The following is a 72,089-nucleotide window of genomic DNA, read 5'->3' on the forward strand; positions in this document are numbered from 1 at the left end:
AATGACAAACAATAAAGAAATTCCTTTAGTTACGAGACAACTAATTATCAAATTGAGAGATGAAGGTAAAACTCTTCGTTATATTGGTAAAACCATTGAAAAACCATTTTCTAGTGTGCAAAGAGTTATTCAAAACTATCTTGACGCAGAGAGAAGAAAGAAAAATTCTTTTACGAATTAAAAAAAATCCTAAACTTTCTGCTGCAAGCATTGCAAAAGACATTTTTTTAACTAGCAACAAGGAAATTTCTCCTGAAACTGTACGAAAAGTGCTGCGAAAGTCCGATTATCATGGACGCAAACCTAGGTCTATGCCCTACATTTCCGAGACAAATAGAAAGAAAAGAATTGCTTTTGCCAAAACATATTTAAACTCTTCCCAGGACTTCTGGAACAATGTAATTTGGCCAGATGAAAGTAAATTTACAATATTTAAAGTTAATGGCCACCCTATTGTATGGAGAAAACCAGGAACAGAACTGAATCTGAGAAATTTAAATCCAACTGTCAAACATGGAGTTGGCGGTGTGATGGTATGGGGGTGTATGTCGTCGTAAGGAGTTGGAAATTTTCACATTATTGTTAAAATTCTTTGATAAGTATGTTTATCTGGATATTCTGAAGAAAAATCTACGAGACAGTGCTCGAAATTTAAACCTTTCTAATACCTTTATTTTCCAACAAGACAAAGACCCGAAACATACAGCTAAAATTGTGAAGGAATATCTCCTCTATCACACTCCAAGACAGTTGCGTACTCCTCCACAGTCACCAGACCTCAATCCAATCGAACATTTGTGGGCAAAATTGGAGAAACGAATTCGAAAACACAATATTACGTCACGAAATAACCTAATTAGTAAATTGCAGGAAGAATGGGCGAAATTTACGTCGGATGACACTGAAAAACTAGTTCAGTCAATGTCCAGACGTCTGCAAGCTGTTTTGAAGAATAAAGGATATCCTACAAAGTATTGAAGTAATGTAAAAAACTTATATTTTGCTTTTTTTTTTAAAGTGTACGCAGACTTATTGGAGGGAATTTCTGACTTTTTTTGACAAAATATATTTTTGAAAATATGTAAAAAGTATTACACTGATATTATTTACTTTTTATTTAAGCTTACAATTTTAGCTACAGAAGAAAAAAAAAATGCAATGATTAAAATACATTTTTCTATGCTTTAAGTGTTTTTTAAATTTTAAATTTAGTCTGTACGCAAACTTTTGTGACTAACTGTATGTAAGTGCTACGATATGTGTATGTTACTGTATTAATTAAGTATATGTATATGAATGGCCAATTGTAGCGTACGCTGTGTAACATAAAACCAGTGTTCCACTAGACAGTTGCGGGTTCCGGATGATATCCGATTTGTCATAAAAAGCCGTCCGGGTGTCCGGCCCTGCATTCACCTCTTCCCTGGATATCGATCGAGTTATTGACTAAATCTACGCCAAACACAAAGTTGTTGCTTTGCTAATTTTATGTTTCACTTTGGCATGTTCCTCTTCCGTTCTAAAATGGACATTTTGATGTGTTTGAATCTGAAGAGTTTTATTTATGGAATGCTCTTATAGCTCTTATAGCCATGAAGTTACATTTAATCCTTTTAAGTCTTAATTTATTCACCAGCTGTATCATGGATTCGGATTCACTCACCAGTTGTATCATTTCGAATTACGTTGTAGGATTCAAAAGTTCCCGGATTGCAGTCTATAACGTAAAAGTTTTTGCAGTAGTTTGACTACGAGAACTTTTTTGTGTTACTACGTTCTCCCCTTTTTCTAGAAGTGGTTTGTCCCAAATATATAGTTTAAATCCCAAATATTTCGTTTGTATATCGTTTAATTACTCCCGGAGTATTTTTTATACTGTAGCAAATGTTTAATACTGTAAAGGCCCTTATTTTCGTGAAAATGAATATATCGGTGACTTCGCGAGTTGAAAATTTCGCGAATTTTATATGAACAGAACCGAAAGTCGAAAAATTTCAAAAGTACCTAAGTAGAGAAAGTTGAAAAATTCCAAAAGTACATCTTTTGCATAAAGTATTTAAAAAATTTCTTGTACCTTATTATTTTAAGAATTTCTGGTACCTTATTACGACAAGCAGAGAAACCTTCTCGGGCTAGTTCCAGAACAACCTGGTATAGCATTGTTCGACGTTTTTAAGGCACACCAAGATCCTCTTTTTGTAACTGAACTAGAGAAGAGGGATATTATTCTAGTTTTTGCGCCCGCTTCCTGCACAGGAGAGCTCCAACCTTTGGACTTAACTGTAAATGGCGAGTTCAAGCGTTTGCTCAAGAATGAGTTTATTGAGTGGTATTCTAATGAGCTTCAGTTTCTAGAGGAAAAAGAATCTGTGGACTTGCGAATATTACGACTAAAACCGATTCACGCTTCTTGGCTTGTGCGCGTATTTAACGGTATTGAAGCCAAACATGAGATAATTTTGAATGGCTTCAAAGAAGCTGGTATAAATAGTACTCTAAGTGAATGAGCTGCCTTCTGTTAATTTTATTGTTTTATATTCGAGAAATATAGTTGTATATCATTCAAAAATAGTTATAAGAAAGAAAGTTGTCAATAAAAAGCTTGTAACTGTACAATAAATAATTGAATTTTGAGTAAGTGAAAAATTTCTTATTTTTTATTATTATTTGAGGCAGGAAAAAAAAAAAAAAAAAAAAAGGATTTCGCGAGGCTTAAATTTTCGCGATTACGACGGGCTCGCGAAAATCGCGAAAATTAAAGCCTCGCGAAAATAAGGGCCTTTACAGTAATTGAATTAACAGAATCAACAGATTCTCAAGGTGATTTTCAAAGTTTGGGTTTACATCACAACTTCTTGTTTAATTAAGACACAATAATAGTTGTTGTTTAACTTCTGAATTAGTAACTTCTTGTTTGTCGTAAAAAATTAAGACTTTTATTTTTCTATATAATTATATACACTTAATTAAAATTAAACTGCTGGCCATTAAAATTACAATACCAAGAAGGAATAATCTGACGAACATCAAAATCACTTGAAAGGAAGAAGAGGTTGGGATATGCAAATTATTAATTAGTATTTCAACGCACTTAGACGACGCAGGAAGGAGAAACGACATCTAACACACTGCATATAAGAAATGTTGTGTAGTGAATTTCTCATTCGGAAAGCGTTTTGTAAGGTCAGAGTTTACTCAGAACATCGTGTTATGCCTCGAATAATAAGAAGAAATGCTTACCAGCAAATGTTAGAATTCGATAGAGGCATTATTGTTGCCTATCGAGAGTGTGGGTTATCGTTCCGCGATATCACCCGTCACACTGGTCGACATCCAACCACTGTCATGCGAATATGGAATCAATGAGTTGCTGAGGGTCATACTGAACGGCATGTATGATCTCAACGCCCTTCCTTGACTAACGCCCGAGAGGACAGAAATCTTGTGAGGTCATCCCTACAAAACCAAACGTAGAACCACATAAACGGCCATTAGTCAGAAAATGGGCATGTTTGCAGCACGCCCAGTATGCGCTAATACGGTGCGTCGAAGTTTGTAGCAGCGTGAACTATCAGCACAATGTCCATTACTTCGGCTTCGCTTGTTAATGCAGCATATAGAGGGACGGCGACACCGGTGAGCCGAACGAAAAAGGCTGAATACAGGAGTGGCACAATGTCGTCTTTTCAAACGAGTCCCAGTTCTGAGTGCAATATTCTGATGGCCGTATACATGTCTAGAGGCTCCGAGGAGACTGCACATAGTAGCTTGCATTCGATATTGGCATAGGGACTAGGGACCCTGCACCTAGTGTGATGGTTTGGGCCATTGGGTACACTACAAGCACATCCCTAGTTCAGATCGAGGGTAATTTGAACACAGATCGGTGCATTTCTGAAATCTTACGTCCAGTGGTTGTACTGTACTTTCGAGAACTGCCAAACGGTATTTTCCAATAAGATAATGCAAGACCGCATGTTGCACGTCGTGTTCTACCCTTCCTTGATACACAGAATATTTGATTGTTGCCCTGGCCTGCGCTGTTTCCAGTTCTGCGACTCATTGAAAACATCTGATCATAGGTTGCTGGGAGACTGGCTCGCCATCCCTCTCCAGCTAATACGATTGATGACGTGTGGCATGGACTTGAAGCAGCATGGAATGAGTTCCATGCTGCTTTTAATGCCCGTTTCTGTCATCGAAGCCCAGTTCAACTGAATGCCGAACCGGATAAGGGCCGCTTTAGCTACCAGGGCTGGTAGCTGTTTCTACTGATTTCGCACCCCTGTAAACCCCAAAACTGCTTACAAATTTAATCATTTTGTCTTCATATCATACTGTTTACGTATAATAAATATCTTTTCCTTCATGGTGTTGCAATTTTAATGGCCAGCAGCGTATTTATTAATTTGCATTTATGAATTAATTGCATTAGTTAACTAATAATAGTTATACATACCAATAATACAAGTTTATTAACTATTAACCCAATATAACATTATTTTCTTCTAAATCTGTCCTTTCTCTTTCTTTTCTTGAGAAAGATGCATGTGGGTCGATATAAATCACAACTAGCGTATACATGGGGACTGCGCTCCTAAAAGGTTTGAAAAGCGAAGAATTAAATCAGGCAAAGGAAAAGTAGTTTCCAATATTTTCTTTCGAAATTTGTGACTTGTTCTCAAATTTTATCAATAAAATATTTGATTATCACTAACTATTATATACTTTTCTTGCATCTAAACAGAAAATCACTGCATGTAAAAGAATTTAGAACATGTTAAAGTTTTGTTTACTTTATTTTCCTTAACTTCTGTTTTAAATTTATGTTATTTAAATTCGAGCACTTTTAAACGTACTTTGGAGATATCGCATAATTATAAATGCAAACTTTTTCAGATAACGAATTTCGAGATACACAGAACAGTTGCTTTTCTTCTCACGAACTAAATGATAAGATTTCAAGCTGCAGATTTTGTTAAATCCAGGATATGTTGGCAGAAAGCAAGGATTCTCTTCTGTTCAAAGCATAACTTCTCGTACATGTCCTTGGCATAAAGTACGTATTTTTTTCTAATTTTTTATTGATTTTAAAATTATTTTTATTTTTCACGTGTTGAACGTTACTAATGTATTTTCAAAATTTTATTAAATTAATCAAAATTCCAAACTGTTAAATGGTTGCGTTTTGAATTTCACCATCTGTCTGTGATTTTCATTTCTAGCATTCCATACTAAACTGCTGAAGCTTAAATGTGATTTTTGTTTAAAAGTTTAAATTCAGTTGTATTAAAGCAATCTTTGCTTAACAGCAGTTTACTTTTAAATGACTTCAAATGATATGCTTCTTTTCCTTTTTAAATGATATCGTTCAACCCTTTCTTAATCGTTTTAAACAACCTTTCAGTTGATACCTCATTTTCTAAATGTAACGGTTAGTATGATGCTGTTCCTTCTAAAAGACGTGTCATATTTAACATATGAATTTCCTTCTGGTACTCTTTCGCTCTGGTTCTGGTGGGTATTTGTAAAAATAACAAGAAAGAATAATACTCAGTTTTGTATTATAAAAGATTTGCATTCTGGCATGGTTAGATAAAAGTATTAAAACAGTGTTTAACTTTAAACTGGTTTCTTGATTAATCGAAGTTGAAGTCTCTGGTCGCAAACAAGTACGATACCGTATTTATTTTTATTATTATTATTATTTTTACTGTGTTGTAGGTAAAATAGTCAAATGAATTTTGGAATATTTTTTGTAATTGCAATGCGTAGCTACTTAGTCTGAAATTTTCATTCATCTTGCTTAATTTTTGCATAGTTTTAAAATCGCATCCAATCCACTTTTAAAACACGTATATCAATACCTCGCATAGTCCGGGCATTCGGTCCCGCAAATATGTCGAAGAGCTTGAAACTGGATTAATGTAAGAGCTAATTACATGCATAAAATGATAACTGATTCCAAAATCAAACTATGCCTGTTTTAGAATAAATAATACAAGATTAATAATTTCAAATGTCTTCATTAGAAATTATTTTTTTAAATATATGTTTTTCATAAGTATTTTTACCACTTTTCAAGCTATATACTTCTGAAAAGTAAGAGAGGTAGCATGTTTGGTCCAAAATTCAATAATAATTTGTCAGAGAATAAACACGAATTAGGATCCCCACTACATGTTTATACTATTTTTACTATGATGTCTAAGTGTCTACGTGTATGCATGCATGGGCGTGACGATTTTTTTCGTCCATGATACTGCGTTTATATGAAACTCTGATTCGATTTCCCTTGAAATCGCATAATCGATGGTAATACTTTAAACCCATAACAGTTTTTAAGGGACAACCGAAAGTTGTACATTACTTGAAGCCTATTACGATTTTCTGTTTTGGAGCAATCAGCGTAATATATTGTTGCAGTTGAACTAGTACTGTACCTAAATATCGCGAGGAAACACGTCCAGATCAAAATGAATTTATATTTGTTGACAGCTTAGAAATAACACAGAAGAAAATTAAAATATGGTATTCGTTCCAAAGTGCTTATTTTAAATATCTGCTTGTAACGAAAGTTTTCCGCCAAAACACATTCAAGTTAGGAAAAAAAAAAAAAAAAAACATGAAAGCAGTATATTAAGTGCGGGTAGTAATCACCAGTCAAATCTATAATTTTCTATCAACTTTTTGATAGTTTTTCAAAGCCTTCAGCCCAGAAACTCGGTGGCCGCGAGTCCAAAAACAGATCAACCTCATGTCTGATGTCCTCTGCGGAATAGAAGATAACATCGGCAAGATCTAACTGCAGGTGTGAAAGAAAGTAGAAATCCGAAGGAGCAATGTCGGGGCTATATGGTATGTGTCGCAAAAGATATCTCATCCGAATGCATACAGAGTCCAGCCAGTGAATGCAGATACATGTTGTCTTGCATTTTCTTGATGAACCATTAAGTTTTTGCTCCGGAACTCAGTTCGACGTTTTCCTCGAAAGCAGCATCAACAAGGACTAGCATCTCCCTGTGCACCTTACTGTCAAGGGTTTTACCTTTTCCCAGGTACTCTTTGTCGATAATACCATAGCAATCCCACCTGAAACAAAGCATGATCTTTTTGTCAGACAAATTGCGCTTTGCGACGCTACCGACTGGCTCACCGGGCGCAGACCAATCCCTTTTTCGGCATGTAGTGTTGAAGTAAATCCCCCTTCGGTAAGTGAAGATCCGGTCCAGAATTTTATGCTTGCGTTGATTCGAGCAGATTAGTGCAGTCCCCAAACATGTCTGTCCTTATCTACTTGAATCAGCTCATGCGGCACCCAAAGACGTGGCACTAACGTCTAACTCCTTTGCAAGCTCTCAAATAGTTGCCTGCTGATCTTCTTTCACATTTTCTGGCAGACGAGCCTCATCAACATCAGTAGGCCGGCATTCAGCATTCTGCTTCTTGAATGCCCAGTTCTTGTTTCTGAACTTTCGATACCAAACCTTCACAGAGTCATATGATACAACATTAGTACTTAAAGCTGAACACATGATGTGGTGATGTTCTGTAGCTGACGTTTTGCAACAGAACTGGAAGTAAATGATGGTTCGAATCTGGTAGCGTGATAGTTCCATTTCAGACACCTTAATGATACTTTTTTTACAAATTTCATAACAGAGAGCTTTAAAACAAGTCTTTTCTTTCAAATGCCAAAAATCGTTTGACAAAATATGATTCAACATGCCAATGCGAACTGTTTGCGCAGACGATATTTGCGGTGGCGGGAAACTTTCGTTAAAACCCGATATATTACAAACACTTAATTTTCTTTGATTAAAAACCAATTAATCAATATGTTATTCTAATAAAAATATGATTTTTAATAAGGAAATAAATGAGCAAACTTTTGATTATATTAGTCTAAAAAGCCAGTTTTTACAAATGGCCAGTTATACCTAATGAAATATAATCCAGAATTTCGTATTACATTCTCTTTGCATTTATTAGAACAACATATTAGATTTTGTTTGCAAATGATCGACCGGAAATGATACTTTACCTAAAACTCGTTGCTAATTAAACATGCAGTTGGTGGGAGAGGACATGTCTTACCCACATAAGATTTCTTATTTTCTAAAAACTACCCTTTCGATGTTTGCGCATTTTCTTCTTCGGTTTTTCTCGTCATTCCTTTTTTTAGCCCAAAGGGGCTATTAATTTCGTTTTCGTATTTTGCGTCGATTCACTGTCTACGTTGATACACTTTTCAAACTGTTGCCCCCAACTATTACATCCCTGTATTATACTTAAAGAAATTAAATAATGAAGAATCTACATAAATGTATGTATGTTTCTCATATTGTGATAAAACAACGGTAGCTAGAGCCATCAAATTTTGAATAACGTAATCTTCCATAGAACATGGGCATGTGGAAGCCCATATTTGGAATTTGTTTTATTATCTATTTCATATTTGTCAGACATTCACAAATTTTTTATTACGAAACACAACTATTTCAAAGCGAGGAATGGCAACACTGTTCGAAAAAAAAATTTATCTCCAGCGCGCGAGACTGTGTATTGGAAATTCTAAAGATAGGCTCATTTTAAAATTATTTTGCGATATTGCGGTTGAATTCAATTTTATGGTTTAAATGTGAAGAACATGATATTTCATAAATAAAGGTAACACACAAAACGTTAAAAAACTCCCCTTTGGGCGTAATGTAAAATCTGAAAAACTTTCAGATTTTTTTGTAATAATTATTTAGCGCTTGACAAGTTTTTAAGGCTACGTTCAACATTAACATCAGCTTCCGGAATATGCTGTGACAGTGTTTCAACCATTCCAGTAGTTTTTATAGCTTTTCAACTGTTGATGCTCATGCAAGCACTACGACACGATCTTCGTTGTCTAAGTTGAATATCAGTTCTTCATAATCGCATTGTTTACCTATATTAATAAGTGTTTCATTATCTAGCTTGACTGGTATGCGATTTCATGCTTTTAATTACGTTAATGAAAGCTCGAAACAAGTTGCTGTAGAATTTCCAATATGTTATTAGAGACTTCAGCAAAGTTAGTTTCCAAATAAATGAAATCATTTGTACAACATGGTATGATATATTTCCCTACGGTCATCATATTACTTGCCGTTGACTCTGGCATGTTTATTTTATACTTTTGGTAACGTTTCTGGATTCTAGTTCTTCCAAATTCAGTTAAAAGTCCCACTTAAATCATTTATGCATTAAGATAGTTAATTTGGGTTATTAATTCCTTTTTGGAATTCATTTTTATTTTGCTGAATGAAAATGTATTTTATTTTATTCTATTTTTGAAATTTTCAAATTGTGAGTATAGTGAATAGATCGATCGAAGTAAGACTATGAGAGGTGTTGCTGTTGTTCGTTTTTCCGAGTTTCTAACACTCTTCGTCAAACATAAAAATAATGAAATAGCATGTTTAGGCTGCTTTACGATTAACTAATCTTGTCCTCATCGATGCAATTAGCTTGAAAACCCAAGGAAAATAGTAGTATTCACAACAGAAATGTACAACTCTAATACTTATTTTGAAACAAAAGGAGTAAGTTCATAGACAATGATGCAGCTTTCGAAGGAACGTAATTCCAGGACAGTAATGTATTTTTGATGGAGTCTAGTGTATGGACGAATCTAGAAGAAAATTTAGAAGGATCTATTCGACGAGTATTGCCTGTAAAACGAAAGGATTAAGCTGCATATTATGAACACATTTTTTGTCATTTGTAAAATATGATTTTTCTAAAATATGATTTATTTTAATTACTGGACACTAGACTTCCGTTTAACAAGGGAATAATTTAACAGAAATGTCTCCTTTAACTCTGTAGGCTAGAAATTAACAGAGATGAGAATTTAAAATTCAAAAATAATTACATAAAGATTAATATTTACAAAGATACTGAAGCATACATTGCAAACTCTCTAAAAACACTGGCGCAAATTTACTAAATGCGCGACTGACTGAGGCTAGCAAAATGGCTAAAAGAAATACTCCCGTCTCAGCTAGCCGGAACATCGGCTCCAGTGAAACAGTTTTCATCTTGGAAGCCTCCATTGGTAAGAGAAGGTGAAGCTCATTTCTTGGAAATGTTTCCCCTAGTCTTAAGGCCCGTCCACACGAGTACGCTCGAAACGTAGCTGACGAACGCGCTTTTACGTTACCAGCGTAAAAGCGTCCAAACGAGTACGCTTGCGAAGAGTGCGTTTAACCAATAGAATTATTTTGCGCAAAAATCACGTGACGCTGTAATATAGCGTCAACAGAGCTGTATCTTATTACTTCGCGTGCTTCTGTATGTTTGCGGCAAGTTGTCCGAATCAGATGATTTTTTTTAATAGCTGAAATTTTACTATTAAGTGCAATTATTAAGCAGAGGCAAAACCGCAAAAAATGACAAGAATGGGTCCGAAAGATTTATTTATGTTCAAAGAGATTTTAGATTTTATTTTTTACTGCCTCGTTTACGAAAGGAATATCCGGAATTATTAAATTCCTACTATTATCTCACACTCTCCCTATATCTTGTTCAAATTTTCAGTACATAAAATGCTTTTTATTCATCAAGTTCAAATACAATTTTTTAAACTTGTAGTGAATGACACTTGATGTTAATACAGCTTTTTCACATATAAAAATTTTTAAAATTTTTAATTTTAAAAAATTCTGTTTGTATTTTTACTTATTAGTCCAAAGGGATTTGAATCCCGAAGGACTATTAGTTTCGTTTTGGCATTTTGCGTCGGACTCATAAATGTCGGTTCACTTTTCAAACTGTTGCCACAAAATGTTAGAGTCCTGCATTATATTTGAAGAAATTAAATAATGAAAAATCTGCATAAATGTATGTATATTTCTCGTATTGTGATAAAACAACGGTACATAGAGTCATCGAATTTTGAATAACGTAATCCTCCAACGAATATGAGCATGTGGAAGGCCAAATTTGAAATTTGAAATTTGTTTTATGATGGATTTCCTATTTTTTAAAACTTTGACGAATTTTTGATTAACAAACTCAAGGATTTCAAAGCGAGCAATGGCAACGTTGTGCAGAAAAAACATTTTTATCTCCAGCGCGTGAGTCTCTGTATCGGAAATTCTAAAGATATGCTTGTTTTAAAACTATTTTGCGATATTGCTGTTGCACTGGATCTTATGGTTTAAGTGCGAGGAACATGATATTTAATAAAGAAAGGTAACACACAAAATGTTAAAAAACGCCCCTTTGGACGTAATTTAAAATCTGAAACATTTCAGATTTTTTTTTTTTTTTAATTTATTTATTTGTATTTTTTAAATTTTTCTTTGTGGACCTAAGTAGGAATTGACTTGTAGGGTTTATATTTATTTTAACTAACATTTATTTTAAGTTTTAACTATCTTTCCTGTCAAGCCTTACTTTCCCCTGGAACTGCCAATGCCAGAATATGTAAATTTGAGTAGAACGCGCAAGCATTCAAATTATCAGCGGAAGTAGTATGATTTAAATAGAAGGAAACAAGTTCGGTGTGGGAGAGTTATTCTTACTTAGCGAACGCGGAGGTAGAAATCGAGAATTGAAGAACCCCGCGTTGCGGCCTATGTGCTTGGCGGGAAGTAGTTGCAATTGTTCCAGTGAGCTTCAAGTCTGCTGAATTAGCTGCGGTATTTGTAAAACGCGGTGAGTTAGTTATTTGAGAGAGCCTCGTAGTTAGAATATTGTCTTTACTTTCTTTTCAGGTTCTTATTTTTATTTGACTGCCTAGTGGGCACAGTCTGTAAGCGTCAAGAGGACGCCATTGTAATTTATTACGTTGAATAAAAAGGGACTTAAACCCTTTATAAGACTCTGTGGTTTATACAAGCTTTCACAGTCACCTCTTGGTTGCGTGCTAGTTAGAGGCGCGCAACGTTATAAACTTATTTTGTTTTTTTAATATTACTTGTTTTTTAATTACTTCAGGATGAGTATCGACCAGTTTGACAGACTTGCAGATTCTATATTATATGAAAATTAGGATTTATAAAATTGGTTTGGAATACAGTATATAAAGAGAATTAAATTACTTAATTCTCTTTATATACACCATCCACCATATAATAAAACCAACTTCATATTTTTTTAACTCCCCCACGATTGGTTTTTTGTTTTTCTTTTTATTTATTTTTGAATTTAGAATGAGGTTCAAACTTTGTACAGTTTATGAGAAATTATGTGCATGATAAAATATGCAATAAAGTAAAAATAAAGAGAATTTATAGATGATATATGATAAAGAGATGCAGATATATTATTATATAAGGATTTCTATTTGAAATGCTCATTTTTAAACTAAATTAAAAACAATAATAATAATGAATAAAATAAGAAATGAAAACAATAATAATAGGTAAAATAAGAATATAATGATTCATGATTAAATATAAGAAACACGTTTCAAAATGAGAAAAACTACTGTATTTACGTATTGGCTACGGGTGAGGTTCGAACTCGCAACCTTTCGCTCCGCAAAGCAGCGCGCTGACCACTCAGCTATTTGTGATAGCAGGGTTTGTTAAAAATAATGTAACAAGTAGAAGTCGCTGCAAAGGTAATTTAATTAAATTTCAATAAATGATTGCTGTATGACACAAGTTGTAACTTTCCTCCAAAATTTCGTAATTGTATTTTATTGAATACTCTTTCACAGTCAACTGCTTTATTTTAGAAGATGTTATATTGCTGAAGTTAGTTTTTGGTGTATTTAATATTGGGATATTTATAGAGCTTTTTATTACACATGATATAGCCAATATTTATAATAATTAAGGATAATTTTGTAAGGCAGAAACTTTGATTTCGTAGAAACTGTAATTTATTTAGGTTCCTATTACTTACGGTGTTATAAATAGGTGAAGCATATAGTGGTCGGATCATTGCTTTATAAATATACAGTTTTTCCCTTTAATGAGAATTTTAAATTTATACCAATATATACGGTTTGAGAAATCTGAAGATGGAGTGATTATTTTATTGCTGTATACACATTTCTAAGCAAAAACTCATCTCTGTGTGGTTCTGACGCCATATTGAAACGGGTAAGCAAGAAGGTTTTCTGATTATGACACGTGATAAGAACTCGGTCGGCTATTGGACGAACGCGCGCGTCGCGGGCGAAAAAGCTGAACAGGAGCGTACTCAGTTTTACGTCTTCTGCGTCATGCGAATTTACGCCGGCGTCAAAAAAGTTGCGTCAACTACGTCGGGAGCGTCCTCGTGTGGACGGGCCTTTACGCGTCTTTAGATGTGGTAATTCCATTAGTTAGCCGGTAAATCCATTAGTTAAGCTCTCTCCCTTGTAGGGTTTTCCCAAAGAACTGGTTTTCGTGCAAGACAAGGAATCAGATAAATTAAAAATTAGAGAGTATGGTTTTTCGACGCTCTTTTCAATGTAGCTAGTAGATGAGATGGGTGTTTAAATCGCAAAGCTGGGCCAGAGAAGAGTACTACGAATGCGACATTGCTAAAAGTTGTCTGTCTAAATTTTCAAGAACTCTGTCTTAAATACGTGTATCTCATTTGCCGCCTAGTTAGAACTAACGAAAAAGGAAGTAAGATTACAGTTGAAAATCATAAGAAAATGGATTGACTGGAAACACTCTAACTTATTTATAAGGTATGTTAAGTCATTAACATGACATACTTTACAAATAGGAAGTCAGACTCCACAAAGTCACAAACTGTTGAAACATGGTTAGCATCAGATCACTCCAAAATTCAGCAAAATTTCACATATTTTAACCTTCCGGAATTAAAAAATTTTGAATTTGTTAGATTCTGGTACTGTATACGATGTAATTTATCAACTGAAGTATAATTGAATGCAGATTTTGTATGATTGTTTCTTATAATGATTATTTGAATGCTTTCTTATTTTAAATTTATAAATTCCCTTGTCATGATATTCTGTTACAGTTCACTTCAAGATAATACACCATGACTACTGCCATAATTCCAGTACTTGCTGCCATGTACTTGGGAAGTACTTTTAATCTGGTAAAATATCAGAAAGGCAATGCAGACGTCTTCGATCAGAGTACTTTGGAAGGAAATTTACAGGTAAACGCAAGTTTCTAAATATACTGACAAAAAATATCTGTAATGTTACTAAGAAAACTCGTGGCATCTGGAAATGACTATTTGAATAATAAGAACATAATAGAACATTTGAATAATCATGAGAGGGATATTCTTAGTAACTTTGCAGGTATTCTATCTGCAAAGAATACAGATGTTTTATTGTAATATTACAAAATAGTAATTGTGTAAGCAGAACATAATGTTTTTCATATGTGGGGATTCAAAGGATGTAGGCCCACCAGCGGCCGAGCGGTAAAGTCGCTGAACACTGGTAGTTCGGTCCGAAGTTTGAATCCCACGAACGGGCTGGCTGCATGGGCGTTTTCGTGGTTTTCCCATGTGTAACGTGCATATGAGCCAGTTTCCTTTAGAAAGTCCTCCACGAAGGCATCCATTTCATAAGGCAGGTAGCCTTCGAGGCTTTGCCGGACTCACATAAACCAAACCAAACAAAGGATGCATCCATTGAGGTTACAGGTATTTGATCTATGGAGTTACTTCGAAATAAGGAAAAAGGAAATTAAAATCTAAAGTAAATAAATAAAATAGAGTACAGTTACCAATGACGCGAGGTATTTCAGGTGTTCCCCATGGGATCGATGAAATTAACGGAGAATCAAAGATGATCAAAGGTCCGAAAGCCGAATATGCACCGGCAGTTGAACAAGGTATCACTGTTAATCAATAAAATTGATAGTTAATTATTTGTGATATCATGTATAGTGAGGAAGAAATTATATAAAATAAATTTAAGGTTAAAAACACAATAAAATTCTTTTATATGTTTTAAAAATCAATAATCTTTTTTTTAATATACAATTTTTTTAGAAAATAAGTGCAATATAAAAAAAATAAAACGCAAGAGCACATACCGAAATCAGCAGAACGAGTGCGCATTTACTATTACAGTCCATATGCACATATGTACTCAGGATTATATGATATTTTTTTATTTATTTACGGAAATAATGCTATGGGTTGGGTATGTGCCAGCATTAAAACCTGCTTGTATTTTCTAGAATATGAATTTTTTTGAGTAAGATCCCCTTTTTCAAAAAATTTATATTGATCAACACTTTTCACTACAACCAGCCTAGCAATGCTCGTCACTATCAACTTTAGAATCCATGATGAGTGCACTAAGTTGCTATTATTTAAAATAAAATACAAAATCAGCACAAAATTAGTAGCAAAATTCACACGAGATGTTTCCATCATAGCTTCCGACTTTCGTTTTTCTCGTTTTGTAACACCTAACTGGGTGTAAAAAAGTTACTTAACTTACTTACAATCATGGAGCTACGTACATTATGTGAGGTGAATTATTCCCACTAGAATTTCTAACTCTAAAAATGGAAACAGACATGGAAATAAAGTAACTCTATTCTACCTCACTGCTTGTGAGAGTTAAACTAAAAATGTACAACTCAAATTTACCAGTGATTTGGACCTGGCTTCACCCCCAGACTTCTTGAACTTGCTATAGTTTAATCCAAGCAATTTAATCCAATCCTACCGGAGGCTACAGGTCTCGCCTAGACCGCGACAGAAATTCAAATGCACAACTGAACAACCCAAAGCTATCTTCGCACTGCACTGTTTAAGATCACAATCGGAGTGGCTAGCAGAGAGCGAAGCGTTAAACCACGGAGTAGAAAATTTTTAATCCTTTCCTCCATGCTTTAAACGTCAAAACAGCGTCGGTGGGCAGACCAAAACTCTCATATGCAGCTATGCGCAATTTTTCTAACTCTATAGTAAAACTTCTTGCCACTCAGAGCTACGCGAATTCTGGAATGAGCGAATCTAGTAGCGAAATGATGAAAACAGGAAAGAGGTTGTTATTGTTGTTGAGTAATGCTCACTTGTCTGACCTACAGTCAGCCCAAGCCCACGATGACAGTGCGACTTAGCTCAGTTTCGCCCCAATTTTTATGGAGAGTACCTCGGGGGACGGATCCAATTCCACCCCATTTCTTATCATCAACCTCTCAAGAGGACTTTCGGCTCGCCGCATATTTAGAAAGCTCCCATGCCGTATGTACACTATACATTTACAAACACCCAAGCCTTCCCTGGAATTCAAATTCAGCGCAGCAGTTAGTGACGCCAATCACTATACTGGCTGGGCGGCAGGGAAGATGTAAATTAAGTAACATTTTATTATTCTAACTTAAACATAAATGCCGCAAACTATATTTATTCTTAATTACATCAAAGACTTTGGAACCACCATATATTTCATTATAACTAGGGATCATTTCACTAATTTCTTTGGAAGGTTCGTATGTTAAACTAACCAGTTATTATGATTTTGATCTTTACTTTAACTGCTTTATTCCGTATTCCTCGCCAGAATGCAAACTAGCTTTAAGATTATTAAGCTGATGACTTTTGCAGATTAGTCAAACCCATCAACGGTGAAATTCTTAAGTTACCTAACAAATTCTGCACAAATCGTGACTATCATCTAAACCAGTGGTCGGCAAAGTGCGGCTCCAGAGCCACATGTGGCTCTGGTACAAAGGCGAAATAATATTTTCATTAAAAAAAAACTTGGTAAGAAAAAAATTACATTAAATTAAAATTCTTCTATAAATCGAGAACATGTATAAGTTTTTGTTTGAGTAAAAAGATAGATAAGTAATTAAAATTTTATATTGTTGTAAAAATACGTAACGAACATCAAGTTTAACCACTTGCGCTACGACTAAACTTCACGGTTGCGGTGCCGTGCGCTACAAACAAGCGGTAAAGTGTCTCATTTACGCCGCTTCGCGTCTGCGAGTGCAATCCAGAGCTGTAACTCGAGAAATAAACAATCTCGTTGTTAGGCGACGTGTGTACCACGTTATTTTCATTTTTGCAATAAATGCCTATCGACGTGGTGTTCACGTCGCTCGCGGTTTGAGACAAAAGCATCTCGACGTAGCACGTCTTTTTAGCGCAAGTGTTTAATTTTATTAGTTTTCGTAAACGTAAACATAAACCATGTACAAGCTACCGGCATGCGCGTGCGTGCTTTTTATAAAGTAGTGAAGGTGTAAATTGGCATCACAGAGCAGCAGTTGCAGTGTGAACAGTTTTGTCTTATCTGCCGTGTCTGCCGTTGTTTTTTAATCTAACTGCACATCTTACAGGTATTTTTATACGATTTTATTACACCTGCTGTAAATGTTTGTGGTTCCGGTACAAAATTTGTAATCGATTTTTCGATAACTTCTATTTGTCCAAATGTTGGAAGTTTTCTTCCATTTTTGGTCATATTAAAAGTTTTGTTATTCTGATGATGGAAAAAATTATTTTTTCTCTTTAGTGCAGTTACACATATTAATAAAATTGTATTTTTTAAATTTTTATTTTCATCAATTTAATAATGATAATAATTTTGTACTGGTGGCATTAGAAAAAAAATATATTTGGAATATTTTTATAGGCACCCCAATTAACACGGCTACCAAAAAAAAAAAAAAAAAAAAAAAAAAAGGCAAAGAAAAAACGGAAGATAAAAACCGCGAATTTAAAGTTGAGTGGACCAAAAATTTTGCGTTTATTCAAAACTTGAATGGACTTCCGACATGCGTTATTTGTAAGGAGAAATTCGCGCATAACAGGAAGTCAAATTTAGAGAGACACTTTACAGGAAAGCACGCGTCATTTAGCACTAAGTGTCCTACCGGTGATGCTAGGAAGAAAACAGTTGAGGAACTTCAGAAGAGTCAAGAGTCGTCAACTTCTGTGTTTAATAACTGAATGTAATCTTCCAGTAATATTAATATGGCAAGTTTTGTTTGTAGCCAAGAGATTGTTAAGAGAGGAAAACCGTACACAGACGACGAATACATAAAAAATTGTTTTGTAAATGCATCCGAAGAGCTATTTCGGGATTTTAACAACAAAGATATTCTGAAAAGAATTAAAGAGTTACCATTGTCTGGCAAAACCATTAAAGATAGAACAATTAAAATGTTTTCGAATATAACCACCCAGCATATCGAAAATCTGAAATTGGCTTCGGCTTTATTAATAGCAGTTGACAAGTCTTGTAACATATTAAATGATACAGCGCAAGTTTCACTTTTTGTAAGATTTATGTCTCATTCAGGTCCTAAAGAAGCATTTTTAGGATTATTGCCACTCAAAGGTCAGACGCGTGGAGAAGATATCGCCAATGCTGTAATTGTGTGTATGGATTCCCCTCGATAAAATTGTGTCGATTTCAACAGATGCGGCCAAATGTATGACCGGCGTAAGAAAAGGGTTTGTTGCTATTTTGAAAGAAAAATTAATCACGAGATACTTGTTTACTATTGTATCATTCACCTAGAAGCGCTTTGTGCGCAAACATTTCCGGAAGAAATTTGTAAAGTTATGGAATTAGCGATTACCATTATCAACTCCATTTTAGCTAAAGCTCTTAATCATCGCCAATTCAAAGAATTTTTATTTGAAATGGAGAGCGAGTACGCTGATCTTCTGCTTCATTGGTTATCAAGAGGGAATGTTTTAAAACGTTTCGCGTCCCTTTTCCCGGAAATTAAAGCATTTCTTCTTGAGAAGGGAGTTCACTATCTAGAACTAACAGACGATCAGTGGATCCAAAACTTTTATTTCATGGTAGACGTTACGTCTCATCTAAATCAGCTTAATCGTAAACTACAAGGGAAAGGAAACTTAATTTTTTTTTTATGTTAGAAGAAGTAATAACATTCGAAAACAAATTATCCATTTTTGCATAGAATTTTGAAAGGGAAACATTGTTTCACTTTCCGAGCCTGCTGAAGCATCGCCAAGAAAATAATTTTTCTATTGATAAACACTATTTTAGAACAATAATTTTAAATATGAGGGAAGCATTTCTCAGCAAGTTTCAAGAATTTAAAAACAGCAGAGCAACTTTATTAGTTGTCAAAAATCCTCTTAATGCTACGATAACCGAGTTGAAGTTTTCTTCTTTTGAAATTCACATTGGTAGCTTTGAAATACAATTGCTGGATTTAAAAAATGAGGAGATATGGCGCTCTAAATTCGAACGTCTTTGTGTTGAATTGGAAATATTAGAAAAGAAAAAATGTTATCTTAGTTCACAACACAAGTGGTCTGCTTTGAATGACCCGGAGAAGGAAGACATGATCATTTTCAACGCATGGAATAGTATTCCTGACTCTTACGATCAGCTGAAAAAGCTCGCGTTTGCTGTTCTTTCTCTTTTCGATTCTACATATGTATGCGAACAATCTTTTTCAAGCATGAACATTATGAAGAGTAAACTGAGAAGTCTTATTGATGAGAACTTGGAATCATGCTTAAAATTAAGAACAACAAAATACAAACCTGACTTACTCAAACTTTCCAAGGAGATGCAAGCACATTGTTCACATTAATAAATATTTATTAAGTATTAAATTTAGTTTTATTTAGTGTAATAAAAGTTTACTAAACAAGGATATTTGACTCCCAATTTTTTTTAAATTGTTGTAATGTTCATATTTGGCTCTTTGGCTAATGAGTTTGCCCACCACTGTTCTAAACGATACTGTTGAAAACATCGGTGGGTACGATCCCACTAATGAAGAAGCGTACAAGAAACCAAGAGCAATTCACTACAATCCAAATTGGTAACTACTGATATCTCTGCATGCATCATTTTTTTTTCTCTGTACATATTTACTTATTTTATTTATTATCTATCCGGTAAAGCAGGTTTTTTTGGACATTGCTTTCACCTGATTAAGCAGGTATAGACTTAGTTACTGTCAATTAGAGTGATACAGAGATGACAGCGAAATGGCTTAGCCAAAACAAACATGAATTAGAAGTACAGTTCGTACCCAGCCTGAATCTTAAAATTACTCGGGACTTGTAAATATTATTCTCATTTTATCATTCTATGTTACGTCATATGTGTAATTGCAACATCTTCAAGTGAAAATGCTATCGAATATTGCTTTAAGAAATAGAACAGTTCAGCTTCAATTGTACGTAAAAGTTTTTCTAGCACGCAGTGCGCAGGTTCTCCATTATTTGGATTTTTGCCGTTACTTATGCATTGGAGTTAAGATAAAAACGTGGTAGTAAAGGCCGTAAGGTCTTAAACTAAAGTGAAGATCCAAGATTTTAGTCAGAAAGAGGGATTTTCTGGCACTCTTGTAGGGTTAGAATTTTGCCAGCTGTATATAAATTTAATTAGACCGACTTTTGCCTTCTGTTGCAACTGATTGCTTTAAACTTGAGCATTGCAAACTTGAGCTAGCTCTAGTAATTGCCTGTGTAATCTTAGACTATTGATCAACGTTTAAATTGTAGCCTGTAGCACGAGGCGTGCCCTATATGTCAAGAGCTGAAATAAATAAAAATGCTGTTTAATTGCCCAGCCGGTATAATGATTAGTGACCCTGATTGCCGTATCTATGGGCCCGGGTTCGAATCCCGAAGAAGGCATGGTTTTAACTGTCCGTCTTTGGGACAGTTATGTTATGTTATGTTATGCAGAAGTGAGGGGGCCACCTAATATTTACCCTAAGTAAGTAGGTATTAGCCCCACACACTAACTAGAAAACTAACAATATTCTGGCATCATTTCCTCGAGTCGTGATGGAAATTGTGACTCCAGTGAGCACTACAAGTACTGCCACCGGCGGCGGCATCAACGGTACTCCTACCTTTCAGTGTTAAATTAGGTCAAGTAAAAGGGATTAAATTACATGATATACATTGCGAATTGCAACCGTGCCTCCTTTAAGAATACTGTGCCAACGGTGGCCACCTATTAAGCATGCTTCCATAATGAAATGGCCACCACTTACGGCCCTTGTATACTATTGCAGACACAGCGATAAATCGCTACTTGTCTAATAGGGTTGAAGGACTCGCATTTCAAATTAAAATCGGTTATAAATCTGTATCTTGTTTTCATTTAATAAAAGCAAAAACTATTAAGGAAAAAAAAAGGCAAACATTGCTTATTTTTTTAGTTTTCAAGTTTATTTTTCTTCTTTTTTCTGTAAGCCAGTTCTTTGCTCTGTATTAGGCTTAAAACCATTCAATCTCTTTTTTTTCCCTTAGGTAATAGACAGGAGTTTCACGCGATCTCAGTACAAATTAGTTGAAACTTCCACTCAAGCAAGAGAATTCTTGGACGTCAGCGGTGCTCTTTCGTTGAGAATTAAAAAAGGAGATATATCTGTTGATGGTACGGGTGCATACTTAAAAGACATAGCGGATCGACAAAAATTCGTTGAACTTCTCGTTAGAGTTCAACATGAAACGGTAAGTGAAATCTATTCACTTGCATTAATTTTTTAAAAAGAAATATTTAAAATTTTCGATTTCTCGCTTAAGTCTGATTTCTTTCAATTCTAGCATGCAATAAAAATTTAAAATTAAATTTTAGTTATATTTTGAACGTTTTCCGGCATATGTTTGCAATCAACGCAAAAGCAACGAAAATCAATAACGCAATAAGCAATCATAAACGAAAGCAATCAGCAGCAAAAAGCGGTAATGAAATAATAACTGCAAAAAGTAATAATTTAGGTAAAGTCCTGTACAAATAAAGTCATAAATCAGTAAATTTTTCCCAGCGTCAACACTAAAATGAATGCTTTTTTAAAAATATTGCGTCTAGTTATTGAATTATTAGAGATGTTTATCAAAATATTATATTTTAAAAATCAAGAGAGAAGAAAATAAAACATCAGTAAACTAACGGATGAAACCCGCATCAAGCCTTAAGACTAAAAAATGAAATTAGGCACAGCAGTTATCGATTTCGAGGACAACAGTTACAAGTCCCTCTTCATCAGGAACAAATAAATTTGTGTTTGAAATCTGAAAATTCTTTTGAAGTCAATAGAATCTTGAATAAAATCTATGCCGAACACGAAGCTGTTGATTTGCCTAATTTTATATTATGCTATATTCTCTGCACTTTTTTCTCTCTCAGTAATCTGAGAATCTGCCTGGAAAAAAAAATAGTAAAATTAATTTCTAATTTTTTCCTAAAATGATACTTAAATGATACTTAAAATGATACTTAAACAGTATGCTCTCCCAGATTCCATCCATTTATTATTAGCATTGAAAAAAAAATCACTCGCTTAAAAAATTATCACATCAAATAGAAATTACCCAAAATGGACTTTGGTAACGCAGTAATAAGTTGCCTCCATGGGCAAGAAAAGAATTCCGTGCTTGAGTCATAGGCGAATGGGAACTTAGGTACGAGAGTCGATTGCACACAGTCGGGTTCGAAACCCAGAGAATTCATGAAGGTTTGTAAATGTGTGGTTACAGCATGAGGGCACTTAAAATAGCCAGATGTGTTAGGCTGGTGATAGAATAAAACGAATAAAAACCCTTCCTTTCTATCCTCCGCGTTCCTCCATCAAAATGAGATGGAGCTTTGCCTTTCTTGCAAGTTTAATTCCTTCGACCCTTGGGGAACTCTTGGTAATATTCTTGGTTATAGGACGACTAAATAACAGAAAGGAATCTGCCCTTGGGAAAAAATGCGTGAAATTACAAGTAGCAACAAAATTTTTATTGTAATTTTGTAACATTTTAAATATTATATATATAAAAAAAGAATTTCGTTACTTATGAATAACCGAAATTATTAAAAATTAAATGAATTCATTTCCTTCTAACAATACATTTTTCCTTTCGTGATTTACATATTTTTCTTCTTTTCCTGTCAAAGCTTGATATCTTTCACTGATATCTAAAATTATCGAAAGGTATACTCGTATTTTAATCAAATACATTATCCTTTCATTATTTACTCTTAATTTATGATCGCTTCTATGTTGCCTTGGTTAAGTTACATTACATTTTAATTGATTTCGCTTCTATATTCTTTTATCTTTTTGACAAAATTATAAATGTATCTAACTGGAAAGAAAATATTTAATAAATAAAGCCACCATAACTTCTGAATTTAAGTAGCAGTTCTCAAAACGAATATCTAATTTCGCTTTTTTTTGAACTGGAGGAGGTTAAAAATGACAACTGAATTTAAGTAATAGTTCACAAAACGAATCTCCAATTTCCCTTTTGTTCCAACTGGAGAAGGTTAAGAATGACTGCTGAATTTAAGTAGCAGCTCTTAAAATGAATCTCGAATTTTATTTTCCCTCGAACCAGAGGAGATTCAGAATAGCTGAGGAATATAAGTAATAGCTTATAAAACGAATCTCTAATTTCACGTTTGTTCGAACTAGAAGGTTTAGAATGACTGCTTAATTTATATAGTGGCTCACAAAACCAGTCTCTAGTCTCACTTTTTTTTAAGCTAGAGGAGATTAAGAATGCTACTGTAATGTCCACGAATATTTTTTCAGAGTAAGTTGCGCCAGTATTAGAAGTAATCGATTGGTTGGAATTATTTAACAAAAAAACGAGAAAGATGGGTGAGAAAGGAGAATAGATAAATTTGTAGAGACCTTTTTAAGGTAAACTGGTATAATATTCACTCTACACATGGATAAAATCATGAAAATCCCATGCAGCCTGTCCTTTTTCAGGGATTTCAAGCCGCGTTGACCTACTAGTGTTCAGTCCATTAACCACCAGTGTTACCGCTCCGGTATGGTCGGATTTTATTACAATTAATGAAGCCTGAAAGATCAGGTAGCATTAGTAAGTAAATAGAATCACATAAGTTATTGTTACTTTTTTTACAGGTGACGGAGACTATTCCTTCTCATTTGAAACCGAAACTGGATTGGATGTCAATGCCTCCTGAAAGCGTAGGCACACATTACGTGAGAAGTATCACCTATGGTGGTGAACTGATTGCTTCTCTCAGACTCAAAGCAAACAACAAAGAAGAAAGAGAAATGATTAAAGCAGCCGTCAGCGCTAATCTGCAGCTAACTGGAACATTTGATCTTAATGCTAATGGTAAACAGAAATTTAAATAATGATTTAATTACTTTACAATTCAAACGTTTATTAGTATTGTTCATCTCTGAATGACTTCTGCAAATCGCATCAATATTACTATTCCCATATGTAACAAGCTCAAGGTATGCTGCCATTTTCAAAAGTTCATAAATGCTGAGGTCTAAACAAGGGTTATCCCTGTTTTCCGTGTGAAATATCACTCTGTATGACATAAATCTGTGCCTTATTGAGATTTAAGCTGCAGAAAAGGAAGGATTTAGTTTGTTTTTAATGAGAACCTTTAAAGACATTAACTAAATCAGTTATTTTCAGTAACTTTGCTATACGGTAGGCACTGCTCAATATGATCACGTTTATCTACGACTTTGTGATAACAATAACGGAGTGATAACATTAACGACAAAAAATACCATTTAAATACTCGTAATAAAGGAAGTTACAATGCAATGGAGATTATAAGCAATGGGTTACTAATTTAATATAAATATAAATAGAAAAATATGAATAGGTATTTTCACATCTATTTAACTAAGAAAAGGCAAAAGATTTGTTTATGAACTATTCACAATGTTTTTAATGCAAAAATTCATTAAAGAACTGTTCGTAATGTTTCTAGAAATTATATTAGCGATGTTGTAATCCTAATATTAATACTCAGAGAGCATCGCTCATTGAAACAAAACATGTCAAATTAAAACTAATAATTAGGGAAAAAACTTTAACCGAGGATTTTATGTTTTCTCTCCTCCCAGAAATAAGGAGAAGAGGCAACACATATTCTGCAGAAATTCTTTTTGTTCCTGAAGAAAAGGAACTTGTGTCTAATCGTCTGCAAAATCGATAGAGTTGTTCAGAATCTATGCCAAACTAAAGTTGGCTTTTTTTTTTTTACTTAATTTTAAATGGTTCATTGGAAACAAAACCAAGCTGTTTTTTGGTTTAATTTCTTACTTGAGAACATTTCTTTGTCGCTTGGCAACTTTTTATTACCTATTTGGACCTTACTTGATAACTTAACTTCAGTTTAAAAAAAAATATTCTGTAATATTTGATCACACTAACCGCTTTATTGATCACAATAAGCAGAGTATTTTCCCTGTTTTCGCATGCAAACATGCTGTACTGCCGCAATTCAATAAAACTATCTGAATGATAACATTAACCGGGATCACATTAAGCGGCGTCTACTGTATTTCTCTACTACCGACTTTTTTTAAATAACCTCAAGTCAGGCGTTGTTTCTCTTTATTATGCGAATTTATTGGCTTAGCAAAATAGAAATTAAATTATTAGTATTTCACTTTCTGGAAATGTTTGTTGCCAGCCTCTTGTGCAAGCGATCCAGAGGAAGAAATTACACAAAAGTACCACTTCAAACGACTAAGAATTTTCTGTGCTAAATAAGCACAAAATTCTTCACCTGACGTAAATTTATGATAGGATAATATTATTTCAAGTTCCGCGTCCTAATATTTTGACACTACTATTCTGAATAGTTCGCTTTAAGTATTTAATATTATATTCGAATTTCTGGAAATTTACTAGAAAGCCTATCGTAATTGATTAAATTAAAACTGTTTCTAATATTACATTGGAATCCGAATGCGAAGAATACTCTGCGTTTATTCTTCTAATTGCGATATGCGATAAATTAAATATTACCAAACTGTCTTCATCTGATAATTGTGTTTATTTCTTCCACCTTCAAATCTATCAAATAGGTGTTATAGGCAATATTTATATTGGTTTTCCTTAAAACCTTAGATTTTAGATTTCAAGGTCGGTACCTTTAGGAAGTTCATTCATTTAGGTCTGTCACTGATCTACGAAGCAATCGTGTTAATTGCAGTGTTTTTTAAAATTATTACCTCTTGATTCTTTGTTATGTTAAACAGACATGTTCGTTTCGTTGCATTACACTCATAATAACATTGGGTTCAAAATCAGTTTTTCACTAGAGCCTTTTATTTATTGTGATGTATTTTATGAAGAAAACGTTTAAAACACAACAAACTTGATAGAGCCGCCCAAACGGTATAGTGGTTAGGGAAGCCTACTCCGGTGCCGAAGGGCCCGGGTTCGAGTCCCAGAGAAGGCATGGATGTTTGTAAATGTATAGTATCTTTGCGGCATGGGGACACTCTACATTACGAAGAGCCGAAAGTCCTTCCGAGAGGTTGTTGGTAGATGAAGAGGAGAGGGAGAATCTCGGACACGTCCCCCCTGGGTGCTTTTTATCAAAATTGGGAGGAGAACTGACCGAGGTCGTATTGTTGTTACCTGTATGATGCTCAAGGCTCTTGCCAACGACAATTGCAATCTTCCTCTCCTTCCGAAGCAGATAATACCACAAACAAATAAATGAAATATTCTTTAGAGCAGCGATTCACAACCTATTTTCCTTCGCGTACCCCTTAACGAAACTTAATTATTTCACGTAATCCTTAAAAAAGACAGCCAGGTTCTTTCTTCCGTGAGACAAACAATAATTATAGAGAATCTCTAACTTCTCCCCTAAGATCCTCTAACCCTCTTTCACTATTCTGGCATCATTAGTTCATGGTATCTTCAGTGCTTTTATTTTAATACCATGAAACTAATGACTTCATTGAATACATTACTTTTAAGCACATTTCGGAATCGCGTTGAATACATTCCCATCCGAATTGATTTTATATTTTCTAATCAAGTTATAAGGTATTTCTCCCGCCTTCCTAGCGTGCCTTCGTGGTGTAGTGGTTCTGCACGCTGGGCCGGTGTTCCAGAGGACCGTGGTTCGATTCCAGGCGAAGGCGATTGCTCATTTTTCATCTTGCCTGCATCCAAAAAATAATGTCTTTACAAAGTAAAAACTTAGTTTTCTAAATATTGTGATTTTTATGAGTCTTTATATAACAATTTCCTATATTCTGCCATTACTGATACTTTTTTGTGTATCCCTCACGTCGATCCCGTACGATCCCGTACGTCGGCTCCCAGGGCTATGCTTACCACAAGTTGAGAGTTGCTGCTTTAGAGTTTAAATTTAAGAAACCAGTGTAACTCGAGTTTTGTTGCATTATAAAATTCAAGTATGGTTATATCTACCTTTTTCATATTATAAACTGGGTGTTTCAAACTCAAGCCGAGCATTGGCCGAATGTACGACCTAAAAGTAGTTAATAAGCCGAAATGAAAAAAAAATTAACAATATAAAAGTTTTTAATCAAAATTTAAAAAGAAATATACTACATAGTTATCAAATCCCACATAAACAGTAATAATAATGAAGCAAAGAAAAATTAAAATTTAAGCTTCTTAACAATATGAAATCCAAACGTTTATCAGCAAAAAAAATTTGTTGGTTATAATTTATAATTCAAACGTATTGACAGCTAAATATTAAACTTTCAGCTTGTCATTTATTAAAATAGCTCTAGTACATTGAAGTAAGCACTAAATAACTTACTTACATTAATAATAAACAAATTACTAAAACGTCCTAAAATGGATAAAACTTGAAAACAAATAAGCAACATATTCTTTGTGTTTTATTTATTACATTTTGCATGACGCATATATATATATATATATATATATATATTGGAATAATTATAAACATATTTATTTCTCACTACAGTTTTCATGGCATTTCTATTTTGATAATGTTTGCAACCTTGGAGAAAAATTACTGTTACGTATCTTCATCACAAACTGCAGATACTCATCGGAAATTTGGTGCATTTCTTAGACATACGAATTTTCAAATACGGAAAAAAGCTGTTCCCATTTAAATATATTCCCAAACAACGCGATTATTCTTATCAAAAAAATTCGTAACTACGGGTATTGATCTTTTGATAAGTACTATTAAAAGTTAATCAACTTTGTATCTTCAGATCTTTGAATAAGTTTTATATCACAGTGTAAATTAATAAGCTCCGTTTGTAAATTTTTCAGGCGTGACTCCACGTTCGTTTTTGGTAATGGAAATAATGTAAAACTGGACTCCACACCATTAAATTCTTAAAATTTACCTTCAAATTGTTGTAATAATGCTAATTATTTTCCAGGAAATTTGTTCGCGGACCATAAAAAATTGCCTCTAAGGTCGTCAGTTTGAGAGCACTGATATAAACTACAATAACTGTCAATTATTGCCATTAATATTTTCATTTTTATTTTGCATCATAACATTTATAGAGTAGAATTTTAAACATGTTTAGAATTAGAAACATATTAAAGAAATAAATAACTGAAACAATGCAATAGTGCATGATATTGTTAAGAATAATATAGAGCGTGCACACAGATGATAGCTTGATGACATTTATTTTTCCAAAAACACTTTACATAAATGGAACTTTTCCCACAAAGGCCACTGTAGAGCTCTTCTCAGTATGACAAAGCACAATCAGTAGTTACCACTTAACTACCAAGAACGGTTAACCCAAGGCAATACAAATAGCCTCAAATGCATTAGCTTCCGCAGTGATCTCTCAATACTCTGAACTGGGGAAACTGAGGCTCTCTCTCCAGTCTTACATAGCTTTTCCCTGCCCGTCGAGAAATTCCCAGTGCCTTCGATTTCTCGAAATTGCTAGAAGATATGCGTAGTTAAAAATTCATAAGGCCGAATACAGCTACAGTTACGTAAAGATCAGACCAAAATGTCTCCCAATAGTCGTCAAACTAGGCGACTTTGGGCGATTTCTCGCCAAATTTGGCTACACAAATTAGTCGTCAAAACCATGGCCAGCTTGCAAACTGGCGAGAGAGCCTCAGTGCATTTACCCCTGTTTTCCGGCCATGTCTCACATCCTGAGGCCTTTCATGTTACTTAACACAAGAAATATTACAATTTACGAATAATTTCACTAGAATTTTTTACATGAATGCAAAATTCGTAACAATATCTTTCTGAAAAAGGAAGCTTTGACAAACTGAGAAAAGATCTGGCTGGCATGTACAACGAAGAGATTAAAGTCATGGCAACGAAGAGCCCATCAAGCCCTCCTCAGACTGTCGAAGAATTAATGAAACTGGTAGAAGATTATCCCAAGGAAATAAAAACGATAAATAAAGGCAAAGGCAAAGCTCTCAAAGCTGAATTGTATCCCCTCTCTTCTCTGAAATCAGACTTTCCTAATTACCTACCGAACAGGTACGTAGTTTGTTTATAATACGATATCATATGAAAAAGAATTTATAATTACCTTCATTTTATGTGATGAACTGAATATTTTCAGTGCCATTAACGCTCTTTTGAATGATGTGGAGACAAAATATGACGATATACGAATAGTAATGCATGAAATAATTCCGTGGAATAATAACAGATTGGATTCTACCGAAGAAGAAGATGAGATGGTACGTCCTTTTTTATTCAAATGAAGGCAGTATTTTATATGGAAGTTGTTTTTATTTAATCTTTATTATATCAATTAATTCAGATTGTTGCTGCAATCAAACTCTAACTAAAATTTAATGAAAGAGTGCGTTGTTGATCTGGCTCCTGTATTTTAATGAAGCAATATGAACAGCATTAAGTATAAAAATGTAATTCATTCCACATATAGAAAATTCGTGTCGAGAGGCATATAATCATTTCGTACCGCACCACCCGCATAAGGGAAATCCATTTTCATTATTGGATATGGCTTCCGATGACATCGTTTTCTCTACTCTCAGGAAAGCCTTGTCATTGTTCGGGCTCAAGAGAGCACCTCCTCGTTTGTTTACGTTTTAAGAGCAGTACCGAAAGGATTATTACTGTTAATTATGTGCGTTGTATTTTTGTTGCAATGAGATTATACTTCTTACGGCACTGTAGTGTGGTGAATTTAATATTAAAAATGCAGAGATTTTTTTTTTTTTTCTATAGAGAAAAAATATTATTTCTACCAGTATGCGAACTCCGTAAATGGATATTCATACTGGGTGCAGAGGTCTTTAATAAATGTATTCTTAACTAATACCATTCATATTGAATGTGTTGTGATTATTAATTCATTGTTTTATTTCCATTATATATGCATTCTCTGCAGATGCAATCTTCGAAAGCATGAGACGAGTCAGTTTTCCCAAATAGTAAAAACGATGGGAGCTAATATAATAGACTGTAAATTCACAATATTTGTAGTCGCTCTGAAAACGCAAAATTTATTTTTGAAGTTAAGCTACTGTAGTTCTGAAACAGAGATACTTATGTTTAAATTGAATAATATTACTTTATGAATATTGCCCATTTTTAATGTCTAACGTCTTTTGTATCTTTGTATAAAAATAGTGTTCAGAGAAGGAAGTTGTTTTTTAAAACATGTGTATTAAATTAAGCGAAAATACCGAATGCATTTTTTCTTCTATTTAAGAGAACAGACTATTATAAGCGTAAAACGCATGGACAGTAACATGAAACTAACACATTGAGTTGTGAAGAAATTATTTTCAGCAGTGTCGAAAAGGAATGCAACAAAATTGTAATAATAATATACTTACAAGCACACAATTCTTTTACAGGTGGGTTAAGTTCGTCGTGTAATCAAATGCGTTTCTGTGTTGCACTAAATTCATGAACTCAACTATTTTTACAGGGTTTCTCAGAAGGTCGTTGCCACACTTAGTTTATTAGTATGACCTTTGAGGAATTTGATTAAGGATGAGTGGCTTTAGGAATAAAAGTTTAATAAACCTAAGAATCTGTCTAGCTGTGTGAGGGTCTGCTGTTGAGGAAAGTCTAGGATACATTTTACCCGATCAAGAAAGGGTTCAATTCCTTCACCCGATAACTTAAATCCTAAGAAGTCTATGGCAGATTGACCAAACTGTCATTTCTATACATTTATACACAAACTATATTCCTGAAGTTCAGAAAATATCAGGTTTAAATGCTCTAAATGTTTATATTCATTGTTAGAAGCTACAAGATAATCGTCAATAAATGCGTAAACAAACGTCAAGTCCCTAATGACCTCATCGATACACGATGAAAAGCTAAGGAAGCCTTACAAAGACCAAACTGCATTTGTTTACCATTCAGTTCTGAGGTAAAATCAGCTATGCACGGAATGGAATACTTTTCTTTGATCGTCTGCGCAAGAGAACGATAGTTGCCAACATGTCTCCATTCAACAGCCCCTTTCTTGGGCACCATGTGCAAAAGCGAAGAATAGGGCTTTTTAAAGGTCTCATATGACCGAGCTGAATTATGCGTTTAAAATCACCTTTAGCAATTATAAGGCGGTCAGGAGCTAGCCGTCTAGGTTTAGCAGCAACTGAGGGATCTTTAGTATTTATGTAATATCCAGTATTGCGTTTCGCAGGTTGATTGGGATCGGGTAATATAGTAATATCAGGATATTGTAACAATAATTTACCAAATACATTATTCACACAAGCTGATTTTATAGAAAAAATATTAAAGGTATTTAATTTTTCAGCCACTTTAAAATTTGTTGTTAGATAAATCAGACGCTTATTGCGTAAATCAGGAGATAAACTGAAGAAATGCAAAAAATCTGCACCTATGATCATGTAACAGTATAAATACAAAACGAGACAGTAGAATTGAGACTTAAAATTGACAGCTATTGTTTTACGACCATAAACATTAATGGATGTTCCATTGGCGGCACGAAAAGTTTGAAGTACTGGTTCCTTCAGTTCAGATTAATTGGCGACAATTTAACTAGTATCACTTCCTGAATCTGTTGGAAAGTTTTCAGTCAGAAATATTGGTACGAGATAAACTCCTGGAACGAAAGTTTGGAAACTTCCTTCCAAAGTGCTTTGATTTCCTCACTGAATAGAGCTTGAGAGGAAGGGCTGGCATTTTTCGGAGAAGAGTCGTTGTTAAGGACGGTAGCGAAAATGTTTGTGTTGTTTATAGCCAAAATTCAATCAGCTACTTCCTCCGATTTTTTTATTCCGAAGTAATAGAAGATAGGGATGTAATATAGTTTGGACAGGACCAGGTATTTCCATTAAATAGTATTTCAAATAAGAGTGAGTCATAGGTATTGTGATTCTCGGCTCGATGCTTCATAGTACGGAGGATTTCGCTGGGCTTCCGATCACCGATGCTTTTACCTGACAGCATCCGACGAATTTCCTGAAACTGATTCGGAACATCTTTCGATAATTTTTTATTTCAGGCAAGTGACCCGCGACATAGTAGTTGAATTTGGTCTTTTGCTCTGATATCGATTTAGGAGCTGTAAATTCGAACGTCGATTCCAACACGGGAAACTAAACAGATGTGTCTGCTTGAATAAAAAGTGGAATCACTACAGCAAAAGTTTTGGAGTCAGTCAATGTACAGGTGCAACACGCGCTAACAGGAAGAATCAAAAGCAAAAGTGTCCGTTACTCTGAAACAATTCAAGTCCGAAAGTCACCATTAAAAGGGTGACGTTGATTGATCTGATTCCATATTTTAATGCAGCAGCATGAAAGCAGCATTAAGTATAAATATGGTAATTTATTCCACATACAGAAACGAAATTCTAGCCGAGGGCATTGCACTAACCTTTCACTTTCTGCGGAAGCCTCCCGAAAGGCTATGAAGGGAGAGAGAAGTTGTGAAGTGATAACATACACGTGATAATTCGTTGCTGATTCGTTGATGCGGCACTTCTGTGGCTACTATGAAGAAAATGCTACAACAATAAAAACAGTAATAGATATTAAACAAAAGAAAATAAATTATAGAAAATATTAGGCTGTAAATTTCCTAAAAGTAAAATTTCCATGCAAACATGATCATCGTTAAGTTTCAAAGTATTTTTACGTCTTATTTTTTCATCTCTATAGGCGGAGCTGTGCTCAAGCTATATGTTTTAAAAAATGAGTCTATTCATTATTGTTTTGTTTTTATGGCAACATATATTAAACCGACAGACAGAGGAATTCAGTATTCCACAAACTGTAAACATGTAAAAATTCTACTAATGCAAATAAGAGCCTAAATCTTGTTTACGTATCGCTTGAAATATGGCTTAAGTGATTCCAGGTAATTATCGAACCAAGTCTAAAATTCAAGGTAAGATCTTTAATAATTATTAATTATTGAACTTTTCCCCAAATATTTTTTTCTGCGCGTATAGTCAACCATTAGAAAGATATAATACACATAAAGAACTAATATGATAGCTGAATATTTCTCAGCAAATCTTATGAAAATCTGCAATCCTTCATCAACTTCCTTGCACTGTGGTGTGATCTTTTTATTCATCTGCCTCATTATGTGTCACCTTTCCCAATACATTTAAGATCATTTCGTGACCATCTTGAAAGACTGGGAAGGAAACATACTTGTCTACATCCATCCAAACTTGCATCTTCTCTTCACTAATACTATTCTTCTTCGGACATGTAGCTAAATCCAAGTGGTTGCTGAACGTGTTTTAAAATCAAGAGAATATTCATTACTCTACTCATCATCTACGAACATGCTCATAGGCCACAATTTAAACCAATAGCGGCGTAAGTAATATTGCTTACATATTTCTAAGGAAGAGACAGGAAAAAAATCTGGCATCTTGCAACGGGATGCATAAAATGTAATCGGCAGTTCATCTTTATATTCAGGATAATTTCTTGGTCTATTGATTGGATAAGGCTTAATACACTGTGCGGCGGAAACGTAAAATAAATGTCTCCCACTTTTAAATTTTTAGATTATTAATCCAATCTATTACATAATAATTTTATCTCATAGGCTAAATTTTCGGATTTAAATTTAGATCTCGAAAAGTGGCGCTGTTTTGATACTGCCGGCTAGCTGGGTTCCGATTATGAAGAGATTTTACGTTATAGAAACATGGACGATTAGGACACAGAAATTGCCACTTCCTTTTTCGGAAAAATCTGTTGTACTTCATGAACTGCATGGAGCTGTTAATCAGCTTTACATAATTTCCACATAGCCATGAGACACACTTAAATGGACCGTAATTAAAGTATTCGACAGTGATGAGACAGGGTATATGAGAGAGAAAGGGCATATATTTGATAGTTCCATTTTATTTTATTAATCAATTCCCTCTATTTGTTTTATTTATTTAAAGGTGGAAGCACTCTATGCTGCTGTATCACAAGCCCAAGCTGCTTTTCACAAGGCTATCAATGAATTAGATGTGTCTATCAAGGGAAAAGTCGACCAATTTGAAGAAGCTTTTAAAGCATATGGAACAGGCAAAGAGAATGTTCCAAACAGGTTTCAGAGATGGTTCTGGAGACTCAGGCATAAAATTGTAAGTTTGCATGAATCTGGCTTTTTTTTTTTTTTTTTTTTTTTATGAGCTTTTGAACGCATTGTGTTATAAATTTATAAATTTAAAAATCGGCACAAATTTTAAATTTCAACATAAGAACCTGGTTACTTAATTACACTGGAATTGTGTATTGTTCAGATCGGTATTGTAAATTTAAATAGGTAAGTAATATTTGAAAGTTTAAACATTCTTTACTGTCTATTCTCGTTTCCTACCTACTATTCCCTACTAGGATGAGTTTTTGGTATTGCGTTTTATGCAAATGTGTTAGAAGGAGTACTTAAGAGAAGTTCAACTTACTTCGATAGAGAGTGCTTAGGATTCCTTAGTGAGGCGCGTTTGCCTTCTGGCTACTTCGTTCTTGAATCGATTACGCTCGTAAGGGCCAGCTAGATTAGATATTTGGGTCTAGTTTCGAATAAGTCTATTTAGTTTAGCATTAGATGAGTTTCTTATTTTTTTATCCTGACTTAAATGCCCGAGTGAAGGCTTTCCTGTATGGTCGAGAAGGGACCATCTGTTATTATTTCTTTGAGTGAATAAAACGGTATTTTAACCCTTCTCGAGACCTTGTCGTAAATACTTGAACTAAGTGATAGTTTGCTGCTTAGTTCCCTAGGTTCTTCGACATTTTATCATAGACAAAGCACTGAGGAACAGTACAGTCTAAATAGAATAAAACGAGGCAAATTTTAAAAAATTATATAAAAAAGTTTTATGAAATATGCTTTTATTTAAAATTCATAAAATAATTTATGTACTAAAAGAGAAAACAGTTTATTATATCATTTAATGTGAACGAGATATTAAATAATTTTATTTACAAAATTCATCTACAATTTGATATCATGAATAAACATAGCAAGGGTGATTAAATAACGAAATCGAATAATCGAATTGCAGTGTCGTAGCCAATATATGTATTAACTCACCTAGGGGGGCCCATGCTTTTCTTATTCGTAATACAAAATTGTAAGTAAATTTTTAATCTATTTTTCCCATTGAACTTAATGATATTTATTTTTCTCCTTTTGGTCCAGTAATCATTCTATGAATTCTAAATAAAAGCTTATTTTATAAAAACATTTCTTTTTTTCATTTATTTTATTTACTTAACCTTTTACATAGACTATTTGGATTATTTAATTGAAGCAGACCATAAAAGGTCTCTCTTCCTGTAAGGATGAGAAAACAGTTATTGTAATAAAGACTGGTCCTTAGTAATAAAAAATATGATCTAATGTTCTCTTCTGTATGTATCTAGCTTCAGTTGAGAAAATCTTAGCTGCTATCGTGAAGTGATTCTCAGTAGGATAATTAGAGTTATTAAAGCTTAAAAAATTTTGCAGTAAGACTTATTAGGAGTTCTTGCTTTCCTCCCTGTGTGTCTTAGTGGTGTAATTGAAAGCATATTCGGCTAGCATTCGGGAGATCCGTTATGGCAAAGCACGTGAGAGCTAGCTCCCTAAGGGAGGATGCCTTCATGTAGAACTTTCTGAAGTAAATTAGTTCGTATACACATTACACGTAGGAAAAACCACGAAAACAAGCATGCAGTCAACCCGTTTGCCTGGCATCGAAATCTAGGTCGAGCCTCCAGGTTTCAGCTACTTTATCATTCTGCTGCTAATGATCCGTGAAGTCTGGATGTGGCTTTGTTAATTTTTGTTAATGAGAAGGAGATGGCTTTGTTAATTGTTTGCATTTCCTGCTCAGATAAATATCTAATTGATGTGCAGAGCAGACTTTTATAAAACTAATAATCTTTGAAAATATTTTCGAACTGCCACTACTTACATAGTACGTACTCATAATATTGTTGCGTGTGTACGGGTTCGTAATAGATTGAATGCACAGAAGTCTAATGATAGCTTGATAAAATTTAATTTATCAAAACAAGCACTTCAGAGTTCTGGAACTTTCCACAAAAGTTCTACTATAAATCTTCACAGTATCACAGAGTACAATCAGTAGTGGCACATCAAACTACTAAGAACGTTAAACAAAATGTAATGCAAAGAGCAGCTAAAGAGCGAAGCTAAACCAGAGATAGTTCTCGGAACTTAACGCTGAGCTAACAGCTACAACTGAGAGCAGATGCTCTTTTCGGCCTTATAATGGTTTTCATCCGGCCGCCAAGATATTTCTAGTACTTTTTGCTTCTCGAAATTAGTGGAAGGCAATATGAGGGTCGAATTACGTTTGCAATTATTATAGTGATCAATTCCATTATTCAATGATAATACCTATTATGGTAATACAGGGGCCGCCTAATGTTCACCAAGTTTGGTGACTTTTGGAGATTTCTCACCAAATTAATGAGATACCCATTTACTCATTGTTAAATAGACTTGTCCCTGTGTTCTTACTTTTTAGGTTCTTTCCTCTAGATTTTTCATGTTACATTACACAGAATGGTACAACAATTTCACATATAACTGCACTTAAATCATCTACTTATGTATAAAATTCGTAATAATATAGTAGATTTTGCTTTAATAAACGTGGCTAGTCCTTTTGTAAATCTTTTTATTATACTTAGCACAGTTTTTGAATGGGATGTTTTTAACATACACCTATATTTACTGAAGATTTCATTTATAAAAAGCTATTTGAAGAAGGCAGTAACAAATTTACTTAACAATTAGTAAGATTTCACGATTTTTCTAAATTCTTGCTTACAGATTGTTTAAATAAGTTCATTTTAACGAAGTATTTTCTAATCTTTTCAAATCGGTTCTCATCTATGTAGCATCTGCATGATATAAAGGCTTCTTAGGAAAAATTTACAAGGAACTTTCTCTTCCTTTTCCACGTACTTTCGTGATGTAGTTGAAAGAACTTAAGCCTGATATTCGGGAAGCCTGGATTTCGACTCCAGCGACAGCTGGATTTTTCATGTTTTGTGGTTTGAAATAAACCTAATGACTCTACAGGTCGATTCAGAAACATGTAAGCTCGATATTTAGAAGGCGGCATTGATGAAGTACCTGGCAAACTCAGTTCACAAACAAGGTAGGGCTTTTTTTCAACGTTGACGTCACTTGCAAAAGTGGAAGAAATAAGACACTAAGCAAATAGTTGCTTTTAGCTAGACTATGAGTTGGTGAAGTTCACAAAAGCAAACCATGATCTCTGGTATAATCTGACCTAACAAAGAAGATAAGTTGGAAGCTGAATTCTGTGTTAAGTACCAAATACTGGTAAGGAGTTGACAGCGTTATTAGAATATTCAGAGCATTATTATTTTACATGCCTTTAAAGGAATTATATTGTTATGTTATGTTGCATAAACTGACCTTGCATGTTTTTCACATCGTTGTCTGACTTTCAAACTTGAAATAAGTTTTCTACGCTTTTGGAACGTTAGAATAATACTGCCTCTAGAGATTAAGGATTCTACTAAAATATTAAAATTTAAAACTGTTCCTAAAATAATTATTTCTTTATTTTTGTCAATTAACACTTAATTTATCTTTTTCGAATATTCAAATCCAAACTATTTACTTTCGAATTACTCGCATAAAATAATATTCTGATGATGAAAATAATAGTATGATAATTTTCTCTGAAATTTTATGTAAATCAGGTCAACCAGTGCCCGAAATGTTAAAACCGCTGACTACTGGGAATTCAATTTGGATTATATCCCAAGTGAATCGGGCTGGTTGCATGGTTGGTTTTCGTGGCTTTCCCCTTGTGTAACGTGACTACAAGCCAGTTTTACTTAGAAAGTCCTTCACAAAAGCATCCCTTCCTTCAGAAAGATAGCCTTTGTGCTTTGCTATAGTCAAATAATATAACTTAACATTTATATACAACGATTAGTTACAAAACTTTTTTACCTTTTAAATGCTTTATTAATTCAATAATTAAATAGCGATTAAAACATGTTGTAAAAGAATAACATATTTCTTCAAATTTAAACGACACTTTTTATTCAGACGTTTAAAAGTAAAATTGAGATACGGCTTTAATTCAACGTTATTTTTTATTACTTTTCCTACTTTTAAAATCCTGCCTGTAGCTTAAATTATAAGTAAATCAGTATGTGTGTACTTTTTGTATGAAGAGCTTGAATGCAGAGTTTTGTACTTAATTTGCTTTAAAATTGGATTTATGGGATTTTCTTTGGGAATTATTATATTTTTTATTTTTCTTTTCAGACTAAAGAACCCATCGGTAAGTAATTTGATTTACTTTTCTAATTTTTAAAAATTTTCTCAGAAAGTTGTGTAAGAGAGAGATAATTTTGCCAACTGCACGGATTTTGTATTTTTTAAAGTTGCTTTATTGGAAAATATTTTTAAAAAGTAATAACATTAGTTACTAAACGAAATTGCATTTGAATGTTTTTGCTTTATTGGAAAATACTTTAAAAAAAAAGTAAAAATAGTAGTAACTAAACAAAAATGCATCTGAATGTTATGGCAAATTACAGATTTCAGATTACAGATAGCTTCTCAAATAATTACTCGATTGAGCAGGAAGAAACTGAATACTTAAATGAATTAATTAACAAAAATACTCATTTAAAATACAGCTGTAAATAACTCAAGGACTCATTTAAAATACAGCTGTAAATAACTCAAGGAGAGCGCAGAGATTAAACACGAACATAGAGAGAATACGACTCCTTAAAACACGAGAAATATTAACAGGTTGTCAATATTTCTTACAGAGTAAACTCTAAAATGCAATTCAATTAATTATCTATGAACCATAGTCTCTGAAATCCCTCAGAATTTACTAGCAACTGTCTACTTTGATGCTTGGTAGATATACTGGCTTGAAGCAGGTGATAGTAATCCCTACTCTTGCTAGTTATTGAAAGAGTCCCATTAGGGCCTAACTTATGATACAGCCGTAAAGAATATTCTCCAAAAGAGATCGGGGAGCCCTGACTGGAAGAGAATATATTGAAGCGCTTTGCTTCTAAAAATTGAAGACCGGGTAGGTCTGGAGACTGGGTGTCGATGCTGGTGTTCTCCCAGAATTCATATATTTGCAAAGACAGAATAACAAACTAAGTAATAAAAGTACTGTGGAATTCTACTTTCTCATTAGTCAGCCTGATTGTTCAGTGCAATACGCAGCAAATGAGCAGCGTAGAGCCTAAAAAATCTGTCTTTCTCTAGAATGTCGTATCAAGATTTTTGCGAAATTTGCTAGGTTATTTCTTAAAGTTCGCTCATAAAATCTTCCGTTAACCCGTGTGGTGAAATCTTGGACTGAATCTATTTTAAAATCCGAGTGCAAGCTTCTGCTTCTTATAAAATACGGGGCACCTGTGATTATTCTAAGAGCTTTATTTTGCAACACCTGAAGTTTTTTGTTATCTTTCTCGCTAGCAGTATCCCAGGCGGGACACGCGTAAGTAATAATATGCGTAATAGATACGATATAGATTCTTCTTTTCAAACTGATAGATAGCTGATCATTTTCAAGCAGTGGGAAAAGTTTGAACATTATTCCATATGCTTTTCCACATACTTTGGCTATGTGAGTGGACCAGCTGAATGACCTATTAAAGATAACACCCAGATAACTGGCGCTGTCCATTCTGGAAACCAGGGTACCGAAGAGCCTTACAGCTTTCGTGATAGCTGCCATTTTGCAGTATTTCCTAACCAGCAGAATTTTTTATTTGTCAGGTTGAATACTGATTTTCCATTTACAACACAATTTCTCAATGGCGGTGATCTTTTCCTGTATTTTGACGAGCCGCGTGGTTTGGCGATTTAGATTTAATAGCAACAGCCGTGTCATCGGTGTAACAAGCCACAACTGTCTACTGGCTGTCGGAACAGTATTTGTGTGGTGTTAATTGGCTTTCTGGAAACTGCGGGGAAAATCGCTGCAATAGTTTCGTAAATGCGACTTCCATAAATTCGCCAAATACAGCCAAATATAACTTCCATAAATTCGCCAAATATAGCCAAGACTCGTCAGGTGAGTTTATGTCTATATCTAAGGTTCTACCCAAGCTATTTTCACAATTTTTAAAAATTGTCGGATTCAAAATCACAGGACTAAACATTCTGCAGAACAAGAAATAAGCTTTTATATACAATATACGCGATCTCAAATTTAATAATACAAAAATTAACTTTAAAATTACCTAAAACGCAACATATAAAAAAGTTAATAAAAAATTGTGCAAAATATTATCACAAAATACATTAAAAAAATTAAATAAATGAACTCGGTGACTTACAGAAATTTGCAACAATATTTATACAGTAATCACTAAGATAATTAATAAAGCGAATAATTTCTCATTCTCTTTGTCAAAAATGTATAAAGGTATGGGATGTATAGAGAAAGAGGGTTTAAATTATCGGGTTTCATTCCTCTGAAAAGTTCCTTTTGGGGCACATTTTAGCCCAAAAGGCTTATTAACATGATCTCAAACGCGTCTCGAAACACGATTTTGGATCATTTTACTTTAATGCCTTTTTATCACTTTCCATTCGAGTCTGCCAGTCGAAAAAACGCAAGATATTTTTTCATATTTAATCTGCCTGTTATTAATTAATAAACTAAGTTGTTTAAAAGCAATAGATACAGTTTTAAATTTTTTTACTTTTAATCTGACTGATCTAATAAAATGCACGTAATTTATGATATAGCTAATTAAAAATGTTTATAGAACTACATAACATATTTTTTTCACTTCTTAAATATACGGAAGACCATCATGTTCTCATGTTAATCTAAATGCATATTCATCTAATATCCTCAAAATGCTTCGCTATTTCATCTGGGCTGTGTCTATTGATAATCTTCACTGATAAACCATACTAAAGACCGCTTTTGAACGGTCTTTAAAATCCAAACCCTTTCAGATTTTATTTTATGTACTTATTTAGTTGTTTATTTTAAGCAAAATCTCGAGGAAACGTAATTCGAGAATCAACTCTTTTCTCTGCTAAAGTTTACAAAGTTAAAATTATTAGCAAGTGAAAAAAAACTAAAGCACCATGTCAAAATAATTAACAAATATTTTCGAAAGAAATTAAGAAATCATTTTCGAAAACGTCTTTTGCACTATAAAATTTGCTTTCATAGTGAAATAAACACAATTTTAGCTGTGAATTTTTATCAATTTTTCTATTTGTTAAAATAGAGTATTTTAAGTAAGCATGTATTATTTTTTAATGAAGTAAATGCTCTTCAAATTTATTTTCCTTTACCATATTTAAGAACCCGCGCTATAATCACTGGAGGGCCCACATATTCTCTTTAGGGACTTGAAAGAATATATTGCAGGCGGATGGAAGAATGTATTGCAGTCAGGAAAGCATGTATTGCAGTCAGGGGTGGACAGAGCTATCGGAAATTAGAGAAATTTCTCGAGACGCCAGAGCCTGTGACGCTGTTTTGTTACATTAATCGTAAATATAAAATCCATGCAACAAAAGACGATAAACTTGCAAGAAGAAAAATATTTAATAATACTCAAAGAAAAAGAAAAAAAAAAACCTAAGGATAAACTACAGTATTAAACTTATCGTCTTAACACCACCGTCATTAGTCGTTGCAAAGTCACAATTGTTGGATTCAGTTCTTTACTCCTCGCATAAAAGTAAGGAATTTTCATGTTCTGCCACCCCGATGATTTCGTAAAGTGTTATAAAGATCTCGTCACCTTTATGTAAGTAGGCAACCATTCGCCAAAATTAGGAGCATCACAGGTGTGTCCCGGCATGTTTTTTCACGATAGCAAACTTTACACGGGTGCTGGTACTTTTGTGCCTTTATGTCAGTCACCCTTCAATCTTGACTGGCGAGCGCTAACTTAAGAGAAGGTGTAAACACTACCGTACAAGTTGGCGACCGTTCCACAAAATCAACACCTTCACATAAGCATCCCCAAAACCTTAATGAGAGCTGTTTTTCTCATAACACTGAACTTCACAATGGTCCCTGCACCGTTACACTTTGGCGAATGATATGCAGCATTTTTTCAAGCCCACGCCGATTAGACCAACCCCATGTAGTCTAAGAAGTATTTATTCACTCTTTTGCAAAAAGAATTACAAGTCTTCAGACGTTTGTAAAGACCAGAAGTAAAATATCGAAAAGAGTTTAATTGGTCATACACAGGTAAATTAATATCCATTTTACAGTTAACTGTAGTTTCTTTACATTTTATTGTAATTAATAGTTTTTCTCTTTTTTTTCCCTTTCCTCCCCAAAAAAGTAGTTTCTTTACATTTTATTGTAATTAATAGTTTTTCTCTTTTTTTTTTTCCTCTTTCCTCCCCAAAAAAGTATGGGAAAAGCCATCAGGAAGTGGTGCTGTTTTCATCAATTGGGGCGTAAAAACCTGTCCGACAACTTCCACAACAATACCTGACGTGGAACTGCTGTATACAGGACGTGCTGCAGGTACACCTAACAAAGCCTGGGCTGGAGGTAGAAACTTCGAATGTATGCGGGATGATGAACCCAAACTCTCCAAAGCTCTCGGTACTTCACCTAAACCTGCTTATTTAGAAACTGTTGAATACCGGACCTTTGCAGATCCCGAAAAGAGTCATCCAATCTTATGCGCTGCTTGTTTAGTAAAGGAGACAATCGCAGTAAAGCCATTCTACGCCCGTACATCTTGTCCTAAAAATTGGAAGAAGGAATATTCTGGTCTTATGATGGCAGACAGTGCCTCAAATGTCGACGCTAACTTCTTATGCTTGAACAAGGAAGCTTTCACCAATAGCAACGCTGAAAACAGTGAGGGAAACTATGTGGCAAAATTGAACACAGTTTGGATGTCTTGTCATAACTGCAATGGGGAAAAGATTGTTCCATGTGTTGTATGCAGTTATGAAAACAAAGCTGAACTATTTTCTCCTACAAAAGATTAACTGTCAATGTTCATGAGGGAAGAGAAATATGTTTTAATAATGAATAGCATGTAAATTTCAAATTTATGTGTTAAAAAGATTATGACTAAAACATGTGTCTTTTTTCAGATGATTTAGAAATAAACATTCAAAAATAATTCATAACAACGTAGGGTTTCTCTTTTTAATTAATTTAAATTCTTGAATCCTACTAAGACGTCTAGGTGAGTTATTGCCTCGTCTTTGAACATAACAATTGAGACTTAAGAATGCTTAAATCACATTTTTATATTAAAACTAAGCTAGAGCTTAAGCAGTCTTAGAGTCCTAAATAAGAAGGATTCGGCAAGTCACTTATGAAGTAAATTTTTATCAGAAAATTCTTTTGATCTCGAAAATCTTATATTGAGAATAAACATTAATTTCTGAATTCATGCCTCTCTCACTTCCTGGGAAATACTCTCTCGAAAAGGAGGTTGAAAGAAAGAAAACGTCCCTTCCACATGTAAAAATGCTTTATTTCCAACTGTAAAATTCAAAAAGCTTTTTTCCATTTTAATGTCAAAGGCTTATTTTCCAAGAAGTGCAGTAAACTTATGACAGAAGTAAAGTTTTTAGTTCTAACTCTAAAAACCTTCCGTAGAAAAGAGCACTTGCAGAATTTTTGGAAAGATGTAGCCAGATATGGGAGAACGAAAAATTGTCACTTGATAATTTGTTCCCAGTTAATCCTCGGATTCAGAGAAAAATTTTTTCCGTCTGCCACCTTCTGCTTAACAGCTAAAAATACACTGTCAAGGGATTGTGGTCAGAAAGTGCTGGACTAATATCTCTTTGTTTCCGTATCTAAACACATTAAAATTTCTTCCTTACTGTATTACTGTCTACAGCATTCTCTTTATTTTCATTAGTGGCGTTTTAACTGTTATATCATCTTTAACTGGCTTGCCCGAAAACGAATGAGCTCTTTCTATCATCCCTTGAAATAATATATTAATATATTCAGGGCTTTGATTCAGCTGGAAGCCGGTTCCGTTTTCTCTTAGTTTTGAGCAATGATTCTTAAACTTTTTAGTGGTCAGCACATACTTGAATCTGAAAATAGGTTCTCGCACCCACTTAATTAATGTGTGTGTATATTTTTTATTAAAAAAACATTTATTGCATAAACAAATTCCATGTTTATTTACTATATACAGGGTGTCTCAGTACCACGTTTCAGAACTTCTAGGAGGGGCAGGATTTACCTCAAATCATATAGCAATGTAGAGTCTGAAACCTTTTATGATGCGGTAGACGGCTTTGAACGAAAGTTCTGAGAGTTCTTGCAGGGAATCGTCATTTCGCACAAGGACGGAGATTTAGTAGGATGAATTATTATACGAACACGTAGTTAGTCATAATTATATGAACGCGTAGTAGTAGTAAAATGCATTTGGCATATGGGGCTGCAGATTGTAGCGGGCCAGCCGCACAGCACTTGTACGCGGAACTATATTCGTTGAGGCATACACCCAGCCATAATTTCTTTGCAAAGCTGCACCGGAGGTTACCTGAAATAGGTTCCTATCAAAGAGCTGCCATGAATTGGGCACGATCAGCACGGACTCTAGATATCGAAGAGAACACACTACATCTGGTACAAAGGACACCAAGTTTGAGTACTGATTTCTCAAACTTGATATGCGAAGTGTAGCGCACGCAGTCGGGGTTTCTCCTTCCAGCATATGAAGGATTCTCAGAGAAACAGATATGCATACGTATCACGTGCAATATGTTCAAGCATTTCAGTTGCACCTCGTATTTGTTTTTCGCAATGGTATCGTGAAAAATGTTTTCTGCTAATGCGTTGTTCACCGATGAGGCATCCTTCACAAGGAAAGGAATATTCAATGCACATAACTTCCATCTCCGGGCAGTACAGAACCCCCATGCAACACGATGTCGTGCAGCGCAGAGTCGTTTTTCGGTTAATATTTGGACCGGCATTGTGAGGGATCACCTTATCGAACTTACCAGCTGCAGTTTCGTCCATCAGGCTGTAACTATTTGATCGTTCTGCAGCAAGACTTGTCATAACTTTTAGATAACTAATAGATTTCCGCATAAATGCCACAGACAATGTGGTTCCAACACGATTCGGCGTCTGCCTACTTCAGCCATAATGTTCGTGTCTTGTTATCTTTTTACAGCGGCATATGAAGACACTGGTTTATAACACCCCCGTTGACAACGCCGAGAAGTTGGTTGCACGAATTGCAGTAGCTGTCAGTGAAATTCGAAATATGTCTGAAATATTCCAGAACATTCGGAATTCCGTGCGCCGCAGTAGCGTGTGAGGCGTGCATTGACGTCGGTGGATGAAACTTTAAACACTATTTTTGACTCATATTACTTTTGTTCATGTAAATTTATTATTAAAACAAATATTAACTTACCTGCCATCTTTTAATTCCTTATGCTTCTGTGTACATCAGCGTGTCAGGAAATATTCTGGTCTTATCAGGAAAGCACTTCTGAACGCCCATTGCTAAATGCTTCTGAATCACCAGGGTGCACTCTGCGCTTGTTAGAAGTTCTGGTACTGAGACACCCTGTATATTACTGTATAACATAAAAAACCAATATTTAAATTTTAATAGATAGGTTGTTGTTTTTTATTCATGATAATTCTATTTGAAACGAAGATCTTTTTCTGAAAGAGCCACACGTAAGTCATAAAATGCATTTCAAGCGATTTCTGGCTTTTGTTTTGATATGCAAAAGTGCTGAAAATTCCATTACCCGAAGGTAGGTGGTGGCAAATGGTAAAAGTGTCTCTAGTGCTGCTTTTTCTAGCTGTGGATAAACTTTTAACTCTATATACTAGAACTGTTCTAAGTCTAGTTTTTCAAATTTAATTTCCATATCTTTTTCACTTGTATTTCTATAAGATTTTCTTTTAAAAAATCCTTGTCGTCCATTGAATTTGGATGAAACAAAAATGAGTTGAGTATCCATCTATTGATTTTGCTAATATTATCCGTGGAAAAGTATCCATCAAATATTTTACTCAGCTGCTGGACGACTATTATTATTTCTAGTTTATTATTTTTTTCGTTTTTCAAAATGACTAAATCCAACAAAGGAAAGTTTGCTAAATTCGCATGTTTAACTCGATGTCTCCAAAGTTTTAATTTTTCTATAAATGGAGCTAATTTTTCGCTAGCTGTTATTATGTTTTTGCCAAATCCTTGCGCTGAAGTGCTTATTTCATTCAATTTGATAAATATATCTGCTAGGTAGGGTAGTCGTAGCAATGAATCTCGATTTCCAAAAGCTTCCACTAAATTCACTATTTTGGTTTATAAGAAAATGTATAACTTCTTATAAACCAAAATAGTCACATAGTAGACAGTCTGTCCAAAATAGTAAACAGTCTGTCTACCTTCATATTTACCACTGAAACTCGGAATGTTTAAACGAAATGTAAAAATTTAAAGCTAGCCTCAACTGTAGTGGGATTTGAAATCGAAACTTTGGTTGTAGTTGCTTCAATGGAAAATTAATACATTACTTTTGTTTTAAAATATTTAGCTTCAAATTCAACAGTTTCAGAAGTTTGGGTAAAGCGGCATACAGTCAATGCGGATATCGCTATTATGCATTTGCTATCCAAATTTTGGATATAAACAGTGGTTTAGTGATAATTTGACCGCAATCTTTGAACTACTTCAAGATATAGCAAAATATCGCTTTCGAAAGGGTTGACCGGAGCTTTTGTGTATTTTCGAGTTCCTGTGTCTTTCAGTGATTTTTTGTGTCTTCAAGCGAGTTTTAAGTGTTTATTTTATTCTAGTTTATTTTATTTTTATTATTATTATTAAATAAAATATACGTAAGTCTCTAATAAATCAGACTGGATCAAATGTAAAGTAATAAACAGAGGAGCGTTATTCCACACAACGTTTATTGACGAACACCAAAGACCAACTGATACATATACATAATTATGACATCACAGTTTCTTTTTACAAACAAACACACTACCGCCATCTATTGGCAATCTAAGGATACATAAGCGTAAACTTAACAAACCCCCATGCATCCGTAAACGAATGCATCAATTTTACTGAACTTCAAGATTATAAAATCTTTCAATTGGTCTTCTAACAACACCCTTATCCAACTGAATCTCACAAGATCTAATTGTATCATCTCTTCCATGAAATAATTCCTTAATCCTACCTATCTTCCTGTTACAGCGTTTCACATTATCTTCTCGTACAAGTACAACATCATTAATTTTAAACACGGGAGAATTCTTTGGAGTTTTTGAAAACATGACTGATCTTAATTCTAAAAAATATTCTTTATAAAATCTTTTCCAAAAATGCTCTAATAATAATTGCCTATGCTTCCATCTTTTAATCAGATCTTGTAGATTCTAGTTTAGATTCAGGTGAAGGTAAAACAGTCAATCTAGATCCAGTTATAAAATGAGATGGTGAAAGAGGATCAGATTCATTTGGTTCATTGTATACATAAGTTATAGGTCTAGAATTAATAGCAGCTTCAACTTCAACTAAAACAGTATACAGTTCTTCATAATATAAAGAAGCTTTACCTAAGGTAACGTTTTAACCAAGTTTTTACAGATCTTACCAAACGTTCCCAGAATCCCACCAAGGAGAACCTTCTACAATAAATTTCCATTCAAACCCATTTTTCCCAAGGAAATTTAGAACCTTTTCATCTTTACACAATTTATACAAATATTTTAATTCACGATCAGCAGTTTTAAAGGTTTTAGCATTATCAGAATAAATAACTCTACAAATACCCCTACGTACAAAAATTCTACGTAAGGCTTGAATGAAACACTGTACTTAAATTTGATAACAATTCTAAATGGACTCCTCGAGTTACTGCACAGATAAATAATGAAATATACACTTTTGTACCATCCTTTAAATACAAAGGGCCAGCGAAATCTATGCCACTTACCTCAAATGGTTGAGCTTTCTCCACTCTGTCAGCTGGAAGAGGAGCCGATACCTCGTGTCCAGCTTTAGCATTATATTTTTTACAAAATCTACAATCAAGTAACACAAATTTTACAAAACGTCTAGCTCTTAAAAGGAAGCACTTCCGGAGAGAACCCGGTAAATGTAAACATCGCCAACTTTGGCGATAATAGTTCAAACCTGGTAACCCAGCAGATTTATCCTATTCGCTTGTTCGAAGTTTGCAACCATTCCTCTTGCGTTCATTTTGTTGAATTATCACTGCTGTTGTTCGCATTTGCAGATTTATATTATTCTTCTCTTATTTATTATTATTTTTTCTGAATTTTTTAACAATGAATAGATAGAAATATTTTCGTAGATAGATGCCGGTTCTCCTCGGGGATGAAAGGAAGAAAATACGGCGGGAGGGGTGAATGCTAATTTGTAACAAGGCTGTTCACGTTGTGTTCTCAATTATTAACAGCTCTTAAGAACCATGAGCAGAATCATGAGGTTTCCAACCTCTAAAATAATTTGTTTCCGTAGGCCACAAAAATGTGCATGTGCATTTTAAATAAATAAATAATGCTTTTATTTTTATTATAAGTTATTGTCATCTAAAATTATGAGAATAAATCAATTTTGATAGCGTAAAATTTTAACGAGATAATGTTAATGCTTTTTTAACAATAACCTTTCAGAGGATGCCAGGTGTGACATAAATAGATGATTAAATTGAAATCAAAAATATTATTGATTATCTAAAATGACAGAATAGTTTGATGCATCACCATGGTTATCAAAATTAGCAAACCACTGCTGGTGTAAGGAATATATTGTTTTCTGTGTTAACTGGAATTTAAGACAATTTTTTTTCGTTTATCGCGTTTAACCGGTTAATTTCAGTACATTAATACTAATTTATATTTTTAAATGAATATATCACGTTTAACCGGTTAGTTTTACATCTACATGCTTATTATCTGTGAATTTTTACTACCACATGCTTAATATATTGTTTTGTCTGTTAACTTGAATTTACATGCACTAAAAATCACGTTAACAAAATACCACGTTTACGGCAAAGAATCTGTTTACGGCTCGCATCATCATCGATGAACCGCGAGCTTGGCGAGTAAAAATGCAATGGCGCCAACGGGTTCTTTCCCGAAGCGCCAACGGGTTCTCTGCGGATGAAAACCCTTCAAAATAATTAAACGAGAAAAATAATTATTTGGTAATATTATAGGCTGAATTTCATCGACATCTAATGATGATTTCACTAATCTACTTCCAACTCTTAAACAACCTTTTTCATCCATTACTGGATTTAACCCAAACAATTTGGAATTATGAGACAATGGTTTTTTACATTTAACATCATTCAATTCTGCAAAAAAATACTCACCTTGTGATAAGATAATCCAATAACACATAGCATTACATATTTCATTTTTGGTCACAGGACCAATCACTCTATTCTGTGACTGTATTAATGAATCTAAATACATATGACGTGACTCTTAAAAGTTTACCTAAGTCCCTAAAGTTTTCTATTTTTAACACAGGTTATAAAGGTTGAACACTGCTAGTAACTTGAGTCATAACTCTTTCTTCAACATTATCTACTATGTCACAATGCTGGTTCTCTTTAGGGCAATTTATTTCATCTTCATGATGCCATGGAGGTCCATACCACCACACTTGATCTACTATTTCGGACACTCGATTTTGTACGAATGTTTTCCATCGCCGTGGTGAGTTCTTTATCCAGTGAAGCACAATAAAAGAATCTGTCCATAAATGAATCTTAGCTTGAGGAAAATGCACACGGACGGTAGTTACAAGTCTTGCACCTAACACTGCTGCCATAAGCTCGAGTCTTGGTAAAGATAATTTTTTCAGGGGAGCCACTCTGCTCTTGGCTATCACTAAACTTGTTCAAGAATATTTTAAGCTACGGAATTTCACGTACACTTCTGCTCCGTAAGCATGAATCACAAAAACAATGTAGTTCCAGTGTTTCATCAACATCACGAAAATACCACCGAGGTATTTGGATATTAGGTAGATCACATAGTTGCCTATACCATTTCTTCCACTTGTCTTGCAATTCTGGTGGGATAATTTCATCCCAATCAACACCTTTCAGCCATAAATCCTGAAACAGAACTTTTGCTTGAATAATATATGGAGCAAGAAACCCAACAGGATCGAAGATTTTTGAAGCAGCTTTTAAAACACAACGTTTTGTTTGGTCATTTGACTGGATGAAATCAATAACGTCTTGTGCATTAAAACAGAAGATATCCTTAATTGTATCCCATTGAAGTCCAAGAATCTTTGAGGAGGAATCACAGTCAGGCAATTTAAATCTAACGAAGTTATCATTTGATTTATACTGGATTTTTTACAGTATCCAAATTAGAATTCCATTTGGTCAAAGTCATTGATGTCTTTTTCATTATATCATTGGCTTCATGATATATTTGTATAGCTTCCTCCTCCGTATCTGATCCACAAATAAAATTGTCAACATACATGAAGTTTTCTAACATTTCTACAGTTCTGAGATAGATGTTTTCAAATTTCTTTAAATGATGCTTAATGCAAGCGCTCAGCAAAAATGGACTTGATTTTGCTCCAAAAATTACACGACACATCCGATAAACTTGAATTCTCGGATTGCTCAAATTTGAATTCTCATCAATCCACAAAAATCGCATTGAATCTCGATCTTCAGGTGCAACAGAAATTTGCAAAAACGCTTTCTCAATATCTGACGTAAATGCAATTCGATGAAGTTGAAAATTTATTAAAACTTTCAAAAGTTCAGGAAGAAGATTTGATCCTTGTAGTAAATTATCATTTAGAGACTCATGATTTTTTTATTTTGAAGAAGCATCATAAACAATGCGAAGTTTTGTAGAATTATGATCTTCACGAATTATGATCAGCACGGTGTATGTAGTAAGTTCGTCTCCCAGATGGAGTACCAAGATCGACCTTTTCTATGATTTCTTCCTTAAACTGACAGTCAATCACTTCTTTATATTCAAGTTTGATTTAAATTGTTCGATCAGATTTAAAAATCGTCATTCAGCATTCTTAAAATTGTCTCTTAAAGTCACATTCTGATCTTTCCATGGATCATTCTTCAGAGTAGATTTTTTTTTTTTTTTTTTTTTTTTTTTTTTTTTTTTTTTGTGGAAACAAACTGTTAATTCACAATCAATTGTACTTATGAAAAACCCCTAAGCCTCCCATGCAGCCGCTAGAATTTACCGGTGCTCAGCTATCTTACCGCTTGGAGACTAGTTGGCTTTCTGAACTTACGCAATATCTATCTGAATTTGAATATTTGCATAAAAAACGAGCAAAATAAAATGACACATTGTAAATAGTACATTTTACTGAAATCAAACTTTCTTTGAAAAAGGAAAATTAATTGTAAGGAATAAGATGGATGCATTTAATTAAACGGCGGGCAATAACAGCGCTGATCATATGTTTCGTATAGGAAATCATTTTCTTCGTGTTATCGTATAACGGAAAATATCCACAGATTATATTTTACAGTTTTTAAGAAGTCATGGGTTATCTGCTTTAAGAGAACACCTTCGTGGGCAATTTTCTAAATAAAATTGGCTTGAATTCACGTTAGGCATCGAGAAAATCATAAATACCACAAGCAGCTAAACTGTTCGGTTGCCAACAACAAAATACTAACATCCAGCAATCTTATTCACTCAACTATAGTGAACTTAAACTAATGTTTGTATATTATTAGTAGTATTAAAATAGCGAAAATATTTATTCTAATAAAAATTTTTGTTTGAATATCCTCCCTAGTAAGGTACGAGTATTTCATTTGGTTGGAGATTTGTCAACAATAAATGCTATGTTTAAACAAGACATTTATTTAGAGCATAATGCTTCAAAAATGTATGCAGGGATCCCTAGAAAAAAAAAAATATCGCCGGAAAATATATCTCCGAAAAAATATTTAATTATTCATATTCTTATGATTAATTATTAAATAATTAATAACTTTTATAATTATTAAATGAAATGCTTATTTATACTTTACCAAATGTACAGCAACACTCTTTCTTTACAAAAATACCATATTGAATAAATTATATTGTAAGCTAATAAGTAACAACATCGCTTTGTTTAATTAAGATACAATAACAAGCCGAACAAACATTAAATTGGAAGTCAAACAACAAAAATCAGCGTTATATTTTCAAATTTTCACAATCTAATTTTTATTATATCTTATCTCGTTCATTTGCGCTTTTGCAGCTGAAGATGATGGTTCGGTAAAACCATCGAAACTAGTCCTGTGAAAATTTGAAAATATAATGCTGATTTTTGTTCTTTGACTTCCAAATTAATTGCTTTGTTTGTTATTAATATGTCTCATCCTTCCTATTTCAGATAAAATTTACTAGTGTTTCTTGGACAAGAAAGCAAGAATTTTTAATTTGAATCCATAAATTTATGATACACTAAAAACGGTTTCATGTTATAATTCCCTTTCTGAATATCTTGAATGTATATGAAAAAGTAAAATGCAAATTTAATATTAATATTACCACCCATAAAACACCCAAATATTTCGTTTATTACTCTCTTAAAACTACGTAATAATTAAGGAAAAAAGAAATTATTTAAAATAATTATTAGTTGCCTGCAGTTGAAGAATATAGGAAAATGCAGAAGGTTTTAAAGATTTTTAATTAATGACAAAAATACAGAAAATCGGAAATAATACGAAATGTTTCAGCAATATCTCAGAAGGAATGAAAATTGCACCAGATATTTGTCAGAATATAATTTTAGTGATAGCAGTTTAATCAGTCTGCATTGAAATTCCGGTGATAATCAGTGACATACAGATTTAGGTTACTTAGGTTAAAAATGCGTAATAATTTAAAATTTAACCGGGTAAATTTTAAAACCAATTTATTTGAAAACTATCAGCTTCGCTGCGAGCCTTCGTCTGGCTTTTAAATGTACCGGAAAAATGGCTGAAGGGAACTCCAAACGTTAAATTTAAAAACTGCGTAGGATTTTACTCTGCAGAACAACTTCATAAAAAAAAGTTATTACGTATAACAAAATTGCAATGAAATAAGCAATGTCCCTTAATACAAATATTAATTATCCTAATAAATAAATTAACCAAATTCCCTTTGCAAAATCTTAAGAACTCAAATGGTATAAAGGAGGTTAATAGCTTTGTTTCCTAAAAAAATCAGTCAAAACTTTTCAATATCTTAAAAACAGTGAAATGAGCAATAAATAAAATAAAGGAATGCAAAAAACAAAAAATTCTGAAAATCAAAGTATAATTAATGATATTTTATCTTATGTTTTCAAGGGAAAAAATTACAATGAAATAAGATATATCCCTTAATACAAATATTAATTATCCTAATTAAAAAATTAACCAACTTTCCGTAGAAGAACAAAAATCATGTAAAACTTTTCAATATCTTATAAACAGTGAAATAAGCAAAAAAATGACATGAAAGCAACTCAAAAAACATAAAATTCCGCGCAGAATTTTACTCCACAGAACAACTTTATCAAAAAAAAAAAAAAATCAATAAAAATATATTATATTTATATAAAAATGACAATGAAATATGCCAATCTCTTAAAAACAGTGACATAAGAAATACGATGAAAAATTGTTGCCAAACCCATATTTCTAAAAGAATGAAACTATTCAAAATGATGCGATTTCATCAAAAATCTATCAACAACAATAAGACAGGAAAATTGTTGCCCAAATCATATTTTTAAAGATGTGAGATGTGAGAAATGTACTCGGAAGCTTCATTTAAAAAATCTTTTAAAAATACAAAATATTATCATTTTTCCAAAATTCTTTTTGTAAAAGCATTCGCAAGGATGAAAGTTTAACGTGTCCAAAAATCAAAGAAAAATAATCTGTACATTTTTAAAAATAAACTTTTTTAGAAAAAATCCCATTGAAAAAGTGTTAAGCTCCCTTTGTTAAATAAATTCGTATTTAATCGATTTATTGGAACACGAAATTTATTTTAAGTTCGTAAAATAGCTAAGTGCCTACGTTTCATGACGATGTGAAAATGGAGTGTGTAGAGTAAAATCTCACTTTCCTATAGCCCATTATGTTTCAAAATGACACGATTTCGTTACAAAACATGAAATAAAAAAAATTCGAATTCAAAAAAATCGCTTCGAAGTGCACTGGCTCTTGTGTAGATGTACCTATGTACCAAATTTCGTAGCTGTGGGTCTATTAGCTTACGTTCAGCGCGAACGAAAGGCGCGCACACACAGACAGACTCTTTCTTTTATTATATGTAGAGAAGATATGTAGAGATAAGATTGTTTAAGGGAAGGAAACTTTCAAGTTTCGCAGCTGTAGCCTGCGGCATTAAGACGATCATCACGGAGAGTCTAGCCTTTTGCAATTCTCTTGAGAGCTCACAGGTACTGAACAATATATAGCAATCAATCTCACTTAGCGGAATCATTGAAGTAAAATTCTGGGAGGGATGGGAAATAACAAAAGAACTGCTTGACAATTTTCAGAGGTTTAGGGTTATTTTCGCGACATTTTACGGGAAGTTCGGTCCAAAACTAGAGACAGTTTTAAAGAGATTCGCAGATAATCACTCGACACGCTAAGGGTTAACTTCCTTTTTTAAGAATTCTATAAGTTCCTTTATATCAAATCCTGCTTCCATTTTTCGACTTCGATTAATTTCCAAATTTAATTCCTCTGGAAATTTCTGCAAAATGATAGGACAGAGAATATTTCCATAACTTCCAGATGTAAAATTTAACGATTCTAAACTTCGAATGTTGACTTCGCATTCATCGTACAGCTTACGCAGTGCTTTAACATTTGAAATGTTCCCCACTGGTTCAAGAGATAATAATTTATTCATATGCGAAGTGATAACAACATCTTGTCTTCCAAAACGTTCTTTCAATATTTCTATTGCGGAATCATAATTCTGGTCACTTAAAGCGAAACTGGAAATGGCAGCTAAAGCATTACCGCCAAGTAAGGATTTTAGGTACGCAAATTTTTCACTTTTTCTCAATCCACTATGATTATGAATTGTATTTTCGGACTGGTTCCAGAAGTCCAACCATTTATACCAATCTCCGTAATAAGTTCCGATTTGCAGACGTGGTAACTTCATTGTTTTCGTTTCAACTGGAAGTGCAACATTAGCCGTTTCGTTCTGATGAACTGTTCTAGAAGATTCCGAATTCTTCTTCAAAAATCGTTGCATTCTTCCTCTCCATATAACAGTTTTATCCTGGTATTCTTGACTTAAGGTAACTTCATTTTCAATCTCCTCCGAAGTTACTTTCGTTTCTATTTCCGAATCTAAACTTTTCAATTCGTTGATTTTCTCAATTAGCTGTTCATACAGATCCTCGATTATTTCAATTTTCTCATTTAGCGGAATATTATTTCCTAAATTCGTTTCGACTTTGGTTATCAGTTTCGTAGTTAATTGTCTTACAACCGATCGTTTCTTTTTCAAATTTTCAAGAACGCCCTCCATTTTCGAAATATTCAGTCTGTCGATTTTCCGGTTCGTAATAATCCCGGTTTGCAAGCACCATAAACAAAATATATGTAAGTCTCTAATAAATCAGACTGCATCAAATGTAAAGTAATAAACAGAGGAGCGTTATTCCAAACAACGTTTATTGACGAACACCAAAGACCAACTGATACATATACATAATTATGACATCACAGTTTCTTTTTACAAACAAACACTACCGCCATCTATTGGCAATCTAAGGATACATAAGCGTAAACTTAACAATTATTATTTGACTATGTGGTGATGGCGATAAGGAGCGCGCCTTGCGCCCTCCGATAAGTGTGGCAACTCTAGAGGAGAAGTTTCTTACGAGTAGCGAGCAGAGCGAAACAGGCAGGCTGTCGGGCAGTGTGCGCGATGTTCCTAAATAAAGCTTAATTTTTATTGTGCACTATGTCTTGTTAATATTTATATTAATGCAGTAAGAACATAATCTGTGATATGGAATTCGAGGATTGGTGGTAAAACATAACAGGAAATCACCATAATGGTAACCCGGACTGTGTTAAATCGTACGAACAGTTCTCAAGCACTTTCGGTTTTGACTACAAGCCATCACTCAAGATCTCCAAACCAGAAGTAATGGATTACATCGGTTTTCGTCCTCCGGATCACAGATGAGTAGTAATTATAGATCATTTTATAATTCTGTTTTCTACTTATCATTTAATTTCATTTTCTTTAGTTAAATGTTTGCTTTTATTTTGGCTTAAAAACTTTGCACAATGTCTGATGTTCATGCCGTCCAAATTCCGGTTTATAACCGATCAGACCCATCTTTATGGTTTATTATGTGTGAAAGTACCTTTGCTCTTGCCACCCCCAAACCTATCACAGAATCCATTACTAAATATAATTATATAGTTTCTCATCTTCCTCCAGATATCGCATCACTAGTACGGGATTTACTTATGAAACCAGACCCTATTGATCCATATACAAAGCTCAAAACTGAGTTAATAAATCGCTCAGGAGAATCTTCTCAGCAAGAAATTCGCCAATTATTATCTGGAGAAGAATTAGGTTTTCGAAAACCTTCCGATTTGCTTAGAAATATGAAGCGTCGAGCAGAATCTTTAAATTTTCCTGATAACTTAATGTTAGAATTATTCCCTCAACATTTGCCTTCGACTGTTCAGTCTATTTTGGCAGCGGTTTCCAATTTAAATGTAGATAAAGCTGCAGAAATTGCCGACAGAATTTTAGAAGTAAATACAACCCCAGGGACTTGTGCCGTTTCTCGCACAGTCGATCAGTCTCTTGAGGATAAATTATTTAACCAAATAGAAAAATTAAACAAACGTATTGATCGCATTTCTCTTTCTCGTGGTCGCTCACCAAATCGCGGAGATCGCAATAAGGAAAGAAGCAATTCCAAAAGGAGAGATTATTCTGTTTGCTGGTATCATAGACGTTTTGGAAAAAAGTGTAGAGATGACAAATGTACAAAACCTCGTTCATGGCAGGGAAACGAAACCAGCAAAGAATAGAGGCGACTTATTCTTTGCCTCAAATTTCACGTCGCCTGTTTGTTCGTGACCGTAGAACAAACCTTTCATTCTTGGTCAATACCGGCTCTGACGTGTCCTTACTTCCAGCAAATAATTCTCAAAAACGGAATTCGTCCCAACAAACACTTTTCGCTGCTAATTTTTCTATTATTCATGTTTATGGTCAAAAAACACTTTCTTTGGATTTCAAATTAAGACGACAGTTTACATGGACTTTTCTTATAGCAAATGTTAGTACACCCATTCTTGGAGCAGATTTTCTCCATTTCTTTGAATTGGTCCCTGATCTCAGAAACAAATGTCTCAAAGATTTTAAAACGCATTTTAAAACCGTCGGTTGCGTGAAAAATGCAAGCATTTATTCAGTAAAAACTTTATTTAGTGATACACCATATCACAAAATTTTAAAAGAATTTCCTTCAGTTACTAGATTACCAGACCCTAACCAACCTGTTAAACACAACAACGTTCATTATATCATAACTAAAGGTCCACCTGTGGTTGCAAAACCTCGTCGGTTAGCTCCAGATCGCTTAAAAATAGCAAAACAAGAATTTCAAAGTATGATGCAATTGGGGCATTTGAGACCTTCGAGCAGCAATTATGCATCCCCACTTCACATGGTTCCAAAAAAGGGAAGTCTGGAATGGAGACCTGTAGGAGATTATCGAGCATTGAACGCTCAAACAATAAAAGACAAATACCCTATTCCATGCTTAGCCGATTTTACTGCTGCATTGCACGGTACTAAAATTTTTAGTCATGTCGACCTGATTAAGGCATACCATCAAATACCAATTAACCCAGCCGACATCCACAAAACCGCCATATGCACACCATTCGGTTTATTCGAAAGTACCCGTATGCAATTCGGCTTATGCAATGCATCCGCGACTTTTCAACGCTTTATAGATGAAGTCACGCGGGATTTAGAAGGTGTTTACGCTTTTGTCGATGACTTGCTCATAACCCCTAAAGATTCTGAGGAACACTGCAGGCATTTGAAAGCTTTATTTTACAAACTTCAGGAATATGGACTTTGCATAAATGTTTCAAAATGCACCTTTGGTCAAACGTCTATTGATTTCTTAGGTTTTCACCTTAGTGAAAACGGAATTGAACCTCTTCCTGACAAAGTCAAATGTATTTTAGATTTTCCTCAACCTACCACTCTCACTCAGCTTCGCCGATTTTTAGGCATGTTTAACTTTTATAGATGTTTCATACCTAAAGCAGCACATATTCTTTCTCCTTTAATAAAATTGTTAGAAGGCTATAATAAAAAGAAATCTCGTTCTCGTGTTCAGGTGTCATCCCCACAATTAAATTGGAACGAGAATGCTGAACAAGCCTTTATTGCTGCCAAAAATGCCATTGCTCAGGCTACCCTTTTGAGACACCCTATTCCCGGAGCCCAGCTAAGCATCTGGGTAGATGCCTCAGACGTCGCAATAGGCGGCACACTTATGCAGTTGTCTCAACAAACATGGGAACCTATAGCATTTTTCTCTATGAAACTCAATAAAAGTCAACAGAAATGGTCCGCGTACGATAGGGAATTATTTTCAATTTATTCTGCAATTAAGAAACTCCGACACATGTTAGAGGGCAGAAATTTTATAATTTATACGGATCAAAAACCGTTAATATACGCTTTTAAGCAGAACCCTCATAAATGTTCACCTCGACAATTGCGCCATTTAGATTTTATTTCTCAGTAATCTACTGATATTAGGCATGTGCAAGGTTAAAAAAGAACGTCGTTGCTGACGCTCTTTCAAGAATCGAAATTGATTCCATAACAAAATCTCCATTTTTTGATTTTAAAAAATTTTCGTAAGCTCAATGGCATGATCCGGAGGTACAAGACATTCTCAAAAACAACACATCATCTTTGAAACTGGAATTTAAACCGTGCCAATATTCTGATGGTAATATTCTTTGTGACATATCAACAGACATTCCTCGTCCATTTGTTCCAAATTCCTTTCGCAGACTCATCTTTAATCATCTGCACAATCTGTCACATCCAGGAATTGCAGCTACTACGAAGCTTATTTGTTCTCGTTATGTATGGCCCGATATGAAACGTCATATCAAAAATTGGGTGAAATCCTGTGAATCCTGCCAAAAATCGAAAATTACTAGGCATACTAAAGCACCACTGGGCATATTCTCTCTTCTTGATGCACGTTTTTCAGAAATCCATATGGATATCGTCGGACCGTTACCTCCAGCAGAAGGCAATGTGTACCTTTTAACTCTCATAGATAGATTCTCCAGATGGCCTGAAGCCATTCCCATCCCGGATATGAAAACGGAAACCATTTGAAGAGCCATCTTCAACTGTTGGATATCTCGTTTTGGCTGCCCATCGATCATAACAACAGACCAAGGTTCTCAAATGAGATCCGCACTTTTTGCAGAATTTACGCGCATTTTAGGTACGAACAGAATCACAACAACAGCCTATCATCCAATGTCCAACGGCATTGTTGAACGATTTCATCGACATTTAAAATCTTCTCTCAAGGCTCACGAGACCAATAACTGGACTGAAACACTACCAGTTGTTATGCTTGGTATTCGGACAGCCGTAAAGGAGGATCTACAGTCATCTTCTGCTGAACTGGTGTACGGCATAACTCTCAAGCTGCCTAGTGATATGATAACGTCATCTAAGATATCTCCGTATGACACACAATTTATAACGAATCTTCGGCATAGAATGCAACAATCAAATCCAATAGCAACATCTGCACATTGCCAAGAAAAGTGTTACGTAAGTGCTACCTTAAAGTCTTGTACGCATGTATACTTACGTGTCGATCGAGTAAAGCCACCTCTGTGCCAACCATATACAGGTCCGCATAAAGTCCTTTCTAGAACGAACAAAACTTTCACAATTGATATTCACGGTCTGAAATCTACTGTGTCTATAGACCGTGTGAAACCAGCCTATTTGCTTTCGGACTCTAATTTGCCTGAATTGAAAACAAATAAAAACTTAAAGACAGTTCAGCAGAATAAATCTGCAAACGAACTCTCTAAGACACAAACTGTCACCAGATCGGGAGGACATGTTCACTTCCCTAAGAAACTTGCTTCTTACATAACAATTTAAAATTCATATCGTAACATATTTTTTGTTATTTCATGTTTATTATATGTGTCATTACCTTGTTATATATTGAACTGCATTTTGATCTTTTCTAATTTTATATTCTAATTTTGTAATCATGTAAAAAATACCCGACAGTACGGATCCTCTGAGATAATTTCATAACCTATGTCGTTCCTTTGAATAGCCATTAAAGGATCTGGGGGGAAACTCTGTGGTGATGGCGATAAGGAGCGCGCCTTGCGCCCTCCGATAAGTGTGGCAACCCTAGAGGAGAAGTTTCTTACGAGTAGCGAGCAGAGCGAAACAGGCAGGCTCTCGGGCAGTGTGCGCGATGTTCCTAAATAAAGCTTAATTTTTATTGTGCACTATGTCTTGTTAATATTTATATTAATGCAGTAAGAACATAATCTGTGATATGGAATTCGAGAATTGGTGGTAAAACATAACAGGAAATCACCATAACTACGTCTAAGCAAGCCACAAACAATAGTACTGATAGGATCACGCGGCACTTATAAGTGTTATTAATTATAATAGTTCACCCGAAAATTCTGGCTCTTCTCCAAAGCAAGGATAAAGCAAAGAAAATTCTAATTAGAATAATCTTAAATAAATGGAATTCTATTTTATTAAAAGAACTGAAAACGTAAGTGAAAAAACAAAATACTTCACTGAAAATTATTTTAACTAAAATGTTTACCTTTAAACAGATAATCCAAAGAATTATGATTTGAGTGAATTTATAAAACGTATTTGAAAAAAAAAAAAAAAAAACTTAATTAGAACACACAAGAAGTAATTAAGGACTTCGAGCATTATCATTAGATACCAGTCTAAACTATAAGATGCGAAACAGTAGGGACGTACAGGTTTGCCATTTTGGCTTCATTGGCGAAACTAAAAAACCTTGGCGAAAAAGCAATCGCTCAAAAGGCTAAAATCTGGTACGAAATATGTAATTTTGAAACCAAAAGAAAAACTTTTAAATATTTCAATGAAAATTTATTTTTATTGTTTAGTCAAAGAAAAAGTTTGCATTAATTGAATGATATTTAAGTAAATTCTGACTCTTGTAAAACAAAAAAGAGAAAAAAGAATATTATTTAGTGTAAAACTTTAATTAAATTTAAAAATCAATTAATCCTTAAAAAATAGACTCAAAATGTTGCCCATAAAGTGATCAAATAGTTTTTAATAATTGTTTTGTAGGTATGAGTAAAAAAATCTATCAAGTTGAATTGTAGTTTTTAAATTTTGTAATTTAAAATTAAAAAATTAAAAAACTTTAACCAAAGTTGAAAAAGGAAGTAAAGGAACTATGTTAGAAAAGTAAAAAGTCTTCACGTCATGGGCTTCTCACGACGACTTTGAATATATATAAGACCATGGTTAGTAACAGAATAGTAATTAAAATAAAAAATGATAAGAAAATATTTAAAAAAATAAAATAATTTTTTTTTTTTTTTTAAGAATCCTATATATCCTTTAAAACATCCTTCTCCTTTGGAGCTTTGAGATAAAGGATTCATACTTTTAAAAAGTATTATAGAGTGCAGACTTCTCCAGATTTCTTTAATATATACTATTAATGAATTTTAAAGCAATTTCATTATCTTTTAAAATTTTGGTGAGAATTAGGAATTCTTCTTCTTGTGTTTCTATTTCAGAGTAAACCTTTTTAATGCTACTAGTTTGGTTAAAAATAGTATTTGCAATAACTCTTTTAGATATGTTAGAATTCCAATTAATAAGTTTATTAATAGAAAAATTAAAATCTTTTCGTTTATCAAAAAGTTTAATTTGAGTTAGTTTGTGAATACTTAGATCAAGACAAACTATTTCTGTTGGTTTTTTATTGATCTTATTTAGTTAAAAAAATTTGGGTAGATGTTGCTGTTTACGATCAGATTAAAATTGTTGAAAGTAATAATGTCATCAATATATCTATAAGTGTGTTCACAGTTACTGCAATTGTTATCAGAAACACTCTTAAGGGATTTAAATTCTTTAGAAATAGGTTACAAATATGAGTGGAATAGGAACTTCCAATTGGAATTCCTTGTGTTTGCAGATAAGGAAAGTTTGAATGTTTAAAATAATTATTGTACAGCGAAAAATGTAGATATTCTTTCCATTTTTGTAAATCCAGAATATTAAGTATTTCAGGAAAAAAATTCTGTCATTTCTATAAGACTTTCGTAGATTTCTTGGAGTGTAGAAGTTTTTCAAAGTTATAACAGTTTATGTTGTAAATTTTAAGATTTTTAACTTGTCCAACGATTTTCAAGTTACCGTAAATAATCCAGCAGAAGTTTTTGTCTTTTTTAACTTGTTCAAAAATTACTCTACAAACAGTCTGAAGTAGATTGGTAAAAATATTATCAAAAGTTTTCTTGAAGGTTCTGGTACTATTAGCGATAAATCTAAATTTTACTGGATTTCTATGAAATTTTGGTAAGGCATAAAGATTGGCAAATCTGTTATTTGTACTGAAGAGAGAAATTCTCAATTTTTTGTGAAAGGCAGAAATTTTGTTAATAACAGTTCTTTCTTTATTTTTGCAGATACTATAGGTAGAAGAATTTTTTAGTTCCTTTTCAATTATATCATTGTAGAATTTTTTCATAAAATAATCAAATTATTGTTTGCTTTATCAATTTTAGTTATGGTAAATTGCTTTTTTAACTGTGAAAGCTTTAGAAGTAAATTTTTCAGTTTTTAATTACTTTAAATCCTTGAATTTTCTCAATTTTTCTTTTTACTTTGTGTAATAATTTCATTTTTTCTTCTTTAAATAAATGTGAAGGTAAACTAAGTTGAGAACTAACTTTCAAGTTGAAATTATCAATATCTGTAGAAATACTTTCTATGCAATGTAATTTATTAATGAATTTGATAGGTCTAAACTTCGTTCCTTTTTTCATAAGCAGTCTAATCTCTTGATCTTGAATAATGTCCAGATTTCCTGTTAGGCTTGTGCTCTTCGCTAACAAATGGCAGAAATTTTTCTTCATCACATAATCATTGCGCTGCCAAATCTTATTCATTATGGTTAATTTTATGTTGTAATTGAAGCAAACCGAAATTTTAGAATTTATTGTAGGAAATTTTTGTTATGCTTGTTTAAAAATCTTATGAAGTAGAAGATCATCATAATTTTTATGTAGATTGTACAGATTTTTTTTTTATTAGTGAAAGAAGCACAGTTGAATTTGAATTTTATGAAATCAAGTACAAACCTTTAATGAGATTATTTCATTTGAGTTTATCTTTGACAAAATTTTGAATGATAATAAGATGTCTGTGAGGTAGGGAATGAAGGCTGTTAGGAATACTTTTCTTGAAATGTTGGTAACTGTATTATACATACATTGACATATGCAGTGAAAGAAACTGCAGTACATATTCCTACGAGGGTAAGTTGAAAAATAAGTTTCCTCTGTCGACTGTGGTCAGAGTTGTGTATGAAAGTCAAAAAATAGAATGAGACATTAAAGATATGACATACCTTTATTTTTCCACATAGGTACCAAGTACATTGAGACATTTGTCATATCGCTTGATAAGCTTCGAAAAGCCCTCCAGGAAAAAATCAGGGCTTTGCATATGGAAGAAGCGTTGAACGGCTTGTTTCACTTCAGTATTGCTTCCAAAGCGCCTTTCCCCGAGATTTTTCTTCAAAGCCGGAAACAGATGGAAGTCGCTTGGTGCGAGATCAGGACTGTATGGCGGGTGGTGTAGGCGCTCCCAACCAAGAGTTGCAATATGGTTTTGCGATGCCGTCGCCGAATGTGGTCTGGCATTATCATCCAACAGCAGAACGCCAGATGTGAGAAGGCCAGGGCGCTTTTTCCGAATCGCCTCTTTCAATTTCGACAGGGTGTCACAGTAGCGCGTAGCATTGATCGTTCCAACCTCCAAAAAGTCCAGCAACAAAACTCCTTGGGCGTCCCAGAAAACTGTGAGGAGCACTTTACCTGCAGAGGGAGTTGTCTTGAACTTCTTTCGGACAGGTGATGACGGATGTTTCCACTCCATAGATGCGGCCTTCGATCCTGGCGTGAAATGGTTGACCCACGTTTCATCCCCCGTCACAATCCGAAACAGAAAGTCATTGCCATCTTCATGGTAACGCACGAGATGTTCCAGGCTGACCCCCATGCGTTGTTCCTTGTGTGTCGAGGTCAATTGTCGGGGCACCCATCGTGCTGTCACTTTTCTGTATCGAAGAATGTCGTGGATGATGTTTTGAGAACGCTCATGTGAGATTCCAAGTTCTTCCGCTACTTCATCGATGGTGATACGCCGGTTCGCTCTAATCATGTCATCCACCTTCCTGACATTTGCATCTATAGTGGCCGTGCGCGTCCGTCCAGCTCTCGGTATGTCCTCCACTTGCTGACGTCCATCACTGAATGTGCGACACCATCTCCGTACCATTTGCTTCGACATCACACCTGGCCCATAGACTTCCACGAGGCGGTTATGAATTTCTGTTCCTGATACTCCACGTGCCCATTCATAGCGGATAACCGCTCTCACTTCCTCCTTTGACGACGAATTGAAAACGCACCTTCTCTCCATACCTACCGGGGCTCAAATGAGAGGCTGGTCTCCGCTTTGCGCAGGCACTGCAACAACGCCATCTGCTTGATTTGCAGCGACCTCTACCCAATGGTGTATCGGTGACTTGCGCGTTTTCCTGCTGTGTCGCCTTTCGCCCATAGCCGTTCAACGCTTCTTCCATATACAAAGAATGAATTTTTTTTTGGAGGACTTTTCTTGAAGCTTATCAAGCGATATGACAAATGTCGCAACGTACTCGTACGAGAATAATAAAATAAAGGTATGTCATATCGTTAATGTCTCATTCTATTTTTTGACTTTCATACAGAACTCTGACCACAGTCGACAGGGGAAACTTATTTTTCAACTTACCTACGTATTTATACTGTTTTTAAGCCCGCCAGCGGCCGAGCTGTAAAGTCCTTGAACACTGGTAGCTCGGTCCGAGGTTCGAATCCCGCGAACGGGCTGGCTGCATGGGTGTTTTCGTGGTTTTCCCCATGTGTAACGTGTATACGAGCCAGTTTTCCTTAGAAAGTCCTCCCTTTCCTTAGGCAGATAGCCCTAGTGTGCTTTGCCATAATTAAATACACCAAAATACTCTTTTTAAATCGATCCCACCAGCGACCGAGCGGTAAAATCGCTGAACACTGGTAGTTCGGTACGAGGTTTGAATCCCGCTGACAGGTTTGCTGCATGGACATTTTCGTGGTTTCCCATGTGTAACGTGTATACGAGCAGGGTCTGACTAAGGCAGGGGCATACGGGGCAGTTTCCCGGGCCCCTCCCCAAATCGAATAAAAATTTTATTTTACGTTTCCTTCTTTAATTAACGTTTTTTAAACAAAATATCAGTACAGATTAAAATCCGTCAATCTTATGCTAGCTTCTTCAGTAATCTATCGTATGAATACAAAAAATCTATATTTCGTAAATCCATGTCTTTCTAAGGCAGAATTCAGAGAAATTTTCACAATTAGATGGACAAATTTGGCCAATCAAAAGCCTGAATTTTTAAATTTTCTAATTATAAATTTAAAGAGCATTTTTGCCAAATTTGGCTCTACGGATGTTCTATATCCTTTTAATGATGGACATAGAATTGTCAGAAAATCAATAAAATGGACAGAATTATATTTCGTCTGACCACTGGAGGGAAGGGACTTTATAGCTATTTTAGGTTTAGTCAATTTTTCTTGTTATATATGTATAATGAAAGGAAAATTTTAAATACCTCCATAAAGTTCCGTTCTTCATTACTTATCAGTTCATTACTTCATTACAGTAGTGAAGCAGAAGAAGTTTTTGCCCCGGGCCCCAGTTAGGCTAAGTCGGGCCCTGTACACGAGCTCGTTTCCTTTAGAATGTCCTCCACGAAGGCAAACCTCAACTTAGGCAAATAGCCCTCGCGGCTTTGCCGTAGTCACATAAAACTAAAATCAAACACATTTTAATTCTAAATAAAAAATACGCAAAACCGTTGTAATATCTATAAAAGATGATCATATAAAATCTGATAACTAATTATAAATCATGCATTAAAATATTTACAAGAATTTAATTTAACTGAAAATTACACAGAAACTTTACTTGAATTATACAGGAGATTCTAAAAACTACTAAGAGTTGACATTCATATTGGTACAATTAAAACTACTTAAATAAACTTTTTAGCTCAAAGCAATTTGATATGAATGTTGAATTTAGAATGAGCATAATTTGAATATATACTGCATATTCTTTAATGCACCCCGTTCTCAAACTGTGGTACATTACTATATTTTCAGTGGTACAGTTTCTACAGAAAAAAATTAAATGAATTTAAAATTGCGCCCCTTTTAACATATTGTGTTAATTTTAATTATTCAGAAACACATATATTTTTCAAGTTTTTGGCTTTTACGGCTCTAGCTTTAATGTTGAAATAACTATTTTTCTAAGAGTTTCGAACAATTTCCCGAAGCTACGATTTCCAAGAATCGCCGTCGTAGCAGTATTCCAATATACTCGTGGTATATTTATTTATATTTTATTGTAATGTAAAAGTGTCATTTATGAATATAATTAAATAATATTAATTTAAAAAGTTTTATTGTTTTAAGCGTTTTATTCTTACTTTTTATTTTATTTCACTCTAATTAGGATGCATTTGTTTTTAATGGCGAAATGCTTTTATGGTGGTACATATATTTTTGTTTCAGATTTATGTGGTACAAAAATTCGAAAAGTTTGAGAATCTCTGCTTTAATGTATTACATTTTTATACACTATAAATTAAAATAAAGTAGAGCAAAATACATTATAATTTAAAAAATAAAATTTATAAATTACTCATCAAAACATGAAATTGAGTACATTAATATAGATATTAGTTTAAAAATTACAATTTTAAATTAAAAGTATGCACTCCTTCTTTATATGTGAAAAAGGAAAACACCAAATATATTATTTTCACTAAAATTAAATTAAGGAATTGCTTATCTGATAGATCAATAGCCAGAAGCCTATATCATACAAATATGAAAACAAGCGAATTATTCCTTACCTTTAATGCAGGAGTTATTGATGTCTTTGATATGATACTCCGGTAAAATATGGCGTTAATTTAGTGATAAGGGTCCATACTATAGGTTTGGTAAGTCGAAATAATCCAATAAAAGTAGAATCGTCGGCATCAAATGCGTTATTTCTATCGCAAAACACTTGAGGTTTTCGAAAATCATAAGAAATTAAAATATGCATTACGTACACTTCCAAAAACTATCCGTAACCTCCGCCGCCTTCACTAAGGATAGTTGGAATGTTGAACGGCAGCTACTTAGCTGACGAAAAATTTCCGACGTGTCAATCTCTGTAATGATTGAGATCATGACACAAGACTCGCTCTTTGTCGTGTAGATCGCAAAAAAAGACCCGTTCTTCCATCTCTGCGGTGTCCAGACTAAGACCCTTAATAAAGGTAACAGACAAAATGTTAAAAAAAGCCCCTTTGGGCATAATGTAAAATGTGACAGCTTTCAGATTTTTTTATAACTAATTTATGAAAATGCATATTGATGTAACTAATCGGATATCGCTGTTGGTTTTTAAGGCATCAGCCACTAGGAATTTTGACATCTAGGTTGGCGCTGTGCTCTGAGGCCGATGCTATTCGCACCAGCGGTGCGATTAGCCGCTTCAGCTATTCGCACTAACATTAACCACGCATGCGCTTTGAGTTGTCGGATCCGTCATTTGAACCGAATTGAAAAGAAGGAATCTTAAGTACGAGAATTGCCAAAGACCGTGTAGTGAGTCTCCTTTTTTTTTTTTTTTTTTTTTTTTTTTTTTTTTTCTTTTAAGGCCGGTTACTACGTTGACGTCGTTTATCATTTTCTAAGCGCTAGCCACTTTCAAAAGATTAGAAAAGGAAATATGTTCTTTTTCTTATATATAAAAAGAAAGAATATTTCTTTTATTTATGTATATATAAAAATCTGATTTGTACACCACATGACTTCCTTGTACGGAATATTAAATTATACGCATTTTTTCTTGCATTTCATTTAAACTTATTGGATTGAATTAAATCTACTTCGCCGACAGAGCATAAACCACAATAGAATAAATGAATTCTTTAAAATTCACTCTAGTATTTGTTTACCATAGCGACACTCTGGCGCAAGATTCACTTAACAGTATTATATTTCGTTCATATTTTAACTCAGAATGCACAAAATTTATATCATTTAAAGAATAGAATTATCTAATCGTTGTCACATGTTCTATTCAAATAGTATAATAAAGCTAGAATGATGTATAAAAGAAATTAAGCAAACAAAACAAAAAAGAAACAGTTTTCACAGACGATTGAATATTTCTCATTCAATTAATTCAGTTCTCACTTCGCGAGAAGGCAAAAATACATAAAAACTCAAAATATCTATATCAAAAATTACGAAGTAAATCTTAAACACTTATTTCCTCGAAAAAATTCCAGAAAGGATTAAGCATGATTTAATTGGCAATAATAAATGATGGCGTTATCTTTGTTGTTGCGAAGCTAAGTTTCTCTGGATTGGCAACAAATCCACTAGTCTGCTGTTTCAAATGTAAACAATCAATGGCCGCCATAAAAAAAAAGCCTTAGCGGCACTTAAACAACTTTAAAATTGTTGATAATGCTAAAAATATTGCATGCAGATTTACTAAAGACATAAAAACTTAAACCGGAAGATAAAAACAACATAATTCAATCATTTTTAAAGCAAAAAATGTACAATTTACAAATATATAAGAGTAAAGAAACTGAGATCACTGAGCCGGGTAACAGAGTGGCTATATATATAAATATATTGATATACGTTTGGTGCGGCCGATTGCAACCAAAATACGAGGTGCACATCTACATGTTATATCAGTCCTATATACAAAATTTCAACGTTCTGAGGCTACTCGTTTTTGAGTTATGTGAGATACGTACGTACGCACTTACGTACATACGTTCGTACAGACGCCACGAAAAATTCTCTTCAGAATTCATTTTAAAGCAGTTTTATAATTTTTTTGGAGGGAACGAGTCTTTTATTCTGTCCTTACGTATAGATATCACGCAAAATCATCGTTAAATTGCATTCGATAGCGGTCAAAATGGATATTTTCGTTGAATTATGCTGCCTGAAACTTTTCGCGATTGCAATTCTTCCTTTTTACTTCGTACAAGGAAGTAAAAAAAAACGCAGATTTTTATGTTCGCATAAACTATTCCAACAGTTTTATCTCCTGAACGGTTGGAATACTTTAAATGACTGATTTGAGGGGGGGAGTCTAAAACCTCGTTTACATTTTTTGTACTTCTTAGAATACATTTAGATTCAAATATGTGTTTTGCACAATCAAGATTTTTGTACATTCCTCTTTGAAATTTTTCGTCTCATAAAAGAGACATTAAAAATTAGACAGAGTATGTCTGCGTAGAAAATTTAGACATGAAATAAGTTAAAAGCGATAAAATAAACTATTAAATTAACAATTAATCATCTAATACTGGTTATTAACAATTTTGTATGGTTGTTTAATTTTTCTATGGAAACACTCTTCATTTTCAGAACACAAAAATTATTTCAAAGAACTTTCAAATATTAGTACAAACACATTAATTAATTAAATTTAAATAAATAATGGAATGTAATTTAAGAAATTAAATAAATAATGGGATGTAAGACAGAAGTAATTTAATATAAGAGATTTAGATTGAAAAATTTGCAAACGCAAATGAATTATCAGATTTTATTTCATAAATTACTTTGATTTCGAAATATGTCATTTAAACTTATAAACATGTGTGGACACTGAAAAAGTAATGCATATATAAGAATTTTCAATACGTTTTCTTATTCAATAATAAATTCTGACAGTTCTATGCTATAAGACTGGGGTCTAAGTTTGCATAAAAACTTCTGTGTTAAATAAAAGAATTTAACTCTTTATGAATATGAATATAACTGTTTATGAATATGTCCTTTTTTACATTCAAAGGTAACATATTTGTACAGTAACGTTTCACGATGTTTATGACCTTCGTGAAATTTTTCCGTCCTTGTTTTAATCAAAGCAGCAAAATTTTGATTTTCATATAGTTCTTTTGCTCTTTCAAATTCAAAATATATGGAAAACTTGTTTCTACACTCAAAAGGGAAGAAATTTGTTTTTGACACATCCATTGTCCTCAAGTTATGTCAAATAAATAACACGTAAATTTCAGTAACAATAACTAAAAATTAATTAACAAAGAAATCGCATTCAAGGAAGATAAGCAGAAACTGTTAACAACCCTCGCTATCGCAGATTCTTATCAGAAGTCGAGTAAAAAGAAGTTTCTACATCTTGACACTCGAGAATAAAATACGATCTGTGTGTGTGAATTAGGGTTAACAACACTCCACTTGCCTTACGGCAAATCGGCGTAAAATGGCTGTACCTGGGTTGATTGTGTGCATGCGCTAATGTAGGTGGTGCGATTAGCCTAAAGGCTATCCGCGATTCAATTCACCTATAGATGGCGCTTTCACACATTAGTATGGCGGATAAAGCTCGGTATTTTGATTTGTGATCTGGCTTCGTACATTCAAAAATGGAGTTACTTAGCTCTTCCGAAATGTTTGATTTTGTTCAAGGAGGCGTAAATTCTCGCTGTATTACTGAAGCAGAGAGCATTTTAAAAAGCTGATCATTTGGAAATGCTCGGAATTTTACTTGAAATCCAATGTACAAGATTTGGCTTTCTATTTAAGGATAAGTTCTATAGCGTCCTGATCGCATGAAATCGAAGGACATTTCATTGTTCAAAAAGGACAAATAAAAATTTTTTAAAAAAATTCTTGTTCATGTAAAGGAGGAACTGCTGGCTGTTGTAGGAAATTGTGTCGCTGTTTTATTGTATTGTGACATGTAGCTGATTTTAACGTTCACTGATTGTAAACAAATGATTTCATATGTGTTTTACTTGGGATTTCCAGAAAATCTGTGCAGTCAAAAGTGTCTTTTTTTCCCATAAAAATGATATTGAATCATTATATGTATACTAAAAATATATTGATCTATTATATGCATCTATTGTATTTATTATACACATGATAGCACTAATCATCAAATGCAATTTTGAGAATATCAACAAGCAAAGCACTTAAAAATGAAAAAAAGACACTTGTTATAGAACTATTAATATTTTGTATATATTATAGAAAATACATGCAATAAATAATACCATGACCAAACATTTCAAAAAAAAAAAAGCAGATTAAGTATTACCTACCTCAGTACTTGAGAAAGCAATCCTGGCATATAACATGTAGTTAACTTTTGATTACATGATATTACAAGCATTTTCTTTAGATTTGTCCTACAAGTGGTTTAAGCAACTCAATACTGGTAGTTTAATCTCAGCTCAAATCCTGGTGAACAAGCTGGCTGTGCAGTTTTTATTTTTTTGCATGTGTTTTATGAATACGAACCAGTTTTCCGTATAAAGTTCTTCATAAAGGCATTCTTCTTCAGGCTGATAACTAATGTGCTTAGCCATATTCAAAAAGCATAATCTAACCTTACCTTTTCTTTAGATTCTGTATTCACATGTTATATCTTTAT

General features: G+C 33.9%; 1 protein-coding gene across 1 annotated transcript; it reads left to right on the forward strand.

The window, feature by feature from the left end:
- The first annotated feature begins 4,913 nt into the window (after positions 1 to 4,913).
- On the forward strand, positions 4,914 to 43,309 carry LOC118197255 (uncharacterized). Its single transcript, XM_085824953.1, has 9 exons — positions 4,914 to 5,059; positions 13,969 to 14,112; positions 21,199 to 21,402; positions 23,817 to 24,036; positions 28,948 to 29,182; positions 29,268 to 29,388; positions 34,086 to 34,271; positions 38,459 to 38,474; positions 42,570 to 43,309. Exons 2-9 carry the CDS (start codon positions 13,990 to 13,992, stop codon positions 43,160 to 43,162), a joined length of 1,698 nt encoding a protein of 565 aa, XP_085681079.1. The 5' UTR covers positions 4,914 to 5,059; positions 13,969 to 13,989; the 3' UTR covers positions 43,163 to 43,309.
- The last annotated feature ends 28,780 nt before the right edge of the window (positions 43,310 to 72,089 follow it).

The sequence above is a fragment of the Stegodyphus dumicola genome, chromosome 10 (assembly GCF_044657685.1).
Source record: "Stegodyphus dumicola isolate Sdum_Otavi_A_Nest chromosome 10, ASM4465768v1".
NCBI lineage: Eukaryota > Metazoa > Arthropoda > Arachnida > Araneae > Eresidae > Stegodyphus > Stegodyphus dumicola.

What these genes read in the sequence shown, in the direction of transcription:
- LOC118197255 (XM_085824953.1), top strand. Translation starts at nt 13,990, where the DNA reads ATGACTACTGCCATAATTCCAGTACTTGCTGCCATGTACTTGGGAAGT. An exon ending in CTTTGGAAGGAAATTTACAG is followed by an intron (nt 14,113 to 21,198) that starts GTAAACGCAAGT and finishes TTTTTCCCTTAG; the next exon opens with GTAATAGACAGGAGTTTCAC. An exon ending in CCGAAGAAGAAGATGAGATG is followed by an intron (nt 29,389 to 34,085) that starts GTACGTCCTTTT and finishes ATTTATTTAAAG; the next exon opens with GTGGAAGCACTCTATGCTGC.